Source organism: Asterias amurensis, chromosome 6 (genome assembly GCF_032118995.1).
Source record: "Asterias amurensis chromosome 6, ASM3211899v1".
In the NCBI taxonomy this organism is placed as follows: domain Eukaryota; kingdom Metazoa; phylum Echinodermata; class Asteroidea; order Forcipulatida; family Asteriidae; genus Asterias; species Asterias amurensis.
This window is the reverse complement of record NC_092653.1, coordinates 18,956,119-19,028,207: the sequence shown is the minus strand read 5'-3', so window position 1 is coordinate 19,028,207 and position 72,089 is coordinate 18,956,119. Positions and strand designations below refer to the sequence as shown.

The following is a 72,089-nucleotide window of genomic DNA, read 5'->3' as shown; positions in this document are numbered from 1 at the left end:
GCCTCACCTTCTAAAGTGGATATTTTTTCTCACGATAAAGAATTTTTTAACAAATCCAATCTGTTTAAAGCTCTATTTAATTCAGAACCTTTTCTTTATAGTTTTCTTTTGATGTGTTATTCAGGTTGGCTGCTTGATGACTGACCGGGTCGTTGACTGAACAGTCTAACTAAGTTGCTGGAATTGACCTGTTGCTGTAGCTGGAAAATCACTTACTACTTCATAAGGTAGTTATTTTTTCCTATAGATAAAGAAGTTTTTAACAATTCCGATCTGTTTATAGCTCCTTTTAATTCAGAAACTTCTTTTTTAAAGATTTCTTTTGATGTGCTACTCAGGTTGGCTGCTTGATGTCTGACCGGGACGTTCACTGAACCATCTAACGGAGTTGCTGGAATCAACCTGTTGCTGTATCTGGACGCCTCACTCGGTACTTCATAAGGTAGATATTTTTTCTTTAGATAAATAAGTTTTGGACAATATCAATCTGTTTAAAGCTCTATTTAATTCAGCTTTTTCCTGTTTTAGTTGTAATTGATGTGTTATTCAGGTTGACTGTTTAATGACTGACTTGGACGTTGACTGAACCATCTAATGGAGTTACTGGAATCGACCTTTTGCTGTAGCTGGACGCCTCACTTTCAAAAGGTGGATATTTTTTCTTACGATGAAGAAGTTTTTAACAAATCGTATCTATTTAAACTCTATTTAATTCAGAACTTTTTTCAAATAGTTTTTTTTTGAGGTGTTGTTCAGGTTGGCTGTTGATGACTGAGCAGGAAGTTGACTGAACCATCTAACTGAGTTGCTGGAATTGACCTGTCGCTGTATTGGACGCCTCACTACTTCAAAAGGTAGATATTTTTTTCTTTAGATAAAGAAGTTTTTAACAAATCCAATCTGTTTAAAGCTCTATTTAATTCAGAACGTTTTCCTTATAGTTTTCTTTTCATGTGTTATTCAGGTTGGCTGCTTGATGACTGACCGGGACGTTGACTGAACTGTCTAACTAAGTTTGCTGGAATCGACCTGTTGCTGTAGCTGGACGCCTCACCTTCAAAAGGTGGATATTTTTTCCTACGATAAAGAAGTTTTTAACAAATCCAATCCGTTTAAACTCTATTTAACTCGGAACTTTTTTTCAAATAGTTTGCTTTTGAGGTGTAATTCAGGTTGGCTGTTGATGACTGAGCGGGACGTTGACTGAACCATGTAACCGAGTTGCTTGAATCGACCTGTTTAAAGTTCTATTTAATTGGGCATTTTCCTGTTTTAGTTGTATTTGATGTGTTATTCAGGTTTGCTGTATAATGACTGGTTGGGACGTTGTCTGAACCGCCTAATGGGGTTACAGGGATCGACCTGACGCTTTATCTGGCTGCCTCATTCTCTACTTCAACTAGTAGATTTTGTTTTCTGTTTTTTTTACATTCAAAAAAACATCATTAGTATTTTGACACAATCTCTAAAGGTATGCCATTTTATTCATTACTCTACTAACCAAACTTGCACCTCCATCCGTCATGGTTCACAGGGTTATATGTAACAACCACCCACACCATCTTTCGCACCGAATATAATCCCAAACTAATAAGAAGAAACCTGGTTTCTAAATGCAATTATTGATTGTATGTATTGTATTTAAATAGTTTTCTTTTGAGGTGTAATTCAGGTTGGCTGTTGATGACTGACCGGGACGTTGTCTGAACCATCTAAACGAGTTGCTGGAATCCACCTGTCGCTGTATTTGTACGCCTCACTTACTACTTCCAGAGGTAGATATTTTTTCTTTAGACAAAGAAGTTTTTAACAAATCCAATCTGTTTAAAGCTTTATTTAATTCAGAACCTTCTTTGTTTTGTTTTTTCTTTTTATATATTATTCAGGTTGGCTGTTGATGACTGACCGAAACGTTGCCTGAACCGTCTAATGGAGTTGCTTGAATCGACCTGTTGCTGTAGCTGGACGCCTTACCTTCAAATGGTAGATATTTTTTTGTTTAGATAAAGAAGTTTTTAACAATTCCAATCGTGTAAAGCTCCTTTTAATTCAGAAACTTTTTTTTTATAGATTTCTTTTGGTGTGCTCTTCAGAATGGCTGCTTGATGTCTGACCGGGACGTTGACTGAACCATGGAGTTGCTGATGGAGTTGCTGGAATCGACCTGTTGCTGTAGCTGGACGCCTCACCTTCTAAAGTGGATATTTTTTCTTACGATAAAGAAGTTTTTAACAAATCCAATCTGTTTAAAGCTCTATTTAATTCAGAACTTTTGTTTAATGACTGTTTTCTTTTGAGGTGTTATTCAGGTTGGCTGTTGATGACTGAATGGGACGTTGACTGAACCATCTAACCGAGTTGCTGGAATCGACCTGTCGCTGTTTTTGTACGCCTCACTTACTACTTCCAAAGGTAGATATTTATTTATATTTAGATAATGAAGTTTTCAACAATTCCAATCTGTATAAAGCTCCTTTTAATTCAGAAACTTCTTTTTTATAGATTTCTTTTGATGTGCTATTCAGGTTGGCTACTTGATGTCTGACCGGGGCCTTGACTGAACCATCTAACGGAGTTGCTTGAATCGACCTGTTGCTGTATCTGGACCCCTCACTCGGTACTTCATAAGGTAGATATTTTTTAGATAAAGAAGTTTTGGACAATATCAATCTGTTTAGAGCTCTATTTAATTCAGCATTTTCCTGTTTTAGTTGTATTTGATGTGTTATTCAGGTTGGCTGTTTAAAGACTGACTGGGACGTTGTCTGAACCGCCTAACTAAGTTGCTGGAATCGACCTGTTGCTGTAGCCGGAAGCCTCGTCTTCAAAAGGTGGATATTTTTTCTTACGATAAAGAAGTTTTTAACAAACCAAATCTGTTTAAACTCTGTAGATTGATGACTGAGCGGGACATTGACTGAACCATCTAACCGAGTTGCTGGAATCGACCTGTCGCTGTAGTTGGACGCCTTACTTACTACTTCAAAAGGTATATATTTTTTTCTTTAGCCAAAGAAGTTTATAACAATTCCAATCTGTATAAAGCTCCTTTTAATTCAGAAACTTCTTTTTTATAGATTTCTTTAGATGTGCTATTCAAGATGGCTGCTTGATGAATTTAAAATATAACAATTTCAATCCTGTAAAAGCTCTGATTAATTCAGAACCTTCTTGTTTTAGTTTTCTTTTGATGTGTTATTCAGGTTGGCTGTTTAATGACTGACTGCGACGTTTACTGAACCATCTAACGAAGTTGCTTGAATCAACCTGTCACTGTACCTGGATGCCTCACTCTCTACTTCAAAAGGAGTACATTTTTTTCTGTAGACAATCAAGACTATGTTCGTATCTGGAAAAAGTTCTTCTTTATTCAGCATCGTCCTGTTTTGTTATCAGGGCCAAATTTCATCTGGCTGTTTAAGCAGAAAATATTGCTTAACAGTTTTTTGCTAACCAAAACAAAAGCAGGATACTAGTCATAAATTGTACATGTGACACGGTATTTTGGCATAATTATTTTGTGCTTCCCTGTGGAGCTTAAGCAGCGTTGTAACATGAGCCCTGATGATCTATATTTGTTTTCATATGGTTCATCCTGATGTGAGTTCATTGTTATTTTCTTTCAGATGATTGTGACGACTGCTTTTCTGCCCTCCGTCAATATGGACCAGGGTCCCAAGTGGAATTTGAAGGTAGGCAGAAAATATACATTTCTTACGTCTCATAATTAAAACATAGTCCCAAGTTACCTTGCACGAATACTTTATGTTAAACTGCCAGGAGCGTCACTGAGTGAGAGATATGCATGCTTTATAAAAAGCCATTTTGTGGTTATTATTACACACTCATCTTTGACCTTTAAATTAAAACCTTAGTTAAATCTTAGTTTTTATACTAAGATTTGAGTTTAAAGGTCAAAGATGAGTGTATAATAGTGACCACAAATAAACAGTTAAAACTGTTTTCTCTTTATGTTTGATCATATTATTACAGGATTAACGTGAAGATGCTGAGCCACCTTACACAGTATCATAAAACTCTTTCTTCACCACCTCATCTAAGGCGTCATGTCAACAGATGGACACATTGTATAACAAAATGAATCCCAAGAACACGAAGAGGCAGATCAAGTTGGCCTTGGATGGACGGCACAACAGAATGTGGAAGCTTCACGTGGAAGCTTCACATGGAAGCGACAAGCACAAGAAAGATCAAGGTGGAATGGTGACGAAGAGACCTTCCTTCTACAGTATGGAGCGACATAGGCTAGATAGATTGATATTTTCCCATTTAAAATAACACAAAATCTTTTTTTTTTGTAAATTTCACTATTCGTTGGCCTGTTTTATTCATTCTTGGAAGTTGACATGAAACAGTTTTTGTCCTCATTGCTAAAATACTTAACTCTGGATGAAGTTTATTTCATTCCTATTGTAATTTTTTATTATTCTTATTGTTTACATGGTATCTGTTCTGTGGAACCCTTACATGGTGGCCACCATGTTTTTATTATTATTATCTACTGTATGAGGACATGTAAAATATTGTGACACACATAGGGTTAATTAAAGTTTGTAATGTCAAAATTCATGACCTTGTCTTTGTTTGAGTACTCATTAACAAGGTTTTATAATTACAAAGGTCTTGACATTGTCCAAGGTATTCATTAAGGTCATTTGAGTTCTCATTAACTAGAGGTTTTATAATTACATAGATCATGACAGCGACATGGTATTAAGGGTAATTGAGTTCTCATTAACAAGGTTTTAATTACAAGGTCATGACGTTGTCTTTAGTGTTTTTTTATAGTGTGTTGAGTACCCATTAACGATGTATAAAGATCCCCTTTAACTGATTGTGGGGTGGGAGATGACAACCTCCACGTGGTCCACCCTGTTGTTAACTAATTGTCATCAAACAATAGAGCTTTATAATACTTGTTTGTATAGCTCTATGCATCAAACCAATGTTTTAATTACAAGGTCATGACATTGTCTTTAGTGTTATTTATATGGTGTTTAGTACCATTAAGGATGTATAAAGATTCCTTTAACTGTTATTTGTGGGGTGGGAGATGACAACCTTCACGTGGTCCACCCTGTTGTTAACTAATTGTCATCAAACAATAGAGCTATATATACTTGTTTGTATAGCTCTATGCACCAAACCAATGTTTGAATTATATTGGTCATGACATTGTCTTTAGTGTTTATTTAATGTGTGTTTAGGACCTATAAGGATCTATTAAGATTTCTTTAACTTTTATTTGTGCGGTGGGAGATGACAACCTTCACGTGGTCCACCCTGTTGTTAAATTGTCATCGAACAATAGAACTATATATACTTGTTTAGTTAGCTCTATGCACCAAACCAGTGTTTTAATTACCAGGTCATGACATTGTCTTTAGTGTTATTTATATGGTGTTTAGTACCATTAAGGATGTATTAAGATTCCTTTAACTGTTGTTTGTGGGGTGGGAGATGACAACCTTCACGTGGTCCACCCTGTTGTTAACTAATTGTCATCGAACAATATAGCTATATAATACTTGTTTGTATAGCTCTATGCACCAAACCACAGTTTTAATTACAAGGTCGTGACATTGTTTTTAGTGTTATTTATATGGTGTTTAGTACCATTAAGGATGTATTAAGATTCCTTTAACTGTTATTTGTGGGGTGGGAGATGACAACCTTCACGTGGTCCACCTTGTTGTTAACTATTTGTCATCCAACAATAGAGCTATATAACACTTGTTTGTATAGCTCTTTGCATCAAACCAATGTTTTAATTACCAGGTCATGACATTGTCTTTAGTGTTTATTTATAGGGTGTTTAGTACCATTAAGGATGTATTAAGATTCCTTTAAGTGTTATTTGTGGGGTGGGAGATGACAACCTTCACGTGGTCCACCCTGTTGTTAACTAATTGTCATCAAACAATAGAGCTATATATACTTGTTTGTATAGCTCTATGCACCAAACCAATGTTTTAATTATATTGGTCATGACATTGTCTTTAGTGTTTATTTATTGTGTGTTTAGTACCTATTAACGATGTATAAAGATCCCCTTTAACTGTTATTTGTGGGTTGGGAGATGACAACCTTCACGTGGTCCACCCTGTTGTTAAATTGTCATCGAACAATAGAACTATATATACTTGTTTAGTTAGCTCTATGCACCAAACCAGTGTTTTAATTACAAGGTCATGACATTGTCTTTAGTGTTATTTATATGGTGTTTAGTACCATTAAGGATGTATTAAGATTCCTGTAACTGTTATTTGCGGGGTGGGAGATGACAACCTTCATGTGGTCCACCCTGTTGTTAACTAATTGTCATCAAACAATAGAGCTATATAATACTTGTTTGTATAGCTCTGTGCACCAAACCAATGTTTTAATTATATTGGTCATGACATTGTCTTTAGTGTTAATTTAATGTGTGTTTAGTACCTATAAGGATCTATTAAGATTTCTTTAACTTTTATTTGTGGGTTGGGAGATGACAACCTTCACGTGGTCCACCCTGTTTTTAACTAATTGTCATCCAATAATAGAGCTATATATACTTGTTTGTATAGCTCTATGCACCAAACCAATGTTTTAATTACAAGGTCATGACATTGTTATTAGTGTTATTTATATGGTGTTTAGTACCATTAAGGATGTATTAAGATTCCTGTAACTGTTATTTGCGGGGTGGGAGATGACAACCTTCATGTGGTCCACCCTGTTGTTAACTAATTGTCATCAAACAATAGAGCTATATATACTTGTTTGTATAGCTCTATGCACCAAACCAATGTTTTAATTATATTGGTCATGACATTGTCTTTAGTGTTAATTTAATGTGTGTTTAGTACCATTAAGGATCTATTAAGATTCCTTTAACTGTTATTTGTGGGGTGGGAGATGACAACCTTCACGTGGTCCACCCTGTTGTTAACTAATTGTCATCAAACAATAGAGCTATATATACTTGTTTGTATAGCTCTATGCACCAAACCAATGTTTTAATTATATTGGTCATGACTAGTCCTAGTCATGACATTGTCTTTAGTGTTAATTTAATGTGTGTTTAGTACCTATAAGGAACTATTAAGATTTCTTTAACTTTTATTTGTGGGTTGGGAGATGACAACCTTCACGTGGTCCACCCTGTTGTTAACTAATTGTCATCAAACAATACAGCTATATATACTTGTTTGTATAGCTCTATGCACCAAACCAATGTTTTAATTATATTGGTCATGACATTGTCTTTAGTGTTTATTTATTGTGTGTTTAGTACCTATTAACGATGTATAAAGATCCCCTTTAACTGTTATTTGTGGGTTGGGAGATGACAACCTTCACGTGGTCCACCCTGTTGTTAAATTGTCATCGAACAATAGAACTATATATACTTGTTTAGTTAGCTCTATGCACCAAACCAGTGTTTTAATTACAAGGTCATGACATTGTCTTTAGTGTTATTTATATGGTGTTTAGTACCATTAAGGATGTATTAAGATTCCTGTAACTGTTATTTGCGGGGTGGGAGATGACAACCTTCATGTGGTCCACCCTGTTGTTAACTAATTGTCATCAAACAATAGAGCTATATAATACTTGTTTGTATAGCTCTGTGCACCAAACCAATGTTTTAATTATATTGGTCATGACATTGTCTTTAGTGTTAATTTAATGTGTGTTTAGTACCTATAAGGATCTATTAAGATTTCTTTAACTTTTATTTGTGGGTTGGGAGATGACAACCTTCACGTGGTCCACCCTGTTTTTAACTAATTGTCATCCAATAATAGAGCTATATAACACTTGTTTGTATAGCTCTTTGCATCAAACAATGTTTTAATTACCAGGTCATGACATTGTCTTTAGTGTTATTTATATGGTGTTTAGTACCATTAAGAATGTATTAAGATTCCTTAAACTGTTATTTGTGGGGTGGGAGATGACAACCTTCACGTAGTCCACCCTGTTGTTAACTATTTGTCATCAAACAATAGAGCTATATAATACTTGTTTGTATAGCTCTATGCACCAAACTTATTTTTTAATTACAAGGTCATGACATTGTCTTTAGTGTTATTTATAGGGTGTTGAGTACCCACTAAGGATGTATTAAGATTCCTTTAACTGTTATTTGTGGGTTGGGAGATGACAACCTTCACGTGGTCCACCCTGTTGTTAACTAATTGTCATCGAACAATAGAACTATATATACTTGTTTGTATAGCTCTATGCACCAAACCAATGTTTTAATTACAAGGTCATGACATTGTCTTTATTATAGTGTTATTTATAGGGTGTTGAGTACCCATTAATGATGTATTAAGACTCCTTTAACTGTTATTTGTGGGGTGGGAGATGACAACCTTCACGTGGTCCACCCGGTTCTTAACTAATTGTCATCAAACAATAGAGCTATATAAATACCTGTATGTATAGCTCTATAGGTCATGGCATTGTCTTTAGTGTTCATTTGTATGGTGTTTAGTACCATTAAGGATCTAATAAGATTCCTTTAACTGTTATTTGCGGGGTGGGAGATGACAACCTTCACGTGGTACACCCTGTTGTTAACTGTTTGTCATCCAACAATAGAGCTATATAAATACTTATTTGTATAGCTCTATGCACCAAACAATTTTTTAACTACAAGGTCATGACATTGTCTTTAGTGTTATTTATTGAGTACCCATTAAGGATGTATTAAGATTCCCTTTAACTGTTATTTGTGGGGTGGGAGATGACAACCTTCACGTGGTCTACCTTGTTATTGTCATCAAACAATATATAATACTATATAATACTGGTTTGTATAGATCTATTCACCAAACATATTTTTACGTATTATTTAATTACAAGGTCATGACAATGTCTTAAGTGTTTATTTATAGCGTGTTAATGACAGTGGACACTATTGGTAATTGTCAAAAACTAGTCTTCACAGTTGGTGTATCTCATCATATGCATAAAATTTGAGCTCAATCGGTCATCGAAGTTGCGAAATATTAACGAAAGAATAAACACCCTTGTCGCACCATGGTCACACGACCTCAAATTCTTAAGTTGAGGTCTCGAAATCAAATTTTTTGAAAATTATTTCAGAGGGAGCCGTTTTTCACAATGTTTTATACCATCAACCTCTCCCCATTACTCAGTACCAAGTAAGGTTTTATGTTTATAATTATTTTGAGTAATTACCAGAAGTGTCCACTGCCTTGAACGATGTATTAAGGACACTTTTAACTGCCATTTGTGGGGTGGGAGATGAAAAGCTTCACGTGGTCTACCCTGTTGTTAACTAGTAATTGCCATCAAACAATAGAGCTATATACATGTTTATAGCTCTATGCATCAAACTAATGTACCCTTTTCATGGAATATGACTGCACGTGCGCACTAACTTGGTTGGCAAAACATTAGGGAACATCGATTGGGCTGTTTTATACACGGGTAATGGTGACGCAGACGTGATTGTGCGTCTGCTTAGTGCACAACTCCATGGCGTTTGCCAACCATTATGGGCCGTGCGCATGCGAGAATTAATGTAATTAGCATGTTTCCTGAAAAGGTTCCATTTACCCCATCCTATATACAATATTTTTAGAAATAAAAAATGATACCCGTTTTCCAATTATGAGTGAAATGTTTCTCAAATTAACGATGCAAATGTACTAATCAAAGCTCTGTATACTAAATTTATTGCCATTAAATTTAAGAGTTAAATAACATGTTCGAAATAGGAGAAATATTCCCTAGAAGAACACAGTATGAGAAGCATTACCCCCCCCCCCCCCCCCATTGCCAGTCCCATCCCCGTCCCAACCCCAACCCCAACCCCCAACCCATCCCCGTCCCAACCCCAACCCCAACCCCCAACCCCGGGCCCGATTTTTTTTTCCAAACTGCATTGCAATAAATGTTTTCCCCTGCCGCTGTGTTTGCTCTTTCCGTCAGATTACGTCATAATGAAATTGGCCTGCTCTTTTATCAAATCATTGCAGTGTCGTTTTGGGGAAAAAAAGTTAGCCCCGGGCCACCGATCACAACGATGTAAACTTAAAATGTAGTTGTTGCTGGTAACCAATTTTCTGTTAAAGCTATTCAGTGCTAAGCAAGTTTTTCTGTGCTTATACAGTCATAATGAAGTTAGGCCCTATACATCTAGCAGTAGGCAATACACTTCACTGCTCATATGAAAAAAATTGTGTATAATAACGACCAAATAAAAAGAAGGCTGGATTTCTTTTAAAATGTAACTAGCATGTGGGGGCAAGGGAGGTATTCTTACAGGTGATAATCATTTCGTAGGATTGGATAAAAAATTGTGTTTATGATCGGTATGGAAATTTGTCATTAATATTGTATTTTGATAACAATTAATTGTTGAGCGTGCACAACTTAGATGTGAAACGTCGCGACGCGTCGCCTCCTATCCTCACCTTCTCTCGTGCGTTCTCCAACTAAAGGAATTGGTCTTTGTATCTGGAATTGAGCTTTAATATTGGGGACGGGTATACTTGGCAATGATGGTACTTGGCATGATATTTGGGGTATTTCGTAATATTTTAGTGTTGATCGAGCGGGCCAACGCATTATCCGTAATGTGGATTATGTTTCGCCTCTTTTACGCATAGTTTTAATTCAATCGGCTTTTGTCATTGTGTCAATTTTATCCACTGCACTGAGTATTTCCCAGCAAAGATGACTGTAAGGGTAATAATGCTTAGACGACTAAAAATATAGCACGTACACTGCTCCAATGACACACAATTATTTTATTGTGTTGAGCACATTTGGTATAATTGAGTTACACTTGGCAAAATGTACATCCTGAGTCCCGCCCAAACTGCTTTCATTATTGTTACGAACTTTGTGAAACATTTGCCTTGTTATTTTGAGGGTCTGTACGTCCAGTTTTGGTTAATTTATATCGAGATGGGCCAATCAGCCGATGTATAACAATCTGATGGGGAATCAGCAGTGGTATTTGGTTCCCTTAGCAACAAATCCATAGTCACCGATAGCCACGGATTTGAGTGGTCTAAGTCTGGTCTCCCCCTCAACAATTATCACCGCTGCTAATAGTAATAGCAGAGGAGAAATGCGATTAAAAAGGCTTGTATGAAAGTGGTACCCTCTTTTAAAACAAACTCATAATCACAGCCACTCATAGCCGCGGAGTTTATCAGACTGAAAAGGAAGCTTCGAAGAGGTTATGGTATACAGCAGATTAAACAAAACCGCATCAGTTGTAGCCTTGCTCAAGGCAGTCGAATTATTCACTCCGAAAAAAGACCGCCGCTGTATAAAAACCCACCCGTATTCACTGTGCGTAAAACCCACCCGTATTCACTGTGCGTAACATCGCACGACACGATGCCCCCGTACACTATCCGCATGCGGAGGCCGTCAGGCCGACAGCCTTGTAGGATCTGTGTTGAAGCCACTGACCTCATTACTATAATAAGCGAAGAGTTCCCACGGTCAGCTCATTACCATAATGCCCGCGAAAGACGAGTCATGTTTACCTCACACACCACCACCACGGACGCATGATAGGGTCCAAAGGTCGTGATAAGGGAAGTGCGTGATTGGACGTCAAAATGAATAATTCATTTGCCTCACATCCTGTGTTGTCTGATAGGTCTGACGAACGATATACATATTCATGAGCTGCATACTAGCATATCCTCGAGCCCCCCCAATTTCGTCCACTATTGGAATTTTTTCAATACAACACATTAAAACGGGAAGATACAGATCCGACAAGGCTGTCGGCCTGACGGCCTCCGCATGCGGTTAGTGGTGTACGAGTGCGATGACTTGTGTGAACAGTATTCGTGCGATGTGACAGTGTGTATACGGGTTGGTCATTCGGTGTGATCGTACACACCATGCACAGGGTATACGGCGGGTGGGTTTACAGCTGCGTCTTTTCGGAGCGAATAATGCGACTGCCTTGAGCAAGGCTACATCAGTTGGTATGGACTTTAACGACAAAGTTAATTTCTGCAAAATTGTATTGAAAATAAAATTATTTAATGATTGGTTGCTATAACTGTTGAATGATTTTTGCTTTCTTTCCAATGAGGTGTACACGATTTTAGAATCTAAGGCCCCATTCATCGTGATTTATTGAGCGTACGTCCAACGACGCAAACAAAGTTGTCGGAGCACCAAATAAAGCGAGTTTTCGGAATATGCTGTGCAACATCTAATCTACTGTTTTTACCACCACTTTTGGGAGTAACAGAGCGTCGGCCTAAATAATTTTTAGTTTATTCTCATATCAATTAATTCTCATGTAAACTTTCTGGTGAACATCTGCCGGGGCGCGCGCCCCGCGTGACGAAGTCCCCTGATAAAACATCCAATTATATGTTATCATAATTATCTGTGGAACCCTATACGAACTAAAATAACAGAAACGGTAATTTTATTGATCTTTAATAACTACTCCTACATTCTCTCACTTAATTCACTGTCAGAAAACATTCGCTAAGTTATTTTGAGGGTTTGTATGCCAGCTAGCCCTACATCCTCTCACTTAATTCACTTTCAGAAAACATTTGCATTGTTGTTTTAAGGGTTTGTACATTGTAGGTCAGTTTGGTTCATTTTGTAAGGAGAAATTCGTAAAATGTACCCGATTCAGCTACACATGAAGGCTCTTTCGACAACAAAACCCGACGGCCGATTGCTTAATACAAAACGGATTTGGCAAAATCTACATCCTGAGTCCTGACCAAACTGCGTTCTAACAATTTTGTTGCTTCAAAACTTTGAATGGAATGTTCGTTTACAGCTTCAAAACAGCCGTTGATGTTTCACAAAGTTCGTCACTATGAAAGCATACTATTCTTAAACGGTGATTTAATGTACTCTTTTGTAGGTTTAACTGGCAAAGCCCATACAATGTATATGAAAAGAATCAGTAATGTGTTTAATTTCTTTTTGGAAATGTTTCAACTTTTGCGTGTGTACGTTCTGTGTGTGGGGGAAGACGACATATTGACTGTACGACTAATGGTGCAGAGTTAAATGGAACAAATAAAGTTGTACAACAATGGGTTGCTGTTTGATGCGTTTAAAAAATGCTGGAAAGTTGGGTAGGCCTACATGAGTGACTTAATGGTAATAAACACATATGTAACAGATGCATGTATTTAAGCCTAATGTTTTTTATTTAACACGCGAAATTAACCCCCCTGTACAAAATGGTACATACACCATGCCATTTACCCCTCTGCGAAACATCAATGAGTCACTCTGGAATGTTAATTGGAGTCCAAGGTTGCCACCCACTTCAAACCTAAAGAGGTGGCTCTGTGTGCAGCCTACAGCACCCCCCTAGACCAACAGGTGGTCCATATCAAAACCCAGCCCCCCCTTAGACCAACAGGTGGCCCATATCAAAACCAGACAACCACAGAGGTGACTCTGTGTGCAGCCTACGGCTTCCCCCTTCGACCAACAGGTGGCCCATTTCAAAACCAGACAACCACACATGTAAGGAGATATCGCTCGTGACTCCAGCCAATCAGACAACTCGTAGGAGGGAGTTCGGTTCAGGGTTTTGTAGACTTGCAACCCGACGTCTGTAACGACACAACTGTGTTGGATTCCACAAGGATGCCATGCCACTGGACCTTCTAATTTTCAATCCAAGATGCCGCGGGTTACGCTTTTAATAGTATAGATAGTAGGTGTCGCCTGCACATGCTGCGGGTGATGACACTCAAGCAGTAGCCTACCCATGGCATCGTAAGAGTTGCCAAAAATTTGGAGACTGTTATTTGTAAATAGCGCCCTCTGTTGATGGATTGTTATAACCACAAAACACTTCCGAGTCTCAGCCATTTTATAGCTCTATGGTCTCCGCAGGTTTGTTTAAAAAAAAATCCTGTATACCTTGGGCCATCCGAATACACGAGCAGGAGCTAGACAATTCACAATATTTGGTAAGACACACGAAGGGTGGGCTATACTTGTCGACTTGTCTGAACCGTCGAGTTGTCCGAACGGACGAGTTGTCCGACGGACGAGATTGTGCCGCAGTTTGACCGATATGGACGCAATTTCAGCCTAGAAACAACATTTGTAAAACTTGTTGACTGAACAACGGTGCGGGCGCCACGGTCAATTTCCTGATTGGGGCCCAAATTTTCTCGAGAGTCGGGGGAATTCTTATCAACCCCCCGGCCATATATATAACTAGTGATTTTGCCATTAACAGCGTTTACAAAGCTACTAATAACTATCAAACCATTTTGTAATGTGTAAAGTACACGTACGTTATACTTTATGTTTTAAACACTTCACTCTTCGAGGTAATATTGCTCGGTGCCGAGTTTGCAAGGTGTCGAGTTTGCAGGTGCCGAGTTTGCGAGGTGCTGAAGTGTCCGGTATTCCTGCTTAAGTACTAGCTGGGCGGCGGATTAGTTTGGTGATGGACGAAGGAGGGAAGTACAGGCGGGAAGTTGAGAAGTTGAACTCGATGATGCGTGATGATCAAGGACCGGTGAATCACTCCGCTCCGAAGAAACTCCATGGCTCTCTCAAATCGCTCAAAGCTAAGAAGGACCCCTCCACCCATGCCGGAGTCTATCGCATTCCATGCGAATGTGATAAGGTTTATGTCGGGGAAACCGGGCGTAACCTTCCCACATAGACTTAAGGAAAACCGAGCACACGGAAGGAGGGGAGACTTCGATAAATCCGCTATCGTCAAGCTTTCCCACATCACTGACCACCGATTGAACTGGGAAGCAGCAGAAATCATCGCTCCAATCCAGGCGTGGCACCCTCGACGCACCAGAGAGGCCATCAAGATCCACAAGCATGACACCGTATTGTACCCCACAGTTAAAGGCAGTGGACACAATTTGGTAAATGTCAAAGACCAGTCTTCTCACTTGCCGTATCTCAACATATGCATAAACAACCTGTGGAAATTTGAGCTCAATCGGTTGCGAGATAATAATGAAAGAAAAAAACACACTTGTGACACGAAATGTGTGCTTTCTGATGCTTGATTTCGAGACCTAACTTGAGGTCTCGAAATCAAACTTCTTTCTCGAAAATTACTTCTTTCTCGAAAATACGTCACTTCAGAGGGAGCTGTTTCTCACAATGTTTTATACTATCAACCTCTCCCCATTACTGGCAATCAAGAAAAGTTTTGTGATGATAATTATTTTGAGTAATTACCAATAGTGTCTTAAGGCTTTGTGATTATTTAATGAACGTTTTTTTTCAAAAAGGATTATTTACTGGTTGAAAATAAACCAGAACGTTATTTAGTCAGTTGATGGTCAAGGTTGTCCAAAGCACCCCCCACACAATATATAGAGTCTATTGTTATCTCCCTTCCGCTGCTCCCTTGCGGCAAAGATCGTGTTTCTGATGAATCTGGGCCAACCTTTAATTTGCATTTCAGTTGCTGTAATTATTTGCCCTTAGTTAAAATCGGTGTAAGTCGCTGATTGGTCGGAATTGAATCGTCAGTTTCATTCAATCGATTAGTTGAGGCGAACAAGCCTTATTAATACGTACGGAGGTTTGTTCCCAGTATTGTCTTGTGATTGAAGCTTGACGGTGTCGTGGTTTAGTTCCAGATACAACAAACACTGTGATGGACCCAGACTCTGTTTCTATACATACTGTACAGGAAAACCAACATTTAGTTGACCTCTAAGCAATCGCCAGATCAACTCGACTCTCTCCATTTGTTCTTATAATAAACACATCGATATAGTGTCAGTTACTGTGCAGAAACAGCGATTAAAGAACCACACAACTGAGCTTTCTGTCTGTATAGGCCCTATACCTCGACTGCATCAGAAACAACCCGAGTTCGACCCTCTGATGTTTCATGCTTTTGCTGCAGAAATAACCATCACCGAGAAAGAGCAGATCAAGAGTTATCGTTTGTACAAGGCTTATTATTTGAAGAGGAAGGGAGTTCTTGTGAGCTGCTTTCGTGTGTAAAGCAAACGATCGGTGTGCCGAGTGGTGATACTTTAGACTTGCTAAATCCACACAAGAGATTCCGAGACTTTCCGAGATTTGACTCTCTGAAACAAAATGGGAGGATTTTGTTTGCCTTCTGTTTTGTTGATTCTCTTCACCATTGGTATGAGTTCTGCTCATTCGTGTAAGCCTCGGATGTTGTGTCCATTCGGCTGGGAGTCATGGGGCGGCTCTTGCTACAAACATATTAAAGGAGGACCAATAACTTGGCAAGCAGGGAGATTGAAATGTCGGGAGATGGGAGGGGAAATGGTTGCGCATTCATCGTTGGAGGAAAATAACTATATACTGAGTAAAGCTGTGTTACTTTTCGGTCAGACGTGGATTGGTTGCAATGATATAGAGATTGAAGGGCAGTGGGACTGCACTTCAGACAACGGCGGGTATAGGAACTGGTACGGGGCAAGCCAGACGGCTTAGCTGATAGAAACTGTGCTGAGCTTCTACACCAAACCCCATATGTCGGTAAATGGGTAGATCATAGATGCTCAAACATCAATCAAGTTTTCTGCAAAGGCGAGGAAGTCAAGTTGAAGCAATGGCGCCTGCTTGCTTCGTGTCTGACCGGCCACACCTTACGAGAGATACCGACCAGCAACGTCCGTGCCTGCGCCGCTGAGTGCCAATACGACCCCAGGTGTCGCTCCTTCAACGTGCAGCATTTATGGAGAGGGGATCGAATTTGCCAAGTCAACAACAGCACCCGCTACGAGGCCGACCACACCCAGGTTGTGAAGTCCAAGAAACCTCTTATGTGTATTTACGGAGAGAGATAATTCAATGAACAATGTTAAGTCATCAGTGAGTACAAAACATTGAAATGACGCTCAAGTGCCAGAAACAGCCGATCGTGGACTATTTACTCTAAGATTGATTGTCCAAAGTTCGGGCCATACTTCAGAATTTAAACTAAATTATTGTAATGTATTTTTGTTTTTAGTAAAAGAATTATAAACATTCAGTTGAAACGTTAAAGGTAAAAAACAAACATGAAACTATAAACTCTTTCAATTTTTGTTCACAGTCACATAAACTAATCAAATTCTTTATAAACTTTTAGCAAAACACATATAGCCAACGGGACCTTTTAGCCGATTATAATCCCTCTGTTTGATTTAGCGCATAATGTCACTACTTCATGACCATTGATTACTTCAACCTCCAGGCTACTGAAATTACAAAAACTTTGATTCGACAAAAAACAATGTTTTTGCATTAGACCATATTTAAAAGTTTTTTCACAGTAAACAATTCGAAATATCTGACTATTGAAGTGACTCATGTAAGAAAATATTGTGATCAGGCCGATAAAAATGCATTAATTTTAATTTAAAAAACATTTCAAAATGCCGACTCGAAACTTTGTTTTTATTTTCTCAGATTCGACACAGTCGTTCAGTTTTAAGTAATTTGGTAAATATTTTAACCATCATTGAAACCACTAAAGGCACTGGACACGATTGACTATTGTGGCAAAGACGAGTTTTCTCACTGGTAGGCTTATAACACTGAGTCCGTAAAAAAATTTGACTCAATTTCCATTGAAGAGAATAATGAAGGACACCATAGTCTGAAGTATTTTATTTTATTTGAAGGTATAATTTGCCTTGAAAATGAGTTTGTGAGTTTATCAGGTACAGTCATGTTTATATAATGCATGATACCGCAAACAAATGCATGCACAAGTTTACACATTGTTGTGTGTGTGTAAAGTTTAACTTCATGAACTTCTTAAGATAAGAATTTATCTAGGCGATTGTCAATGTGTGGAGCTGCTCGTCATTGTCCTCAAGTTGTACGGAGTTGTAAAGTCGAGACATGAAAGTCTGACATCGATGATGAGAGGTGGCTTCCGGTGCGGTGCGGACTTCAATCGACCTACAATGCTGATAAATGTAAACTACTAATCAATAACTACCGATATACATCATGCAAATAAATTCATTGAAAACGTACAAACTAATAATTAATGTTTATTGCATGGACACGTTTGGTAATTCAAGTCTATTCAAAAAGCATACCAACTAACTTGGTCACGAGCACCGGAGAGCTGTCGATAGCCTAAATAACAACTGACCCCTCTCGGAGGTAATGTAGCTTTTGTAAAAACTTGAATCCGTTAAAGACTTCAGGCATGAGATCACACAATGATTTTGTGCGGCAATAAAGGGGTGTATTTCCTTTCATTATTTAATTTTGCCTGCAACTTTGATGACAAAGTTGGACCCAGATTGTCACGTGTGTGTCATACTATTATGCATGTTGGGAAAGATCAAGTAAATACTGGTCTTGGACAATATTTACAAAACGTGTTAAGTGCATTTTTCTAGCATTGTTCTCAAGTGCATGGACTTTAGTTTCAGGTTAATGGGTGAAATTAACGTTGGTTATAATTTCCCCATTTTAAACTGCGTCATAAACTCGTTGGACACTTTCGGTAAACAGTATTGTCCAAAGGCCCATCCCACACTTCGTGTATCACAACTTACATATAAATAACAAACCAGTGAAAATTTAGGCTCAATCGGTCATCGGAGTCGGGAGAAAATAACGGGAAAACCCACCATTGTTTCCGCACGTTTCGCCGTGTCATGATATGTGTTTATGATTGTTTTAATGTTTTCTCAAATAGTAAAGTATTTCATGGAATAATATTTCAAGAGAAGTCTTTCACCATTACCTTCTGTAAACCCTGTAATTTGTTTGTAAATTCTGTGAACATTTATTTTTTGTTCTTTTCTGATCGCAACGTGTTTTATCAGAACTCAGAATTACACGAGGTAGTTCCCGATATAGGCGCAATATTTACGGACAATTTTGGGTATGTAATTATTTTGACCATCATTGAAACCACTAAAGGTACTGGACACAATGTGTGACTAAGACCGGTTTTCTCACATGTGTGTCCAAACGATGGCTTATAACACTGAGTCCGTGACAATTTTGACTATCGACTATATCAAAGTTGGAATAGAATAATGAAGGACACCATTGTTGCACAATATTGTGTGCTTCAGATAGTCTGAAGTATTTTAATTTAGTGAGATATATCTCAGTTCTCAAAAACTGCAATACTTCACAGGGAGCCGTTTTTCACTACTATTTTTGAGTAATTACTAATAATAGTACAGTGCCTTTAAAGGGAAGGTACACGCTTGGTTTTAGTCACCCTTAACATTTATGACAGTAAAAGCTTTATGTTAGAGCCTACACAGTAGCTTCCGTCCATCAGTGGAGGAGAGCATTATTTTAGAAACATTTCATTTCGAAATAATGTGGTAATGCATTTTAATGGAAACATGTATCAGGTTCTATCAAAAATTTGAATCTGAGAAGCGTTAACTGTCAGTGACGTTTCTCAAATAGTGTTTTCGTACTAGGGATATAACTATACTTCCAGCGTGGACATTATTCGGTCCGAATTTCCGGTGATAATTTATCCCAAAGGCGCTCTCACCTTATGAAATGAAATGTTCACACTCAGGATTAAACACTTGAACGGTTCCAAAAACCAAAGGTATACTTAACTTTGCGTTTAAAATGAGTTTGTGATTTCATCAGTTACATGTTTACATAATGCATGATACAGCGAACAAAAGCATGCACAACTTTACACATTGCTGTGTGTGTGAAAAGTTCATGAACTTCTTAAGATGCGAAGAACTTCTCTTGGCGATTGTTCTTGTGTGGAGCTGTTTGTCATTGTCCTCAAGGTATTGTACAGAGTTGTATATTGTCGAGACATGCGAGTCTGATATCGATGATGATGCGTGTGCAATTCGGGTGCTGTGCCGTCAGTCGACCTACAATACTGATACTGTAAACTATTTACTTTATCAGTAACTACCGATATACATCTTGCAAATAAATGCATTCTCTTTGGCACAGTTCTCATCATTCCATCCTATTTTGCCAGAATTGTTCCAGAAGTCAACGCAATGCTCACCATCCCCTTCGTCTGGTTGGCCAGGAAGCCAGACACCCGTTGGTATGTCTCGTGTCCCGCTTGATATCCAAATATAGGCACCCTCTGTGACTTGGTCGTTTAGCCCAATCCAAACACGATCCCCTTCGTCTTCAATTGAAATCAGTGAAGTTTTCCACATCTCAATGAGTAAGTGGTTGGTACTGGAATCCCGGATGGTCGCAAGATGGGCCTGGCTCTTACTGGTGAAGAACCCATTGCAGTGAGCTTCAGCATCGTGCCATGATTTTCTCTGGCCGAAGAAGCGGTAGCAGTTCCCTTGGTATACTGACCAGAGAGGTGGACACTCGGCTTGAGAAAGACATATGACGGACAAGAACACGAGAGAAATTTTCCAGACGGTAGCCATGCTTCTAGATCGAGATGTCCTCCTTTTTTTCAGCAGTGAGGCCGTTTTATGGAAGTTCTTTTCATAAAAGGCCTATTAGGTCAGGTCAGGTTTTGGTGTTGTTTATTGACAAACTTCAAAATTCAAATCGTACCAAAGTACAATGTCCAACTGCTATCATGCAATCAACTTGACTTTCTTGTATCTGATTTGGAGTATTTGCAGCGAAGGCTTTATACCATTAATTTTATTATTTCTCGACAAAAGGTGCCTACGCCATTTTTGTATAATAGGCCCAGCCATTTTTGTTTTTATATTATATTTTACGGGCAACTTGGGGTTATTGCCAAATGCGAAACAAAATTGATCTTAGTAAACGTTGTAAAAGAAATTGTGGGGGTAAATATGTGCATTTTGCGGCTTACGCAAAAGTGCGTTTTTTGAAAACATCATCACCATTTGTTGAAAACGTGCAAACTAATAATTTTTGTTCAATATTGGTAGTTAAGCCCATTCAAAAAGCACAAACTTACTAGGTCACGACCAACGGAGAGCTGTCGATCGTATGACTCCCTCTGGGGTAAATGTAGGTTCTGTGAATGTGGTAAATTCCCACTAAAACTTGAATCTGAAAGACTTGAGGTATCTGAAAGCACACAATGATTTTGTGCAACAAATAAGGGTGTATTTTCCTTTATTATTTGCTTGCAACTTCGATGACGAATCTGGGACTATATTTTCATTTGTATGTCATGTTATGCATATTGGGAAACACCAAGTAAATACTGGTCTTTGACAATATCATTTACAAAACATATCAAGTACATTTTGCTAGTTCGCAACTGCATGGGCTTTAGTTTCAGGTTAGTGGGCAAAATTAACGTTACGTTACATATTTCTCATTATATATAAACTGCGTCAAATACTCATTTTAACTTGAATACCCCCCCAACCTCATCCCCATGTTTTACTTTATTTTCAACCATGTTCACAATAGAACCCTGGGATGGAAACTTCTTACTTGGACCCTGATTGGACAACGACTTTACACATAGAATGTGTTCCATATGTATAGGTACAGCCAGCCGCCGGCAACCAACAATGTACAAACAAGCTATTAAATCTGGTACTGTAATAAGAGTACGAAGATGTGAATTTCGAAAAGTAGCCAGACTATTTGAATTTGTATACACGTATCCAAAATTTTGGATATGCAAATGTTCCAATACCAGGGTGAGAGAGCGGTCAAACTTGTAACCGCTCGACACACCATGGGGTCGAGGTTGGTCTACCTCCATGGTCTTACTGGACTGGGCCCCTGTCTCAGGTTCCAGCTTGTCATATCCAGTGATTCCATTGGATGCAATCAAACAGTACACTGCTCTCAAGTCCGCAATAGAATTTGAAATGAAAAGGTCAAACTACACGCCGGTTTTTGTTGCCGGTCTCTGGCGTTATTCCCTAGCCTCGAAGAATGACGTCAGACGTTCAGTCTATGGGTGCGTTCGTTTAGCTTCCCTGGGTCGACCCCGGTGTGTGGCGGGTTTTTTCCCAGGACGAACGTGTGCAGATAATTACCCACGTTCGGCCTGGGAGTAAAAACCGCCACACACCGGGGTCGACCCAGGGAAGCTAAACGAACGCACCCTATATAGAGGAGGACGTGCGGCGTGGGTGCGTGCTGATGATGAGGGCTGCAGAAGCGGAGGCAGGGAAATTCATTATCAGGGCAATTGACCGTTTAGAGCACTGTGGACAAAAGTCATAATAAGTAATTTTTATGATCAGTTATGTTGTTATTATTTTGGATCATTCATAAAGACACTGTACACTATTGGTAATTGTCAAAGACCAGTCTTCGTTCTCACTTGGTGTATCCTCAACATGCACAAAATAACAAACCTGGGAAAATTTGAACTTAATTGGTCGTCGAAATAGCGAGATAATAATAAAAGAAATAACACCCTTGTCACACGAAGTTGTGTGCTTTCGGATGCTTGATTTCGAGACCTCATAATTATTCTAGTTTTGAGCCGTCTCAAAATCAATTCGTGGAACTTTCTCGAAAACCACGTCACAACTCAGAGGTAGCCGTTTCTCACAATGTTTTATGCTATCAAATTCTTGCCATTACTTGTTACAAAGTAAGGTTTTATGCTAATGATTATTTTGAGTCATTACCTATATAGTTTCCCGGTACTCTTTAAGACAGAAAACTTCTTGAAAAGAGGGAGCTAGCATACTTGAAGTAATTAACTTCGCCGTACAACACTGAATCTCCGGGGCGGGGAAGTGGGGGGGGGGGGGGGGGGGGTAGCGGAATATCTTGCTACATCCAGCAGTCTAAATAGCCGGGTTAAATTGAAGGTGTGTATATAGCCATTGCAAAACTTCATCAATTAAACAACAAATAAAACGGAAAGCAAACAGTTACACCAAGTCTGAAAATCTCATATGAAATTCTAAAATCGCCCGTGTCAAACCATGGAGGTAGAAATAGATTAATGTGAGTGGCGAGTGGCTGAGGATTAGCGCAATGTGTCGCGGGCAGCGCTGACAACTGCGTCACTCCGGACGTCGTTAAAGCGTCAACATCTCCGGGTGCGTCCCACCCCACCCCTCCCACCAACTCTGTCCCCCGTTACGATTATGGCTAACTTTTTACACATTCTGCTGATAGCACCCTCTTTTGAACCAACCTCCTTCAGCCAATCTTGTTGTTCAATCTCTGTGACATAATTTAACTACCTGGTTATCAAATTGAGGCACCGGGTACGAGCGCTTGATGCAGCCATTCGATGACGACTTGGCAAACAATCTAAGAGAATATAACACAAACTGTTTTAAAAAATTGGCAAGGCACCAAGTATATAGGCTAAACTGGCCTTGGGCCCATGTCTTTTATTCACGAATTAGTGTGACGTCAGGATGTTCAGGCTACAAGTAGGCTGACTGATTACTTGGAAAACCAAACAAATTCAAGTTTCATAGAACAATGTTTAACTAATAATGATAAGCAACCTGTGTCAGTAAATATTGATCTTGAAGTTTTAAAGTGTTTTATTGGTAAATAAAACAATGGGGGACTTTGTTCGCAGATTATTACCTCGATTTGATTTAGTGCATCTGTCATTACTGCATCCGTTAATGCTTGAATTTATAATCTACTGCACTTCGATTCGACACTTGTTGTTTACATTTATTTAGTCAAATTTAAAGTTTTTGCCAAGAAAAAAAGTTAGAAATAAACATTTCATGTTGAAACCAGTAGTTTTACCATCATTGAAACCACTAAAAAGGTAATGGACACATTATTGGTAAATGTGGCAAAGACCAGTTTTCTCACTTGTGTATCCAAACATAGGGTTATAGGCTATGATGCATAAAATAGCAAGTCTGTGAAAATGTTTACTCAATTGGTGTGTTAAAGGCAGTGGACACTATTGGTAATTGTCAAAGACTGGGCTTCACAGTTGGTGTATCTCAACATATGCATAAAATAACAAACCTGTGAAAACTTGAGCTCAATCGGTCATCGAAGTTCCGAGATAATAAAAAAAAAAACACTCTTGTCACACGAAGTTGTGTGCGTTTAGATGGTCGATTGCGAGACCTCAAGTTCTAAATCTGAGGTCTGAAATCAAATTCATGGAAAATTACTTCTTTCTCGAAAACTCTGGCACTTCCGAGGGAGCCGTTTATCACAATGTTTTAAACTATCAACCTTTCCCCATTCTCATTACCAAGTGAGGTGTTTTGCTGATAATTATTTTGTGTAGTGACCAATAGTGTCCACTGCCTTTAACCACCTTTAAAATTAACGACAATAAAAACTTTAAATTGGAGCCTACACAGCAGCTACCGCCCAGCAGTGAAGGAGAGCATAATATTTGAGAAATATTTCATTTCGAAGTAGTGGTAATGTAAAGGTTTTATCCTCCGATTGAATAAAAGAAGCGTGATTTGAGATGTGTTACTGTCAGTAACGTTTCTCAAAGTGTATTGCTGTTATGGATCATTCGTCCAGCGTGGACATACTTATTTGCTCCGTATTATCGGTGATCAACGGCGCTATCACCTTATGAAAGGAAGTGTTCACAGGATAAAACACTTGTCTTGAATGGTTCCAAAAACCAAAGATACTTTTGCCTTTAAAATTAAGTTTGTGGTTTTCTTAGGTATATTATGCAATTATGGTACAGCAAACAGAAGCATGCATTTACATATTGTTGTGTGAAAAGAATTTCTCTTGGTGATTGAACTTCCTGATGTGGAGCTGTCTGTCATTCAATGTATTGTTGTACAGAGTTAGTATAGTCGAGACATGAAAGTCTTAAATCGATGCTGGGGGTGGCATGTGGGTGTTGTGCAGTCAGTCGACAATGCTGTTCTTACCATTAATCAGTCACTACCGATATACATCATGCAAATAAAAGCATTCTCTCTGGCGCAGTTCTCATCATTCCATCCTATTTCGCCAGAATCGTTCCAGAAGTCAACGCAATGCTCACCCTCCCCACCATCGTCTGGTTGGCCAGGAAGCCAGACATCCGGTGGTACACGTGCCCCGCTGAACGATTGTGTCCCGTCTGATATCCAACGAAAGGCACCCTCTGTGACTTGGTCGTTTAGCCCAATCCAAACACGATCCCCTTCGCTTTGAATAGAAATCAGTGAAGTTTTCCACAGCTCAAGGAGTAAGTCGTTGGTGCTGGAATCCAGGATGGAAGCAAGGTGGCCTTGGCTCTTACTGGTGAAGAACCCACGGCAGTGCTTTTCAGCATCGTGCCACGATTTCCTCTGGCCGAAGAAGCGGTAGCAGTACCGACCGTATTTTGACCAGAGAGGTGGACACGTCACGGCTTGAGAAAGACATAAATGACGGACAAGAACACGACAGAAATTTTCCAGACGACAGCCATGATGCTTGATCAAGTGTCTGTCATGCACTTTTCAGCAGCGTGATCTACTTTTTTTATTTTATAGAAGATCGTGTCTGTTAAAGCATGGAGGAATAATTATTCCTCCATGGTTATAGCTATGAATAAAGGCCTATAGAATCGTGGGCCAACGCACTAAAGGGATTGTCAGGTCAGGTTTTGATGTCGTTTATTGACAAAACTTCCAAAGTTATTAATCGTACCAAAGTACAATATCAACTGTTATCAAGCAATCAACTTGTCTTTCTTGTATCTGATTTAATAGAGTATTTACAACTCAATTGATCGTCGATCATACTAATAACTGTATTATTTATCGATAAATAGGCCAAGCCATTTTTGTGTTTATATTATATTTTACGGGCAACTTGGGGTTATTGCCAAACTGAATGCGAAAAAAAAAATGATTTTAGTAATTGTTGTAAAAGACATTATGGAGGTATGTTGTGTGCATTTTACACGAAAGTGTGATTTTTTGAAAACATCATCACCTTTGTTGCAAACGTGCTAACTAATAATTAATTGGTCATTAAACCCATTTCACGAAACGCTATATCGAGTTTAGGACGAGTAACTAAGGATGGGTTCAATGCGTCCGAACGTCTTGTGATACGGAACAAGATTAATCTAAAGTTTTAGAGAAGAGTTTGTGAATCGACGGCTGTCTGGACCAGACAACGTCATAGCGAGCCCGCCGGCCGCATGCCGCTTTTGAAAAGAGCAAAAAAAGGACAACGCCAGTTTGGCGCCCTCAACTGGTAGTTTGTTTCTTACTGCCAAATGACTTTTGACCCCGATGCGGGAAAATCAAAACAAACTGGAAGAAGGACAGAACTATCGTTTTGATGCCAGCCGTGTGATTGCTTTCATCGCTCTCGTCGGGCCTCATAATAAATATCTTGGGTATAAAGTTCTCTTAGTTTTATTAACAAGTACAAAATGAAGCTTTTTTCCCCAAAGTAGGCATGGCAGCTGGTGAGAATTTAGACTTTGTACCGCATCGGTTTTGGCATACAGATTCCGTGTACAAATCATATGTCAAACTTTACATCGTTGATATTGTATCTTTATTGGACTACCCGATGGGGAAAGGTAATGTTCACTTTGAATATTCATAGTGTGTTCTTTTGTTTGTTTGTCAGGGTGTTTGTTGGTTTGTTTGTTTGTTTAGATGATCTTCCCATCAACACAGGTCAAGGAAACTCGGCAAAGTCCGACTAGTCACTAGGTTACGGGTAGGTCTAGGTGACTCCTACCTATCAGCCATATTAGAACTATTTAGGTTTTGTCCGCTATCGTCTCCCGTAATCTCATAGGGTTACATCTCTCACGACACATAAACGATGATGGTTCAATCGTGGATCAATGAATTTTGTAATCGCAAATCACTTTTTTTTTCTTTTTTTGCCAAAATAAGCCTCCACAATGTATGTGTCCTTTGATATCTCATTGCCCGAGGGGACGACAGAAATCCTTTCTGCCATCTGAAAAATTGAAAAAAATGATAAATTCTTACCGTAATTCAGTCCCCAACTACTCCGTTTTACCATTACACACGAAAGCCGATTGTTATGGTTGTCCCCGACCGTGCGCGTACTTTTTTCCCCGGACAAACGTGGAGAATTGTCTGCACACGTTCGTCCTGGAAAGAAGAAAAAAATACCCAATCCGCGCTTTGTGTACAAAACATATCGACAAGCGTCTGGTAACCACTCTTCGTAATAACCATCCTCCCTATTTTTTTGTCTAGGGAGGAGGGTCACATTATTGCAACTAGGTTTGGTAGGATTCAAACCTGCCTCTTGCTATCGAGTACCGGGCAATCTCGGTAGTTGGTAAGACATACTCTTGAATGGCAAGGGTTTTGGGTTCGAATCCCACCCGAGTTATATGCATGGTTTTTTTTCACAAGTTCTGCAGTCATACAGTACAAGTGTGTAAACCACTAAACCCTGGTGGCAACTTAAAGCAACTGACTTGTTGAAGACTATTAAAAGAGAAACAAGTTAGCTCATAGCCTAGTCTTAGTCTTTTGGGGATTTGCCCATCAATTAAAATTACTGGTCAGATAATTTTATTATTGTAGAAGAGTCTTTTTCAACTTGGCTAAACAACAAGTAGACCCAAATAGGGCCTCCTTTTTAAAATCAAAATTGCCACTGTTTAGGCCTACTGTTTTTCCAATCTATTTTCTTTTTTTAGGAGCCTTTGCCTATAAGAACCATCCTGTGTACAGAGTTGACAGCCTCAGCAAGATCCTCTCCAAGCACAAAAACCTACCCAACATTATCTTAGCTGGGGATTGGAATTTCCCAGACATTGACTGGAGTAATATGGAGACTACAAACATGCAGACCCAAGCACAGCATAACAGGTTCCTCACTTTCCTCAACGAAAATGGCCTTGTTCAACTAACCAAGGACATAACTAGGCCAAGGTCAGCTTCCATACTGGACCTGGTACTGACATCAAATACTGAAATAGTGGAAAACGTGAGGGTGAAGCCTGGTATAAGTGACCATAACATTGTCCTCTTCAACATTAACACGACACCAAAGTCACAGAAAAAGCCCCGGCGCACAATCTACAAGTATGATAAAGCAGATCAACACTTAGTCAAGATGAAACTGAAAGAAGCATCAAGTGAATACTTCACTAAAATCCCAGATGACTCACCAGTAGAGGACAACTGGAAATTCTTCTGTCAAGCCATTACCAATGCCATGAAACTTATTCCCCATTTTACCGACAAAGGGAAACCTAGCCACCCCTACATCACCCAGAAGATCATCAAACAGATGAATAAACGAGACAGGTTGTACAAGAAAGCAAGGAAAACCATGACCCCAGAAACATGGGGCAGGTACAAATCCAAACGAAATGAAGTCCAGAGGATGCAGAAAAACGCACACGATACTTACATGAACAACATCATAGGGAGCAGCCTGAAGACAAATGGCAAGAAGTTCTGGACTTTTGTAAGGTCACAGAAGAGAGAATCACTTGGAATCCCCACTCTCAGGGTGGCTGATGAGACCTATTCTACAGACAAGGAGAAAGCTAAAGGCCTCAATGATCAGTTCGCCTCTGTCTTCACCCATGAGAGCAACTCTGATGATCTCCCAGACAAAGGTCCCTCCCCATATACACCAATAGAAGATCTGACCGTAGGGCTAAATGGAGTGATGAAACAGCTCAAACGGCTAAAAACTAACAAGGCTAGTGGCCCCGATGAGATCCCAGCACGCATGCTCCATGACTACGCTGATGAAATTGCACCCATCTTAACTCACATCATCAAGCAGTCCTACCTTACTGGTAAGCTACCATCTGATTGGTGTAAGGCCCGTGTTGTGGGTATCTACAAAAAGGGCAGCAAGAGTGATCCATCAAATTATCGCCCTGTTTCCTTGACTTGCATATGCTGTAAAATCATGGAGCACATAGTCCTGAGCCACATGGCTAAGTACCTTGCTGCAAATAACATCATCATCAACAACCAACATGGTTTTCGTGAGAAATTGTCATGTGAAACGCAACTCATTCAAGCCATTGATGACTGGGCCCTTAACATCAACAACAAACACCAGACAGACGTCTTGTTCCTAGACTTTAGTAAGGCCTTTGACAGAGTAGCTCATCGCAAGTTGTTGCACAAGTTAGATTACTACGGCATCAGAGGCAGAACCAAAGCATGGATCCAAGGTTTCTTGAATGGTAGGACCCAGCAAGTTGCAGTCAATGGCACCTTGTCTGCACCTGCAGATGTTATATCTGGAGTCCCTCAAGGCTCTGTACTTGGTCCAGCCCTTTTCCTTCTTTACATCAATGACATCAATGAAGGTATTATGTCAACAATGAGGCTTTTTGCCGATGACAGTGTAATCTACAGGTGTATCAAGTCCCGTAGAGATTTTGCAACTCTCCAAGCTGATCTCCAGGCAGTCTTTGAATGGGCTCAGAAATGGGACATGAGCTTCAACATCACAAAATGCTGCCACCTCTGCATCACCCTGAAGAAGACAAAGTTGGATCATACCTTCACAATCTCTGGTCAGGAAATCCAACACGAGAAAAAATGCAAATATCTTGGAGTCACCATCACTGACAACCTAAGCTGGAACACTCAGGCAGAAGCAGTCAGAGCCAAGGCTTCAAGATCGCTTGGGTTGATCAGACGCACCCTTGGAAAATGTAGCAAGGAAGTCAAGGAGACGGCGTACAACACTCTAGTAAGACCACAACTTGAATTTGCCACAAGTGCATGGAACCCGAACACAAACCGCAACATCAGAATTGTGGAGAGCGTCCAGCGCCAAGCAGCACGTTTTGTCATGAAGGACTACCACCAAGAATCAAGTGTGTCTGACATGCTGACATTGCTGGGATGGGACACCCTGCATGACAGACGTCTCCTTCATCAGGTCGAAATCCTCTACAAGATACTACATGGCCAAATAAATATAACAATTCCTCCAAACATCATCCTAGAGAACAGACGATCAAGCCGACACAACCAGACAAATCAACATAGCCACACCTACAGGCAACCATTCGCCAGAGTTGACTGCTACCTCTACAGCCCTTTCCCAAGAGCTGTTAGGATTTGGAACAGGCTACCAGTGGCTGCAGTCACTGCAACCAATCTGAACGGGTTCCAAAGAGAAGCACTGCCAGCTATAAGAAAGATGGAGCTACCAATCCCTCTTAGGACAAATTGACATTATCACCACCTTATAAGCACTATCTTGAAAGCACAGGCACAGAGCGCAAATGGAAATTGCAACCCACCCTCTCCAGGACAGCAGCAATGCTTATGGGAGAGTACAACAATGCAAGATGCAAGATGCAAGACATCTTGGGATGGATTGTGAGAGTGGAGGAAAGAGCAAAGATGTTCAACTATGGAGGTCAGTCATTAGAAAGAATCTTTTTTCACCATTGTCTCAATATTCATGGACGTAACTGTAAGACGCACAATCCTAGCCAAAATGCTTGTGCCTAACCTCACATAGATATTCAGCAATATCTCAAGAAATGCTACCACCTTTTGAAATTAAATTTTCACAGGTTTTATTGGACATCTTCCTTCAGTATCAAACAATCAAAATGGTTCTTTAGTATAAAGACCCTGGATACTATTGGTAATTGTCAAAGACCAGTCTTCTCACTTGGTGTATCACAACATATCCAAAACAACAAACCTGTAAACATTTGAACTCAATAGGTCATCACAGTTGCGAGATAATAATGGAAGAAAAAACACCTCTGGTCACACAAAGTTGTTTGCTTTCAGATGCTTGATTTCGGGACCTCAAAATCTAATTATGAAGTCTCAAAATCAAATTATAATATTTTAACATTACTTCAGGGGGAGCCGTTCCTCACAATGTTTTAAATACTAACAACAGCACTCCATTGCTTGTTACCAAGTAAGTTTTTATGCGAACAATTATTTTGAAAATTACCAAGTGTCCAGTGCCTTTAAAGCCATTGGACCCTTTCGGTAAACAGTATTGTCCAAGGCCCACACTTTATGTATCACAATTTCTATATCAAATAACAAACCTGTGAAAATTTTGGCTCAATCGGTCATCGGAGTCATAAGAAAATAGCGGGAAAACCCACCCTTGTATCCGCGCGTTTCGCCGTGTCATGACATGTGTTTAAAATAAATCCGTAATTCTCGCTATCGAGAATTGATGTTGTTGTACTGTTTTCTCAAAAAGTAAAGCATTTCATGGAATAATGTTTCAAGAGAAGTCTTTCACCACTAACTTCTGTAAACCCTGTAAGTTATTTGTAAATCTGTGAACTTTTATTTTTTTGTCTGTACCGAAAGGGTCCAATGGCTTTAAGCCTTAAATGGCTAAAGCCTTTACAGATAGTACAAGTATTATTTTGGCTGGTATGTGTACGCATAGGCCACTGTTCACTTGATGTAGATAAAGATGTAGATTGTAGGGCTAACATTAAAGTTTGCACATTTATCAACAATTCAAATTGACCAGTTCTGTGGGGCATTCTTGTCATAAAACCATGAACTGATGTAATTTTCCTATGTCTAAAGTAAGCCTTAATCACTGTTTTATCAATGGATTTGTTTGAAAGGAATAATACCCCTATTGGCAATTGTCTTTATATCCACCTTCAGTCGACGACGGAACAGGAGTTGTTAATTGCTGTTGCTGGAAACCAAAGGGGAGAGATGAACCAGCAGGTAGAATACAATTTACATAAATTATTTTATAGATGTTATTAATTGCATCAGGCTTTTTGTCATTCAACAACAATTGAAAGCTTTAATATATATTTTTCCCCAAAAAAAGTTGGATGTTGAGAAATGGATACTAGCTTCCAACAAATCCAATAACTCAGGTCGAGATACACGAATTACATGAGGGCCATGGACGATCTGTTGTCCCAGGTCTAATCCAATAACTCAGGCCGAGATACATGAATTACATGAGGGCCATGGACGATCTGTTGCCCCAGGTCTAATCCAATAACTCAGGTCGAGATACACGAATTACATGGGGGCCATGGCCAATCTGTTGCCCCAGGTCTAATCCAATAACTCAGGCCAAGATACATGAATTACATGGGGGCCATGGACGATCTGTTGCCCCAGGTCTAATCCAATAACTCAGGCCAAGATACATGAATTACATGGGGGCCATGGACGATCTGTTGCCCCAGGTCTAATCCAATAACTCAGGCCGAGATACATGAATTACATGGGGGCCATGGACGATCTGTTGCCCCAGGTCTAATCCAATAACTCGGGCCAAGATACATGAATTACATGGGGGCCATGGACGATCTGTTGCCCCAGGTCTAATCCAATAACTCAGGCCGAGATACATGAATTACATGGGGGCCATGGACGATCTGTTGCCCCAGGTCTAATCCAATAACTCAGGCTAAGATACATGAATTACATGGGGGCCATGGACGATCTGTTGCCCCAGGTCTAATCCAATAACTCAGGCCAAGATACATGAATTACATGGGGGCCATGGACGATCTGTTGCCCCAGGTCTAATCCAACAACTCAGGCCAAGATACATGAATTACATGGGGGCCATGGACGATCTGTTGCCCCAGGTCTAATCCAATAACTCAGGCCAAGATACATGAATTACATGGGGCCATGGACGATCTGTTGCCTCAGGTCTGGCCTTGATACCCCTTCATAAATGTTCAATGGAGGTGCTCTGTACAGTATGAAAATAGACTTTTCCTCTCAAAGATGAAATCCATTCCTTACAGTTTGCTAATTTTTCCTCAAAATACTAATTCTCTGAAAAATACAGCTGTCAACCCAGATTCCTCATTCCGAGAATTTGTCACAGACAAAGTACAGACCCACCAGATGCAGCAGTTAACGTGCATGGAGCTCGGTGACATCATCCATGTCAGAGGTCGTCTCAATCGTTATCGAAACAGAGTGGAGGTATCTGCATCCTACTTCAGTAAGTGTAATAGTTGGCAGTTTAACATTTTGCAAATTCTGAGTCAAGTCACCAGTCATTATTTTTTAATTCTTGAAATAATTATTTCCATAAAACCTTACTTGGGCGTGGTGACGAGTAATGGGGAGATGTTAATGGTATAAAACATTGTGAGAAACGGCTCCCTCTGAAGTGACATACTTTTCGAGAACGAAGTAATTTTCCACTAATTTGATTTCGAGACCTTGCAGGTTAAAAACTTGAGGTCTCGAAATCAACCATCTAAACGCACACAACTGTGTGTGACAAGGGTGTTTTTTCTTTCATTGTTATCTCGCAACTTTGACGACCAATTAAGCTCAAATTTTCAAAGGTTTGTTATTTTATGCATATGTTGAGATACAGTAAGTGAGAAGACTGGTCTTTGACAATTACCAATAGTGTCCAGGATCTTTAAGTCACAGGTCATGGTGCAGTCAGACGTCATGTGGTGTCAAGTTAAGTCACAATATTATTGGTCTAAACACAAGGCAAGTCACATACTTTGAATACAGCTGTATTAAGCAGTCAGGCCTGGGCATCAACTTCAAATTACAAGTATCAAGGCACTGGGGCTTGAGCAAAAAAGAAGACCAGATTTAAAGTTGGAAGTTGAAGCATCTAGCTGAACAAAGTCTGATGATGCAATGTGTAATTAAAAAAAAAAATGTTTATTGAGTCACTCAAGTAGCATATGACTTACGTTCGTAACAATTCAAGTCATTAATTTGCAACTCAAAGTCGAGGCACAAGTAATTTTTTTGCAAGTACAAGTTAAGTCACTGCTAACAAAAAAACAAGCGACTCTCGCCAACTCGAGTCAACAAACCTGGTCAGTAATTCTGTCTCAACCACAATGTATAAAAAAAACTCATCTCAGTTATAACTGTTAGACCACACATAAAGATAAACCAGTTTCTCACCCCTGCCTGCTTCCTCTTTCACATCTGCCTTGATATAGCGTCCAGACCACTGGCTAATAATTCATGAAGGTACATGTACTCAAGAAAGTACTTTAAGTATGAGAGTAGCCAAGTAGTCATGAAATATTAAAGTACTCAAGTCTCATGAAACTATTAAAGTGCTCAAAAAGAGTATGCTATGAAGTATAAACTCAACTGACTACATTATGCATGTTTCGGGGGTTCTTTGTTTTTGCAGGAAAAGTTGAAGATCATTCGTGTAAAGCAGAGATATACCGCATGGAGGAACTACCTAAAATGTACCAGAATGTGTATGATCGGCCCTTTGTTCTTTCAAGCATTGTTACAAGTCAGTTGCGGCTTTAGTCTGAGGAATCGGAGAGCGGAGTCCAAAGGGAGGTTAGTTGTTTTGGAGAAAAACTTTAAACAGACAGGATCAATCATATACACCTCCAAAATATTGATAAAATAAAAGACACATGGTGGACTGAGAGGAGAGTATTGTACTGTTTTCCATTCAGCAACCCAGTCGGGTAAGGTAGTAAGGTAAAGGGCTTGTCCTGAATCTGGTAGTGATACACCTTTTATGCAGGGCGGTTTGATTTTAGGCTGATTTCTGAGTGACATTGATCTGTACTCAGAGAGTGGAACCATTCAGAGAACTGCTGAGAGGAGCAAGCTTTTATATGGACAAAAATCTCTGCAAATTTGGTATCCCCTTTCGTGAAGAGATTCCAGTCCAGTTTTGTTAGGGATTCACGGTAGGATGTGTCAAAAACCCATCAGCCCTATGCTTTTGCCGTGGTGCCCTCGTCAAGGTTCCAATTCAATTTGACATTTTCCTCATATAAGTGCCCTTTACCAGAGTAAAATTGCTGTGCCCTTTCAATAATGGAATTCAAGGTATTGATGTGTGCTGACCATGTACAGGTACATTTATCTGATCAGTGTTGTAGCCACAGTGGGCGATGCTGGACGGGCCTGCCCACCAGAACTCACAATTTTTGCCCAGCAGTGCACTCTGAGCGCAATACACTGTGCTGCCCAGCACAGATCTGAGACACAGCTAAATGATTAGGAGTATCAAATGTCACAGAGAAAGAACACAGACAAAAGACCACTCAACTTATTGCATGGCCCCGTATTATGAATAGTTTGGAAACCTTGTATCATGCCTTCCTGAAGCTTGCACTTCAGAAATGATGAATAATATTTTGCTCGCTTGCCCTTTGGAGATAAAAAAAAAAAAGAGGGATTTATAGCTCACCAATAATACTGGTCTAGCTTCTACCCTGTGCGGTGTCATGGCCGAGCGGTTAAGAGCACCGAACTCAAGCTCTGGTGCTTCTGTTCAGCAGAGTGTGGGTTCGAATCGCCAGCCGTGACACTTGTGTCCCTGAGCAAGACACTTTAACTATTATTGCTTCTCTCCACCAAGCGGTAAATGGGTGCCTGTGAGGTCAGGGATGATTGTTGTGATTGATTTAGCTGAGTAGCGCGTATTTATGTTGCACAAGGCTTTATATTCCCCTCCAGGGAGCCGAGATGGTTTAAGAAATGAATTAAGGCCGAGTGACCAGGGATAATAATGTGAAGCGCTTTGAGACGCTTCCGGGTGTGAAAAGTGCTATATAAAAACAGGTTGTTATTATTATTATTATCATTATTATTATTAATATATAATTTATTAATATTTCTCTATCTGAAAGGCTCACTTGGTGGATCGGTTATGCATTCATCTGCGGTTTAAACTAGGAGACCCTTCTAACGGATTCCAAAACTTCTTCCTGAGAGAATTGGAGACAATTGAAGCAGTTATGGAAATAGCATCGTGTCCATGTCTGGAGTACAAACAAGTAAGTGTTTGGTGTGTCATGGCCTAGCGGTTAAGAGCACCGAAAGTTCAACCACCACATAATAAACAGATAGTTATAAGTGTGGGTACAATTGCAACCTCACCTGCATTGAAATTGGGTCACGTGGTCTGGTCACTCCTGAAACGGCTTCTAGGATTTCAGACATTTTTGCTCATTCACTAAAAAGCAAAGCTCAAAAGTCTCTCCAAAAGGAACTTAGTAGAATTGCCATCCTCTGTAGCTACGTACACAATATGGAATGCTCACCACGAACCATCTTGGGGGTCTACTGACCAACCTCACCTGCAACTGTAGTTTTTGTCCTTTGAAGTTAACTTATATGCGTTGCTCATTAATTTGCTTTTCACTCGGTGTTATGTCTTACGTTTATTTTTGTTTTGTCTGCCCTGCACTATACCATGGCCAACTTTGTTGGTCATAATAAATTACCTGTGCTTAAGTGTACTTTCTTTATCCTCTGCCTATTGATGTATTGTATATTATTGATTTGCTCTATAAAGATTGATTTACCCAAAGTTGTATCAAGTTACAAATCACAAGACTACCGTAACTGACTTGGTAAACTTGAAATAGTTTGGGGTTGAAAATTGAACCATCCCAAATCCTAAACTAAAAATTTTGTTGCTTTGTGTGGAAACAAAATTGCTATAAAAACGTGAAATACAATGTGTACCAAAAGAAAAATACAAAAAAAACACAATACATTTAACCATGTATAACAGCTTGAAATGGTTACAGCCATTGGACCTATTCGGTACAGAAAAAAAATTTTCAAAGTTCACAGATTTATAAAAAATTTACAGGGTTTACAGAAGGTAATGGTGAAAGACTTCTCTTGAAATGTTAGTCCATAAAATGCTTTACTTTTTGAGAAAACAGTAAAACAACATAAATTCTCGTTAGCGAGAATTACGGATTTATTTTAAACACATGTCATGACACGGCGAAATGCGTGGAAACAAGAGTGGGTTTTCCTGTTATTTTCTCCCAACTCCGATGACCGATTGAGCCTAAATTTTCACAGGTTTGTTGTTTTATATATAAGTTGTGATACACGAAGTGTGGGACTTGGACAATACTGTTTACCGAAAGTGTATAATGGCTTTAAGCATGTATCGAAGCATGGCGCATAAAAGTGCTATAATTCCTGCTGAAACATTGCTAATGAACTGACTTTTTTGGCCCTTCATTCCCCCAGGATAGTGTAGGAGGAAAGGCACCCATCAGACAGATCCGTAACGTCATCAAACAATCAGTAGACCGCTTGGACAGAGAGGGCATAGTTATCAGAAGTGGAATCGACAAAGAGATGTTCCAGGTAATAGACCCTTCCCATGAAATACGTAAATTGCACATAGCGTATGCGCACTAACGTTTTGGTTGGCAAAATGAGGGAACATCACGCTGTTTTGTACACGGCTAATGGGTGTGTGACGCAGACGCGATTGCGCGCCTGCTTAGTGCACAACTCTATGGCGTTTGCCAACCAACAGGGTCTGTACGCATGCGTGAATGTAATTAGCATATTTCATGGGAAGGGTCCATTATTATAGAAGAGTCCAAATTCACAGCGTGGGAATGTAAAATAAAAAGCATGTCCCAGCTTATAATTTTAGTTGTCACAGACAAGTATCCTCACTCGGTGTATCCCAACATTTCCATAAAATAACAAACCTGTGAAAACATGGGCTTAAATTGGTCAACAAAGTTGACCAATCAATGCACAACTCAGTGGTAACCAGGGGCAACACCCAATGGAACCAGTCATCGAGAGTAAAAAGTTTATTGTAGATAACATTGGGTGCGTTCAATTGGTTTCCCTGTGTTGACCTGTGGTTCTCATTCAGGTGAGCCCCTAAAAAGAGCGAATCGAATGATCACTCACCTTCTCGTAGTGATATCATGCACCTCGGGCAAGCCCCAAGTGACCCTTTCAACAAGCAGGGCACTTGGGGCTGACCCAGCTGAGCCCCTGGAATGACGTCAAAGCTATTCGAACATACCGGGGGCAGATCATGGTCGACCCGGGGAAGCTAATCGAACGCACCCATAGTTGTTAGAATTACTGGTTCAGCTGCAATGAAGCTTATTTTTATAGAAAAAATCTAAATTTCCATTTGATTTCTTGCCCCTTTACAGGTAGCTCAGGAAAGTTTGACTTCAAGGCTAGACAAGACGATCCTTAAAATTCTGAGAGCTGATTGTCAACTTCCCAAATGTAAGCTGAACTAAAATTTAAATAATTAACTAAAAATCAGGTAGGGATTGGGATGTCACTACATATGTGTAAAAATTCCTTTGAGTAGTGGTGGTTGTTAGAAGAACCCGTGGTTTGACAATCAATCGTTCAGTTTATCAATCAATCAATCAATATGCTCTCTGATCATCTTCTGGAGAATGCTGCATTCTGTTGCTGGATAGTTCTCAAAAGAGTTTTTTGTAGGGGGTGGGGCATTTAGCCTCTAGGAAAGTGCATGCCGACCTAGACTAAAGGCAGTGGACACTATTGGTAATTACTCAAAATAATTATTAGCATAAAACCTTTCTTGATTATGAGTATCTTGATTATGGGGAGAGGTTGATAGTATACAAATATTGAGTGGCTCAGAGTGGAATGGGAGGAACATTATCGCAAGGTAAAATTTGGACTGTTCGCCTCGTGAAATGGAACAGTCCAAATTTTACCGAGCGATAATGTTCCTTCCATTCCACGAATTAAAGCCACTCAATATTTTGTTTTATATAACTGACATATAGATCCTTGTCATTTGATGTATTTTGAAAGTATAACATTATGAAAAATCTGTTTGTTTGACAACAAAAAATCATATAGTGCCGCGTGGCAACAATGCACAAATCGGATCACAACCTTGTGCACAGGTTCTCCTTTGTTTTAGCAGCGGCGCGGCGGCGCTGTACTGCTAAAAAACATTGGGAACGAGGATGATCCTAACTGTTGAATGGGAAATGCTATTCCCCATGGGCGAATAGGTTTTTTTGATCGCCAGCGCGGATGGGAGCAATAGTGAATGTCACGTGAAGTAAGTTCCACCAATCAAATGACAAGGATTTGTTGTGAGAAACAGCTCCCTCTGTACTGACGTAGTTTTTGAGAAAGAAATAGTTTTCCATGAATTTGATTTTGAGACCTCAGATTAAGAATTTGAGGTCTTGAAATCAAGCATCTGAAAGCACACATCTTCGTGTGACCAAGGGTGTTTTTTCTTTCATTAATATCTCGCAGCTTCGACAACCGATTGAGCTCAAATTTTCACAGGTTTCTAATTTTGTGCATATGTTGAGATACACCAACTGTGAAGACTAGTCTTTGGCAATTACCAATAGTGTCCAGTGTCTTTAAGTCATCTATTTTGAGATGCTGACAAAAGTTCTTCACTTTATCTTCCAGATGAGAAAGGCTGCCATTATTTGCACGTGATGGACTGACTGCACAACTTAAACCCTTTCCAGAATAGTTCAGCTCAAGCTGTCAAACTGGCATTAGATCGGCTGGAGGAACAGAGTGAAGTTATCAGCACAACATTCAAGCACTTCATCCCTTTCAGCTGACCAGGAGAAAGAAAATGGGGACATTTTTCCAGGGATAAGTTGCCTAGTGATTTGATCTTACAATCGCTGAACAAAATGTCATTTTCATTTCATTTATTCTGGTTGTGAAGCCATTGACTCTAAGAAAAGAGTAAACATAAGATAAGACTATAGTCTTAACTCTTCGTGAAATCCAGCCCAGAGCTTCTACCTGGAATCACGTCCACACTCTGGCAATGCGATAATTTGAGTCCGGTTGCTAGACTTCTCAGCCATGACACTCTACAACTGTCATTTGTAATAACAGTGAACAAGAAAAAATGAGACAATAATGCAGTTGATTCAAATATTCAAGCAATCTTTTGTTATTAGTATGCATATTATTAGATTGATGGTATTGACTAGTTATCTTTACTTCAGAGTTCACAGGTACATGTAAAACTTTCTTGTACCAAAAGAGGTACTGTATATGGCTTTTACACAAGATATTAAACAAAGTGTTAAAAGTTCTTGTTTGTTACATCAACTCTTTAGAGACCATAGTGGCTGCAAGCGGCCTGTATCAAAATGCCCATAGCGGCCACAAACAGCCGCAAGATTTAATCTACTTTTGCTCAAAAGAAAAGATATCGGACCATTAAAATTGACATTTCAATGTTTCTCATCACATGTTGTAGATTCTGCAGTTCTAAATCAAAACCATGTGTTTCTGTTTCAGATTCATTTTCCTGACATTTTCCCCCCGAAAATAACATGAATAATGAGGACAAATCAACACGATTAGCAATATCTGGATGTTGGTTATACAGAAACGAACGATCTCTAAAGGGTTAACCCATACTGTTCCCATTGTTCAGCCTTCAACATAATACTGGGCTGGCTTTGATAAAGCACTAAGATTTATCTTAAAGCCATTGGACACTTTCGGAACAGCAACAAAATTAAAAGTTCACAGATTTACAAATAACTTACAGGGTTTACAGAAGGTAATGGTGAAAGACTTCTCTTGAAGTACTATTCCATGAAATGCTTTACTTTTTGAGAAAACCATATAACAATATCAATTCTCGATATCGAGAATTACGGATTTATTTTAAACACATGTCATGACACGGCGAAACGTGCGGAAACATGGGTGGGTTATTTTCTCCAGACTTCGATGACCAATTGAGCCTAAATTTTCACAGGTTTGTTATTTTATATATAAGTTGTGATACACGAAGTGTGGGCTTGGACAATATACTGTTTACCGAAAGTGTTCAATGGCTTTGATTTGTCAGTATCACCATAGTGGTTTGTATTTTGACATCACATTTTGCTTACTGTAAGTTAACTCTTTCAGTGTCAACTTTCTTGTGTGTATTGAACTTACATTTAATAAATTATATTTTTTTCACCAAACAAAATGTACAGTATCTTGCTGATTTGTATTGCTTTGTAGGCCCACATTCCAAAGCCAATGTGCCCTTTTGAGGTATGGCGGACACAATGATAGAACACTAAGGTTTGGGTAAATTTGTCTGTATACACCCAAACCAAACAGTTCAGTGCACTGCAGTGCACTACTATCACGTCCGCCATACCTAAAAAATGTATCTTGCTGATTTGTGTTGCTTTGTACTTCCCAAAGCCAATAGAAGTAATTCCTGAGAATGTCCTGTCATCATGAGGGCTACATCTTACACTTGATGATCTTCAGTGACCACAGCCTAATGATGATGATGATAAATGCCCTCTCATGTACCATGATGACACTTTCTGAGTACATACAACAGATCTTATTATGTAGGCCTACGATTGGGTATATCTTGGGAGATTTTCTAAAAATGTTTCTCTGTAAGCGTCATAGAGCATTGTTTTTTGATGGATTTAGCACTATATACATTTTTGCTGTTATAAATGTTATGTATGATAATGGCGCTTTCTTGTACATGAAAATAGATCATACATAACACACAATGTAAATGTATGACCTTGGCACTGAAAGAGTCAAGATTGATACACAGCTTAAGATCAATCTTAGCTCTTTGTGAAATCAGCCCTAGGGTACAGTTTATAATTCACTTATTATCAAAGTCTGGGCAATTTGTAGGAAAACATACATGAATAATTAATCACCTTATATTTAACAATTTACAAAGAAAATGCATAGTATCTAGCAGCAGATGAATGTAGTTTAAATTAACAGAGCGTATTAGTCAACAACAAACATAATAATATAATGTACATTAGGACTTATAAAGCGCATTTTTCAATAATACAATACACTGCTAAAGAATGCTATAGAATGGACAGTTCATGGGCGAGAAGAGAAAAGACAAGTTAAAATTTAAACTTGAAAGTCATGCGAGTGAGTTGGTGTTGTGCATGTGGTTTGGTAGCTACATATAGTTCCAGGATTGGGGACCAACAATTAATTTAAAAATGTTAAATTTCTAGTTTGGCATGTTTGGCGGGAAGTGCCAGGTATTACAATGGCAATTTACACCATGAACCTGTGGTTATAAAAGACTTGTAATTTGTCCCAACTCACATGAGGACTCTATGTAACATGTATCTATTGGAAAATGAGTACATCACACAATCCTGACAATAGGAGACTTTTGAGAAACTGCAAAAAAAACAAAAACAATTATACAGCTTATAAGTCAAACTTTGAGCTCATACCAGCTTTTCATTGACAGCAGAAATTGTCAGCAGCAACAATTACTGTACAGAGTTAACATTTTACTGAAGTCAAATCATTTTGTTGTTTTTAATTTGGGCAAGTTCTGCACTATCGGATTCAAACATGCAACATTAGAGGAAGTGTAAATTGTGCACATGACTGTGAAGGCATAACTTCCATATGTCAACATGGTATAGTTGTTAGTGTCACATGAATAATGTTCTATGTTTATCTACTGTGACAAACCACATCCGCACCACAAGCTTTATCTGCAGTCCACTTCCTGTTGAGTTTTTCATGCCTTGTTTTAATTGGCCTTCTTTTTCCATCAGGGATAAAAAATCAAGTTGTGTTTTTAACTCTTCCACCGATATATTTTAGGCACTACTTACTCGGTACTTTCCCGTAATCTGTGAAAACAAATCCACAGGCAAATAACTTTACACCCACAACCTTTACATTGCTAGAGCAGATTCAAATCCTATGTGTTAGCAGTGGGTACTGCAGCGTTTTAAAAAAGGTTAGTTTTGCATTGAGGATAAAGACTATAATTTGTTTTTACCCTTACACTGAAAAGAACCCAGATACATGTACTCAGTACCGTACTACCTAAAAACCTGTGATTATAAAAAGCTGTTAAAAAAAAAAACCTAATTAGTTCAGTTACTCTAACTAATTATTTTAGTAGATAGTTTTTGTTTTGCTATTGCACGAAAAAATTAAATAAATTTAACAAAAGTTTTCTTATTCAACAATTTTAAACATTTCAGCAACTTTCCAAACTGACATGATGTATAATAAAACCATCTCTAAGTCAGCCACCTGGGCCCAATTTTATGGCTCGTCATGTACTTACTGTAACTTGTTATCAAAGAACCAGTGCTTTCAGAAGCAGGGAATTCCGCACAAGTCAAGTGTTAGCAGGGAGTTTTTGCTTTTGAGTGTGCGTACTCCACATTACTAAATGTAAGGGATTCTTCGCTAACGAAGAATCCCTCACATTTAGTCCCCTGCAGAAATTCAGTGCTGGTAATGAAGTACTGGTAAGCAGAACCATGAAATAAGGCCCATTTTGTTCTATTCGTACAAATCCCTTTTCTTGTGTCCCAACTTTTAGGTTGGAAGCTAAGGATAACAATTTAAAAGCGTCTGTGTTAAAGGCACTGGACACTATTGGTACATGTACAGTGTAGTTACTCAAAATAATTATTGCCATAAAGCCTCATCTTGGAAATGAGCAGTTGTTGGTAGTATAAAACATTGTGAGAAACAGCTCCCTCTGATGTAACGTACAACTGCATGTAGTTTTTGAGATAGAAGTCATTTCTCACTAAAATGAATTTGATTTCAAGACCTTCAAATTTTATTTTGAGGTCTCGCAATCAAGCATCTGAAAGCACACAACTTGTGCAACAATGGCGTTTTTTCTTTCATTATTTCATCGCAACTTTGATGACTAATTTGATGACCAATTAAGCTCAAATCTTCACAGAGATACACCGAGTGAGAAGATTGGTCTTTGACAATTACCAGTAATGTCCAGTGTCTTTAAAAGATACAAACCAATGCCTTTTTCTTTAGGTTTCATCCACTTATTCACTTTTCAGCGCATGACAAGTAAAACTCAGACAGAGACCTTTTTTAAGGTTACTGTGAAAGTTCTGAGATACACCAGCCCTGTGGTCTCACGATGCTGTTTGGGACATTTTAAGCGCTTATTGATGATCAAAAAATAGATAGCAAAATACAAAAAATATAAGAGTTGTAAATAATAATATGCCTGCTTTGGCTGAAAGAAACCATTTTACTTTAAAATGCTATTTAAAATTAATATGATTAAAATATTTAAAATCAGATTTTTACAGTACTGTGTTTAACACATAGAAAAGAACACGGCAATATTTTTTGTACAAAATAGTAACAGTTAATAGTAACAACAAATAAAAGACAAAATTAATATTTTACAAGCAATGAAAAAAACATCTGAAGAGTCTAAAGAAGTCTGAATTAATTTGCAATTCACAAGTGAGCGGGAAATTTGACAGCAAATTTTTATGTAATTCACTTTTGTTTGCATTTGTTGCTTCACTCGTCTGGGCCCAATTTCATAGAGCTACTTAAAAGCAGAAAATATTGCTTTTAAAAGCAGTAGCTGGTAACATTACTCTGGTTTAAGCATACTTTTGTTGTGCTTACATGTAGCTCCTTATTGTGTTTAAAGGCAGTGGACACTATTGGTAATTACTCAAAATATTTATTAGCATAAAACCTTACTTGATGAGTAAAGGAAAGCTGTTGATCGAATAAAACATTGTGAGATACGGCTCCCTGTGAAGGTAATTAGTTTTTGAGAAAGTAATGATGTTCCACGAATTTGATCTTGAAACCTCGGAATTAGATTTTGAGGTCTCAAAATCAAGCATCTCAAAGCACACAACTTCGTGTGACAAGGATGTCTTTTCTTTCATTATCATCTCACAACTTCGATGACCAATTGAGCTCAAATTTCCACAGGTTTGTTATTTTGTGCATATGTTGAGATACAGCAAGTGAGAAGACTGGTCTTTGACAATTACCAATAGTGTCCAGTGTCTTTAAGCAGCTCTATGAAATTGGGCCCTGCTAACAAAGCGGGACTAAGCATGCTTATTGCTTTGCTAAGTCAAGCAGTGTTTTAGAAACTGTGCGAAGCACCTCTCTGAATGCAGACAATTAGCGCAGATATTTTTTCCCGCTACTGCGTGCACCAATTTTGTTCACTTAAACAAAGTACTGGTTTTCAAATATTTATTTTACATTTAAAATTGGCGGTTAATAAAGAATTTAAAGGCGGTTCATTGGATTAAATATATTTTACTCACAAAAATCAGTACAAAAAAGACATCTTGATTAACATCATTGCATAATTAGTATAATTAGAGTTTTAAACAAAGTACTCTCACTGTCCTAACATATGTATTTTTGTTACACAATTGGATGTGAAACTAAAAGCATCGCTTTCAAAAGCTGAGAACAGTTGCAACTTGAGTTTTGAATGAGCCTCTCTTTTTAAGACGTGTGTATCAGAGCTTGCAACTGCAAGAAGCTTCAATGTACATGTACATGTATTGTTGTTTAATACATTTATTTTATTTTCAAGGCAGGGTATACTTTTAGTAATTACTCTACAAGTTTATGTAATGACCAAAAAACAAACTTTGTATCAAGCATTGAAAAGCTGTTGACAGAACAAAACACTCAAGAGATGACTCCCAATCACCCCTGTTTGCTACGAAAGTCACCATCTTGTAGGGCAAACCGTATGCGCCTCTAAACGCGTACATCAATGAAGCACGCAGTACTCCCGGTTTGATTGCTACAGCAAATGCACGCACACAGGCACGTCACACGCACACAGACACCATGATGTTGTTGTAGGTCAGATATTTGAACGGTGACGTCATATTCAATACGGTCTATTTGTGGAGTGTAGTTTTAGAGAAAGAGATAATTTTCACCGCCCACAATTGAATCTCAGTATGGCTTCAAGCATCTGAAAGCAAATAACTCTAAGCAACAAGCTTTTTTTATATGTAACTTACATGTAGATGACCAATTGAGCCAAACATTTTTACAGGTTTGCTATTTTACATTCAACATTTTGGGATATACAAAGTTAGGATACTGGTCTTTGACAAAAAATTACTGAAAGTATACCCTGCCTTCAAAAGCTGCAGTCTGACTTAAAAAACTCATTCAACAAAATTTTTGTAAAAACATTTTTAGATCTGTCAACACTCCCAAACATATTCTACTTCAATATGAAAATATGAACATTTTCTGTATCAAAAATTTAGATTTTTAAATGTTAAAATTTTGATTGATACACAATTAACACATGTCATTATTGTTTTGAGTGAATGTACAGTTTCAATCCTGTGATTTGTAAAGCTTAGTTACAAACCATGTTCTTGTTCCAACATGTCCAATACATGCAGCCTGATGGGATTGTCCTCCATGTATTCACCCTCTTCTAATCGCTTCCATCGCCTCCTGAAATTCATCAGATAATGGAAACATAATATAGTCAGCTCTCTTTAAACCAATACAAGATGCCTGTTTATATGAACTGTCCCATGAACTGTCCCATGCTGGTTTAAAATTAAACGATACAACCACGGTCGCTACGAGAACACAGAAAATACAAGGAACTTAAGCTGCCGTGTCATAGCAAAATAGAATAGATGTTGGAAATTGCATACTTTTGTAGCAAGATATAGTTGTGTATTAACAAAAGCTTACCGCTCAGTTAAAGTTCAGAAAATATTTATCTAATAGGACTGGCCACACAGCTCCGGCCAATCCGAACCGTAGGAACATTGCGCTGGTAACCATGGTAACCTACATTTCAAATGCACATTTTTGCACACTTGGACGGCTATCCACAAAACAATTAGGATCAACATTTTATACGCGATACCGATTTTGTCACGTAACTGTCGCATGAGCAGTTGCTGTGATAATGCACAAATTGTGTCATTGATATTTTTGTGTCGGGATTCTCGTACGATCTGTACCACGAAGCAACCGCTCCATTCTAGCCTATACAGGTGTGTAGTGCATGTTATGAGGACTTTACCTTCCAGTACATGCAGTATGCGCTAATCCTCCAATCAGATCCTCGAACTGGAGTGTGATATCAGGCTATAACCTACTCCTAGTTTTTATATTGCATATATATATTTATATAAATTCATTATCACTCTCGCGCTCTTGGAATACAGAAAAAAAAAGTGCGTCTGCGTCCCATATGCAACTCGGCCTTCAGCCCTGTTGAATATGGGACGCAGGCGCGCGTTATTTTTCTGTAATCCCCTCCCACTTGTGTGATAACTTATAATGAGTACTATACCTGTTATGCGTTTTTAAACAACGGTGTATGGAAAATACGAGGAAAACGGGCCAGTCTTCTGCGGACCTCGATTCACATTTTGGGGGGTAAAACCCTAAAAAACTACATTACTTTAAAGGGGATCACTTACAAAATGTAGCTCACAATGTTTTATAATATCTAGAGCTCTTGTCTTCAGTGCGTTTTACCAAGTACATGTAAGTCATTCCTTTTTCAAGTAATTACCAAGGGAGGCCTATTACCCAACAGTAACTGGTTCACTTACCTCTTACACCAGCGAAACATGAAAAAGGCGATGACTATGGCACCCACAATCCCAGTCAGGATCGCAATGACTACGGGAATAACTGCAAGGTTAATAATAATCACATAAATCAACGTGTTAATAGACGATGTGACCTATGTTTACATTCAAACCGCCCTCTGTTGACAAAACACTATAAACATACGTCATGTTTCGCCGGGCACCGAGTTGCGTAGTCATAGTAAGATTGCGTACACTTTCTAGCTGGCTGCCAAAACACAAAGGTTTTGCCCGGCGGTACGCGCGCGAATCATGTTATGGTTTTCGTGTGACGTCAGAGGTCACATGGTCTACACAGTGTATACATTTGTTCAACAACAGTACAATTAGACCCTTCCCATGAAATATGTGAATTGCACATAGCGCGTGCGCACTAACATTTCGGTTGGCAAAATGAAGGAACACTGCGCTGTTTCATACATGGCCAATGGCTGCATGACTCTCAAGCATTTGCCAACCAATAAAGCCTATACGCATGCGTGAATGTAATTAGCATATTTCATGGTAAGGGTCCATTGTAAGCCTCACTTGACCTCCCTGATACCTAAAGGTAGTGTCACATTAAATGTGGAAACTGGTCTGAGACAATAACCAATGTGCAGGGCTTGAATTTGGGGGAAAAATCCACAAGACCAATGGGCTTGTTGCTCAAGATTTGTACTGGCCCAGAATTGTCATAACAATTAGACCAGAACAGTTTAACATGCATACTGTTTTTATTTGAACAAGCACTACAAGTACATGTATGGCATACGGTACAAATAACAGAAGATTTGTCTCATTTGTCTCTATAGACCCATTGCATATGACGTCACACTCTCAAAAAGGAGGCAGATCATTGGACAATGTTCTCTGTGCGTAAAAATGAGCGCGTAAACTCAGTGTACCTGTAGCGTTCCGCGTTATGCAAGGGGGAGCTATTGATTTCTAACACAATACAGATTTGTTCGCGCCTCCGAACAATGCGCAAAATTTGGGGTGTCAACTCTCTTTTGTGCATGTTTGTATACGATTTTGACACCCAAAACGACACCCAGGATCTATAGGCACATGTCAGTTGGAAGGAGTTTATCAGACTCAAAGTCAACGATGCATGGATAGGACAATGATGTTAAAGACACTGGACACCTTTGGTAATTGTCAAAGACCAGTCTTCTCACTTGGTGTTACTCAACATGTGCACAAAATAACAAACTCTTGAAAATTTGAAATCAATTGGTTGTTGAAATTGCGGGAGAATAATGGAAGAAAAACACCCTTGTCACACAAAGTCGTGTGCTTAATTCTGAGGTCTCAAAATCAATTTCAAATATTTCAGTGAAAAATTACTTCTTTCTCGAAAACAATGTTACTTTAAAGGGAGCCGTTTCTCACAATGTTTTATACTATCAACAGCTCTCCATTGATCGTTAACAAGCAAGTTTTTATGCTAACAGTGATTACCAATACAATGTAGTGTCTAGTACCTTTAATACCCCATAGAGTATGGAAAACTTGAGAAGATTCACAAGGGACCTTTGACAGTCCAAACATTGTTGTCCTTCCACACCAAGTTCAGCTCGTTAAAATTTAAAACCTTGCTCAAATTATGCGAGGGACCTCATGCTAAAATGCTGTCGTGTGAAAAGTGCTCAAAAAGTAATACAGAGGAAAAGCAGATCAGATTAACTTACTTGTGCCACTTGCATTATTTGTCTGTTCCCCGCCATGGATAGTAACAGATGGTTCAGATTTGGCTGTTACTGTTGGTGGTTGGATGGTGATTAATTTTGTTGGGCAGAGATGTACTTTTTCCGATGGCTCCACGCTGCAAACCACCTGGTTTAGTTCTGTGGCCAGGATGTGTGCCGCAACGCCATTTTTGGTAACGGTGTACAGAATAGCGGAGTAACTGCCTCTTGGCTTATCTGGACTCACCTCCAGAGTGTAGACCCCTGGTTCTAGATCCCTGCTTGAGCCACATACATTTGTCGCTTCATCCTCACTTAAATGTACCACCGTGGACGACTGGGAAACGGTTGGAACAGTACGAGGCCTTGTCGAGGAAATGCGCTGTAATAATATTTCATCACCGCACGGGTTTATGATAGTGATGAAGCTTTTCACTTGTGATTGTCCTTTGTCGATGACTTTGTAGGTTGAGAAAGTTATAGTTTTACGAGTCAACTGTTCATGGGGTGGTACAGTCGCCAAGGCGATGTCAATGGCCGGTAGTCCTCTCTCAATATGATGCAACAGGAGAAAGGGTTTAGATCCTTTAATGGTGCCAACTTCCTTCCCGTAATAACTCAGATCTTTGGTCTGACCGTTAGCGAGTGTCACATTCTTGCTGTCAGACCAGGAAATTACAGTCTTATTCCAAACTGCCACGGCACGGAAGGTTCCACTGACATCCAGGCTGTCGACAGCCACAGCCGTGTACCTCTGCCCAAGTGCAACCAGTGGGTAAAGGCTATCCATGGAGTGACCTAAACAACCACTTGCCTCGTCTGAGCATCTACTTTCAACTATTGCCATGAGGGGATCAGGGGACTGGAGGTGACCACCTACATGTATGAAATCATTGCTGGTTTGGTAAACGCATGACTGGTTGTGTAACACATTGCAGGACAGCGGCCTTACACCCCCCTGACTTTGCAGAGTAACATTATCTGCATTTTCGTTGAAAGTTATACTCTGTGTGGGCGCTGTGCCGACTACAGCGAGCTCTGATAAATTATTTATTAATTATAAGTGGACCTTATCCAAAGACGCTATGGGCATCGCTGTGTAGGCGCTTAAGGTCTTACCAATTTGTAAGAACAATGTGACGACGATGTCCAAGTCCGATTTGATGTAGAGAATATTTGTACTTGTATTTAGGAGGAATTGTTTGAAGCTTGTGAGAACTATTGAAGCAGATGGTGCAGCAGTGAACGTCTCTGAGTAACCACTCCCAATTAGAGTTATAAAGCCGTTAGCCTTTGGACTACAAATAAAACAAATGAAAACAAATCTTTAAGATCTTTAAAAAAGATAATATTTAAGTAGGGTTTAATGGTGGGAGTATTTAGAAATAACATGTAAAGGTTTCGTTTGAGTAGTGTGAGTCTGAAAAGAACCGGTGGTCGACAACTCAAAGTTTAAGCCCTGCAAAATAAAATAATAATAATAGTGGCTTCCTTTAAAGCGCTCAGGTCCGTCACATAGTGACGCTCATGGCGCTTCAACATTATTACCCCTGGTCACTGGGCCTTAAATGACCTTAAACCATCTTAGCTCACTGGGAGTATACAGCCTGTGCCGCCAAATATGTAGTGCACTTAATCACAAGAACCAACTCTGCCCGCACAGTTACCCATTAACCCCTGGGTGGAGAGAAGCTTAAGGTAAAGTGTCTTGCTCAATGACACAAGTCCCACGACCGGGATTCGAACCCACACTCTGCTGAACAGAAACACCAGAGCTTGAGTTCAGTCCTCTTATCCGCTCAGCCACGACACCCCCATGTAGCGGTATGATCATCGCAACACACAACAAAAATGCATGTAGAAAAAACTTGCTTGAAACACTTACTCTAATCCACCAGAGACACAAGCAATCTGAAGGAAAGAACCAGCTGCTTCCAGTTTCCAACCATCAAGGGGTACTGTAACAATGAAGTCCCGTCCATACATGTGGGTCTGTCGGTTCGGCTCTGTTGTTGACAAATAAATAACAATAACAAATACATGTACAAGAAATAAATAACCTGGCATATAAGTGAGCACTATACAATTAGCTAACTAGTCATGCTAGTGTATCAGGGCCTGTACAGATTGTTCATTTTGTTTAGTTTGTTTGTTCACGTTTGTTTGTTTAAGTTTGTTTGTTTGGGGGGAAACACAAGACCAGGAGGCTTTGGCTCAAAATGTTCATCTGTCCAGACAAAAATTTGATATTTACACCCCAAGTTTACAAGACCAGAATCAACTATGAAAAACGCTCTTTACCCTATGCATTAAGATTAACTGTTTTTAAGGATTTGGGTACTTTTTTAAAATATCCATAGATTTACAATAAACTTACAGGGTTTGAAGATAATGATAAAGTGGAGAGCTTCCCTTCAAATATTACTTTTAATGGAGGTGCTGTACAGTTTTTGAGAAATGAGTAAAACAATGTCATGAAAATACGTTTGTACCTGTAAATGATTAAAATAATTTTCGTCTCATGAGATGAAAATTATTTCCATGACATGGTTTTACTCATTTCCCAAAAACTACATCACCTCAGCACGTAATATTTTCAGGGAAGCTTTTTACTATCATTGTCTTCAAACTGTGTAAGTTTAGTGTAAATCTGTGGACGTTGTGTTTTTTGTCCTACATGTACAAAAGTTACATAGACCCTTTAAACGAGTGTGAGACATTGATACTATTTGCTCAAGATACAAACAAAGTCAGAAAGTGAGGCATATTATTGTTCATAATCTGATATTCAATTAAAAAAACAAGACCACCGAACTTGTTCAGTCAAAAGTTTACTGGCCTGCTGACACCAAAACTACTGGCCTTGGGTCTGTGGTCCAGTGTACATTTTAAGCCCTGCTGTGTTTATTATAAATTACATGACATGATCATGTAGTGGTGGTATGCAATAAACAATACAGGAAGAGTTGGCCATAACTTTGACTGATCCCGTACAGAGGAATTTACAAATCACTGTTAAAGGAACACGTTGCCTTGGATTGGACGAGTTGGTCTTTGAAAAGCTTTTGTAACCGTTTGTTATGAAATGCATGGTTAGAAAGATTTTTAAAAAATAGAATACAATTATCCACACACATATGCCTCGAAATTGTGTGGTTTTTCTTTTACTTTGCGAACTACATGTAACACGGTCGGCGATTTATGGGAGTCATGGCCGACCATGTGAGTCGACGAGGTAAAAGGAAAACCATGCAATTTCGAGTGATACTTGTGTGGATCATTATATCCTACTTTTAAAATATCTTTCTAATCATGCATTTTATAACAAACATGTATACTGACTGAGCTATCTAGCCCTCTTTTGGAAGTCTCCCTACGTGGCCAACATCTTTGGGTGCCAGTCAGAAGCCACACACATGTATTTAACCATTGGCCGCTGTGTAGGCAGGGATCACACCCAATATGGAGGAAGCAGCAGCCAGGGGATCACCTTTTTGTTAACTGATGTGGCCTGCTCCGTGTATTTTCATCTTTAGATCGCAAAGTGGCAACCAGCTCATCTAGATGACTGTATTGCGGCTGCCATCAATGCTTCTTCCATCAAACAGTTGCCTCATGCACAAAGCAGTGGTGTTGCTGACTGACCCAGGCAGATTCACTGCTTATCCAGTAAGTGTAATAACCCAAGTAATTCAATGTAAACACACCCACTGGTGAAAAAGATGTATAGTTTCTGAGTTTTTGTGGTGAACCTTGAAAAATCTCAGTCTAGAACCTTGAAAAATCTTTAATAGAGCTTTCCCGAAAGATGTCTAAATAAAGACTTACCTCTTCCTCCGTTAATTTGACCTGTTCAATGCTCTTCCTCAGCCCATCCTTCCCCTTGGTTCCACCCTCCCTCCGAACCACTTTCCTACTCTTAACCTCCACACTGGGAAACTCCTGGGCGTAGTCTCTGGTGATTCGATCCTCCCTGGGCGTGGGCTCTACTTGCTTGACGCTGTTCCACGGTTCACTCTGATCGGTGGCGCTGGGCTCGGATTCTTGTTTCTGAGTTTCTGGCTTGGCTGCTGCTTTCTTGTTGGTCCACGCCTCTTGTTTCTTGGGGGACTGAAAACACAAATGTTGAACTTTCATTAATGATGTCAGAACTCAGCTAAACATATTTGTGCATTTACCCATACATGAATGTTTCTTTGGTCCTTGGGAAAACAAGTATGAATATTTAATCGAGCAAAAGGGCTGATTGACATTAACATGGTGTAGGCTTAAGCAGACATTTCAGGCTTAGTCATGTTAGTCACAGTTTTTCAGATTTTTGAAAGGGTAAAAATAAAACACCAGACTAGAGTAGGAAAATCATCATGCCTGTGTATGTCAAGCTCTATATAATCAGTAGTTCCCCAAATACAGTGAAGAAAAAATCCAGGCATTGTACTGAGGTTGAATTCGACAATCTCTGCCAGATACATGTATATGTACATGTATATTACAAATAGATCACTTAGCTTGCTCGATAGCTTAAAGGAACACGTTGCCTTGGATCGGTCGAGTTGGTCTTTGAAAAGCGTTTGTTATAAAATGTATATGGGTAGAAAGATGCTGTAAAAGTAGAATACAATGATCCACACAAACATGCCTCGAAATTGCATGGTTTTCCCTTTACCTCGTCGACTAACACAGTCGGCCATTTATGGGAGTCAAATTTTTGACTCCCATAAATGGCCGAACGTGTTAGTTCGCACAGTAAAAGGAAAACCACGCAGTTTCGAGGCAAACTTGTGTGGATCATTGTATTCTACTTTTAAAACATCTTTCCAACCATATGCATTTTATAACAAACGGTTACAAACGCTTTTTTATAGACCAACTCATCCGATCCAAGGCAACGTGTTTCTTTAAGGTAATTCAAATCCTCTTTTTGAGAAAATTTGAGGAGTCTGAGTTTAACTGTTCAATATTTTGTTGTTACCTCATCCCGTGGCTGTTCTCTGCCTTTGAGTTTGCGCATGATGGTGGTGCCAGCTGGGAGGTTGCTCGCCTTCTGACGAGATGCCTTCTCTCTCGCTGCCTTCTGTTTGGCTGTAGGCTCCTCAGTGAATGGCTGCTCTGGCAGTTCAGAACTTGATGAAGGCGAAACTGTGAATAAGATAAATAACTAGCTCTTAAGAACAACAAATGTTTTTCAATCAAAGCTATATTGAAGAATTTCCGATTCCGGCCAGAAGACTTGTTTATGGGTTTTGATACCTTTTGTAGATGAAAATTCAAGCCATGACCCTAAACCTTTGCAGCCTACAGCATGCATGTAGTGAAAGCATCTAGGATGTTTGTAGATACATGTACATGTACATGTAGTTTACTCTTACCTTGAACTTTTTCTGCCACAAAAGGATGATGGAGTAAGTTGGGCCACGACAGACGACCCCTTGGGTTCTTGGTAAGAAGACCTTGAAGAAAATCCTATGAACAAGAACAAAAACAATTTCCCTCTTAAAGACACTGGAAAAGTTTGATAAACATGATAAAAGTCAAACACCTGTATTAAATCAATCAGTGAATCATAACATATGCATAAAATAACAAACCTGCACAAAGTTTGCTCAATTGGTCATCGGAGTGAGTAACTTTTTATGGTAACAATTCTTTTGAGTAATTACCAACAGTTTACGTGCCTTTAAATCTGTATTGTACCGGACCAGTTAGCAACTGGCTAATGAAGCTTTTACAATTACCCTGCATATGAATTTAGGTAAAATACCATGTTCCCTGACTTCGAAGAGACTACGCTTGAAAAACATAATTCAAAGTTTGAGTGGCCATGATAAGGTCATTTACTCGTTGGACTTTTTACAACATAGACTGGTCCGCTGTCTCGAGGGAATCCCCCATTGACTCGTACACAAATAAGCCTTAGGCCGTGTCCGAATTGGCGACTTTGGCTACAGCTACGGCTAGATCAGCGCGTCTGTCAGTGTTGAAGAATAGCAGACGCGCACGCCCTAGCCGTAGCTGTAGCCGAAGTCGCCAATTCGGACACGGCCTTAGTCTATGGTGTAAGGAAACAAATGAATCAAATACTTCTTTCTAACACTTCTTTTAGTCAAATCTTAAAATCACTGAATGGAGTACTTCATTGAATCATACAAATCTAGTTTCACAAATATCATAATATACTTACTTTAAACTCAGCACTCATGTTCTTGGGCCACTTTACTGGATCCTGGACAACAGAAAAAACATCAAAGTGAAAATTACAGATAGAAATATTGAACATATTGAATCTGAACCAGTGCAAAACATTCTTTCTTGGCCTATTTTGTTGACTGATTTCTTGACAATTATCATTTATTTTATTTTGTGCAAAAAGTAATATTGGTAGCATGCTCTAGTCATGTCGACCTCTTAAACATTGCACTATACATTTATAATGAATGTATATTTTAAGTGGTTGGACATCAGTGGAAAACTGCTTTCATGCTGAGCTGATTTCTACTCGGTATACATGTAAATATTTAAAAAAATAGTTACAAATTTGAATGTTACGCTTCCAATCGCCATTATGTTTCTCAATCGTATAATGGAGGAAGTCAAGAATAATAGGCTTTCTAACATCACAGCACGCAATTTGTCAACAGAGGACCTTACCGCAGAAGGTGAAGGTGTGCAATGTAAAGACAGCGTTTTTTACATCAAGCACCATGATCATTATTTGATAAATCTATAATCAATTCCTATTGGCGGCATATTGCGCCATAGCACCCTGTAAACCATTACATGGTGCTTAAGGATTAGGTCTTATATCTCAAACTTCGTCCCACTCCTTGCAGTAATAATACCTGGTGCTATCCTTTGGCAAAAGGCGCGTTATAAATATGATTGTTATTATTATTATTACTATAGTAAGTATCTTTTTTTTTGCAGTAGCAGTACGCCATTATTAAAAGTTCACCTACCTTGATGATAAGACTGACTAACTGGAAGATACTATTTGTGTAGAACGGGGGTGTCCCAACAAACAGTTCATACAGAATGCAGCCTAAGGACCAGAGGTCAGCTGTGTGATCATATGGCTTTTCCTCGACCAACTCCGGTGCCATGTACAATGGTGTCCCCTTAGGAAAAATAATAATCATCATGAGTACATAGTGGTGTCCACCCAGGTGGGCACGCATTGTGAGAATTTGCACCCTCTGAAGTAACAAAGGTTTTAAGAAAAAAGGTATTTTCTTACTCAATTTTAAAAGATTTCAGGTCGGAAGCCTTTTTTAGGCATCTGAAAGTAAACTAATTGGGCAACAAGGGTGCTGTTTTTTTCTCTTCATAATTAATGCAAAAGCCTCTAAGCGCTTAAAGAGAACAATGAAATATGCAATGAGTGAACATTAGATTACAAGTATTAAAGCAGACTACAAATAAGCAGCTTCAAACAAATGAGTTTTTAACAGAGAATTAAAACAGTGTAAAGAACTAGGCTGGCGAATATGCATAGGAGGACTATTCCTAAGAAATAGATGGAAGAAGCTCTTGTACAAGTAGTTGTGGTGATCAATGACTGTTGAGAATGTAAAGTCCACGTAGGGGAAGAATGGTGAACAAGTTCAGATAAATAAGCAGGAGTTTGACAGGTTTGAGCTTTGAAAATTAACAAAAGAATGCTCATATGAAATCAATCTACATGCAACCCTGGTGGGATTTGAACCCAAGACCTTCTGATGCTACATGTACATGTATAGCAGGGCCAAATTCCATAAAACCTGTAAGCACAAAAAAATCTGGCTTAGCAGACATTGGGTACCAGCCAACATTTTATAAAACTTGTATACATATGCATAGCTGCAACTGGTACCCCCACTCAATTTTTGCATAGCAAATACATTTGCTAATCAGTATTTTCTACTTAGACGGCTTTATGAAATTGGGCCCTGATGTCTTGACTATTAGGGCAACCTACCTTGATTGAGGTGAGCACCAGCGTGTTCAAGCTTATGGCTCGTGCAAAACCAAAATCACAAAGTTTGACGATCCCTCCCTTGCCAAGTAGGATATTCTGGGGCTTCATATCCCTATGTAGGATCCTATGGGAGTGAAGATAGTGCAAAGCCGATACCAGCTGGGCTACAATTACTTGAACCTAAATAGAGAAAAAGTTTGAAATTTAAACCCACACCAGATGACCTATTCACCAGGGCCCATTTTCATAGAGCTGCGAAGCACAAAAATTTGCTTAGCATGAAATTTCTTCCTTGATAAAAACATGATTACCAAGGAAATTTTAACGTGATTTTCAGGATAAGCAAACAACAGCTGAATACCAGTAACAAGGAATATGCAACAAATTAAAAAATTGGTTGGTAATCCTGTTTTTACCAAGGAAGAAATTTCATGCTTAGCAAATTTTTGTGCTTAACAGCTATATGAAATTAGGCCCAGAACTTGAGTGCAATGCAATACAATGTAGACATGATAGACCACTTGGCCATTACATCCTACATTGTTATACCTCCGTAAAAAACTGCGACGTTTGATTGGTCGAGAACCAATCACGTGACGCGCAACAAAAACGCATGTTACATGGCTCGACTGGGCGGGTAACATGAAAAGTGATGTACACCGGTGTACATCATCTTGATTGTTCCCAGCGTTGGTCGATTTCCAGCGCTCTGTACGAAACAATTGTTTCTTGTTCGTCTGCTAACAATGAATAGTCTGTCGTAATAATGTTTGAAGATGACAACAGAGCTTGGAGAAGAGGAATATAACAATTAAACAAAGGTATAGCAAAGCAATTGTTGCACGCTGTGACTGGGGTCCATGGGTTTTGTACACCCTCTCGAGGAAAAATGGCACCCCCCTCGGGTGTACAAAACGCCATGGACCCCGTCACAACGTGCAACAATTGTATACTGACACATGGCTCTGCAGTCTGCATATATGTACATGTACTTATACAAAATAAGGAGGTTACTATTAAAGTCAATCCAAAACATTATATTTAAAATTTCGAAGACTGAACAAAAACTTGTGCAGCTTCGAAAGAAAGTGGCTATCATTAAAATGTTTACTTGGCATTCTGGTAGGTTACCATCATCTTCAAGAATCTGGAAAAGTTCTCCTTCTGCGTAATCTGTCACGGCAACCACCTAATCAAAAGCAAAACATTCAAACCATTGAGTTTAGGAAAGATTATACAATGTGTGCTTTTTAGTTTTTCCTAAACTATAGGAATAAACGTTTATTTTGATGAATTCGTACAAATGACAGTCATCAATCAATCAATCCTAACATTTACATGGCACAGGCCTGATACTTCACGGAGGCAACGGAGGTGATTGCCTCCGTTGCCCCTTGTCATTGCCTTGGTGCCCTTGAAATGCTCCAGTAGAAATTTACAATTTCCTCATAGGGTGCCCTTTGCCAAAGAGAAAATGCCTTGGTGCCCTTGCCCTTTCAAAAACGAAGCATACAGCCCTGATGGCATGTTATATCAATCATTGCTCATATGGCAGCCAAATGGGTGCTAATAATTCGCATCAACAATACTACCCACGCAGGTACCAATTTACGCCTTGTGCAATGAGAATCACATCAACAATTCTTCCCATGCACATGACGCAGGTACCCAATTACGCCTAGGGCAATGAGAATCACGTCAACAAATCTCCCCAAGAACATTCAGGTACCCAATTACGCCTAGGGCAATGAGAATCACATCAACAATTCTTCCCATGCACATGACGCAGGTACCCAATTACGCCTAGGGCAATGAGAATCACATCAACAATTCTTCCCATGCACATGACGCAGGTACCCAATTACGCCTAGGGCAATGAGAATCACATCAACAATTCTTCCCATGCACATGACGCAGGTACCCAATTACGCCTAGGGCAATGAGAATCACGTCAACAAATCTCCCCAAGAACATAACAGGTACCCAATTATTCCAAAGACAATAAGAATCACATGAACAATTCTACCCGCCCATCCAGGTACCAACTTATTCAATGAGACAATGAGCAGCAGTTCTAGTCATGTGTCTCACTCATGGACACAATACTTTATGACCAGGATTCAAACTTAGGCCATGTCGAATAAGCGGCTACTGCTACGGCTATGGCTTGATTTCCACGTCATCAAGCGTTGAAGTATAGGACGTCCTTAGCAACACCCTGAGCAAAAGTCGTAGCCATAGCCGTAGCCGCCCATTCGGATTCAGCCTAACACTCTAATGACTAAGCCATAAGAACTACATTGGATGTGACAAAGTGGAGTGGTGGAAATGTGCGAGAGCTGAGGATAGTGGCAATTGAAAGAGAACAGGGCCCAATTTCAAAGCGCCGCTTACGCTGCTTAGCGGCCGATTTTGTGCTTACTGTGCGATTTCCATTTCATAGCGCTGCTAACCGTAAGCACGCAAAAAAAGCATGCTAATCTTCCGGTGCTTACCGCACGAAAATATATGACGACACAATGCAAATCCATGGTAAACGCCAAATTGTGCTGCTAACCTATGAAATACGCTTGCACCATAGTAATTTTTCTGCTACAGTAAGCACAAAAATTTGCTTACCGTTAAATTGGGCCCAGGTGATGATGGTGACTCCAGTAATGCACCCCTATTACAATCTTTGAACAAGGCTGACACAAACGCAAATGATGATGATGAACATTTTCGGCTTTAAAGCAACTCTTATCAAATTGGACCCTGGAGAAAGTATTAACTTCTCAATGATTGGCAATACTGTTTAATATTTAAAAGGCCTACTCACTTCTTTTTCTGTTTCAAAGCTGTCCAACATCTCAATGATGTTTTCATTGTGAAGACCTCTCATAATCTCAATCTCCTTCATCAAATTCTCAAGATCCTTTTTGCTTCGGCCAAGTTTTGGAATGAATTTCAGTGCGACCACCTTTTTAGACACAGAAAAAAAACATAATAGTACACTCATTTATGTGAAATAAACAAACAATTATTCATGTTATTTAGCTGTTGCAAAATGTTTATTAACCAAAATGGTGTGTGACATGAATGAAAATACTCTTTTAATGGCCTCATATTTAAACCTAGCAGAACCTTTCTAAAGCCCTGTTCACACTGTACAGTATCTCTATCCTCATGGGGAGACCCTGGGAGTTTTTTACCCCCCAGTTACCCCTTTCACACTGTCCCCACCTACTGTAAGTCCCTTTTTGAGGGAGGGGGGGGGTGCTTGCACCTTTCAAGAATACCCTTGAAGGGTTTCACAGCTTCTCCAGAGCAGGGTTGGCTATTGCCTGGGCTATGCCCACTTGCCGAGTGCGAGGTACACGTAGTTCAGGGATAAAGCGATCCAAGGTCTTTAAACTGTTAAAGGAACGTTACAGAATTGGTAAGAAACAAAAATCGTGAAGGTCTAATGATGATGATAGTTGAAAACATCCCTGGAAAATTATCTCTGAAACATGGAGTTTGGAGCTTATCGCTCAGTGAGCGTTTTATTCATTTTTATTTTGGCATCGATGCAATGCAAAATTTGTAATCGGTTTTTCACTATTCTCTCGTGACCCAGAAGGATGATCGATCTCAAACTTCTACAGGTTTGTCAGTTTATGTATACAGTGGATTACATAAAGTGCGTACACTGCCAGCAATTGTTTTGTTAGAAAAAAAACAATTCTGTAATGTTCCTTTAATCATGTTAGAGATGTTAGACAGGTCTACATACACAACGTACCTTGCCAGAATATTTGCGTCTCCCTTTGTACACTTTGCCGAAAGATCCTTCACCAATCAACTCCAGCACATGGTAGTTATCCATCTTGATTGAAACCGGTAGATTCGCTCAGACGAAGGAAACTATTGATCTTGACAATGAAAGGAAAATGAGTAAAAGTCGACAAAATGGAAATGGAGATAGTAGGAAAATAAAAATGACGTAAGTTTTGAAAATAAGTTAATTGGCTACTTAATAATGCACTGATGTCATCTTGCTGCCATCTGATAAAGAAGGAAACATAAGATGAAACAACTTAGTTTTTAACATTTTTGAGATAGCGGAGTGGATTCTCTGGTCGTCCCCTCGGACATTGAGATATCAAAGGACACATTATATAGAGCCTAATTTTGGCGAGATTAATACAATAAAATAAAAGAGAGCTTTATGATTCCAAGATTCATTGAACCATGATTGAACCATTACATCATCGTTTAACACGTGAGAGATATAAACCTATTATTAGGTTATGCGAGACGATAGCCGGACGAAACCGAAATAGTTCTCTAGGATAGGATTACCGATTACTAATCGGATTAGTAGGACTAGTACAGTAGTAGGAGTATAGTAGAAGTATCATTAGTAATCTAATGTTTCATAACAAAGTAAAAGAAGGTGGTGGCAGGAAACGAAAGCTTTCTCCCATTTATGCAATAATTATGTTTGTTTCTCCCTCAATTATCAATATCCTTATTTGGCGCTATCAATCAATCACCATAACAAACAAGTATCATTTCATAACGTCAACTCTCCCATCATCATAAAAGCATATTTAATTTTTTGAAGACAGGGAGAAGGCGACGAATAGTGGTTAACCCCATCAACATATGCATGGGTCATTGGGTGCAAGTAAAACTGTCTAGCCAAATTAGCACCCGATCTGTACTTACCTAACTCCCATATTTATCATGTGAAAGCAAATCCAGCCAGACGGTGAGACGAAAATGACTTTGATTTTTGAATTTCACGGTGATCGAAATCAATCTGCGATTGGAATTAGCCTTCCCATCATGATACAAATTTCTTATTATAGTCTGGCCCTCTCTGACGCTCAACAGAAGTACAATAATCGACGGGGCAAGTGAGTCCAGGAACCAGACGACGCAGACTAACTCGTCGCTACGACAGAATTTCCTAGGAAAAAATGTGTCTTATTGGTCCCCCTCCATGGAGGGGGGTGGGGTCGTGCAGATGAGGGCTGTTCATTAGGGAAATCCATTAATAGGGCAAATGACCATAGAGCAAGAACACAAGTCGTAATTAATATTTTTTTATGGGTTATGTTTGTATTATTTTGTATCATTCATATCCGACTTGAAGTAATTTAGCTTCGCCGTACAGAATCTCAATTGTTCAGCAGGCCAAAAAGCCGGATTAAAAGGTGTCATTTTTTTCCTCCATGGTAATTAAAACGGAATGCAAACAATTACACCAAGTCTGAAAATCTCATATTATGAAATCCAAAAATCGTAAAAATGTACAATTAATGTGACTGGCTAGTGGCTGATATGATATGAGAGCAGAAATGTGCCGCGGGAGCAGAACTGACAAACTACGTCACTTCGGACATTAAAAAACATCAACATCTCCAGGTGCGTCCCACCCCTTTCAACCGGAGCCATAGCCGTTCGGAGACCACCCCCCCCCCCCCCAAAAAAAAAAAAATAATAATAATAATAATAATAATAATAATAATAATAATAATAATAAAAAATAATAATAATAATAATAATTATAGGGTTTCAGTGGTCAACCAACACAAAAAATGTGCCGACCTGTTAGTGTTCTTGACATCCAAGTTGATGTATTTTCGATGGGATTTGCCCCCACGAATTGGTGAGAGGCAAGGAAATGCATGGAGGTACACCGGGTCAGGGATAGCTCGGCATACTTGGGTGGGTGGGGGTGCCTTAAATTACGGGAGAGCGCAACTGGCGCCCCCTAGCCGCGCATTAATGAAATTCAGGAAAGAGTATAATACACTGTGCAGTAAAAGGTGGTCAAATTTTGGGTCTGCCCCTCCTTTCTTGCTTTAACGATTTTTTTTTATTTTCTGGCTTTATCGTTATTGTTTTTTTCCATAATATTTTGAATAAATCATTGACCAAATTTCAAAGGGAGAACTAGATTATCCGGCTGCATAACTAGTGAGTAATTTAGCCACCGTAATCACTACCGCACCATCCAGACCATGATAGGGGGGGGGGGGGCACAGGGGGACATGTCCCCCACCTTTTGGAGGGTGGGGGACACAATATCAAATGTCCCCACCTTTTTGACCACCTTTATCATGAAGCCCAAGTTTTGCATTGTGTAAGACGAAACCTTGTGTCCCTTTGGGCATTAATCCTGTGGGCAAAGGATGACGCAATATCCCCCCTAAAAATTGGCCCTAGATTGCATCACAGAGCGTCTAAAGTGCCAAATTTTCCCGGGCCCTTAATTGGGCCCGCACTCCGAGCCGTAAAGGCTTCTCACACGCATGCTCCGTCGTGGACAGATTTACACCTCCCCCTTGAAAGAGTGGAAGGGACGTGTACCCCACCCCACCCCACCCCATTTTTGAACAGTATCAAATGTTCCCCGTGTCGTTTGACCACCTTTATCGTCAAAATCGTGTTTTGCACTGAGGAACTGTGGAGCACTGGAACACAATATTCTCATTGTTCTGTTTCGTTTGCCATTTGGCTGCAAAATGGCCTAAAGATTGCACCACAGAGCATCTAAAAATAAAAAGATTCCCGGGCCCTTGAGCGGGCCCGGGCCCATGCCGTAAAGGCGTCACACTCATGCCTCACTCTTTGACAGTATTTCCCCTTAAAACTTGGTTCATAGTTTCGCACTTGAAGAAGGTTCTACTGCTACTCACATTTTACAGATATTCCGTTCCGTTCTGTATGCCTCTTATTGGCCTAAGATTGCATCTAGAATGCAAATTTTCCCGGGCCCGGTTGGGCCCGGACCCATGCCGTAAAAGTTTGCACTCGTGAGCTCACTCTTCGACAGATTTCCCCCTAAAACTTAGTTCATAGATCCCGCTTGAAGATGCTGTCAACCCAAAAGGTTCTACTGCTGCTTACATTTTACAGATGTTCTGTTCCATTCTGACAGATGTGCCCCATAAAACTTGTGTCTTAGGTCTGGTGATGATAGGGATGAAACGCCGTCTGAGCATTAGAATGCAGAAACAATATGGATATAACGAAGCTATGATTTTTAGGTACAATAACCATGATAGCAAGAATAGGTGCATCATACCTTGAAATAGGCATTCAATTCCAACATCTGAAAGGGGGGAACATCACCCCTCAGATCCACTAGATTGCACCAGAGAGTATCTACGGGCTAAAAAGAAATCCGGGCCCTAAAGCGGCCCCTGGACCCCACGCCGTAAATGTGATGTCCCCCACCTTTCAAGACGGATTGACGCCCCTGCTATTACTAAACAAAACTTGCACCCAAAGTAAATGTACCCTTGTGCAGAAAAGACAACATTTTATTCCATCATCTGATAGACCGTACCTTTGGGCACACTTCACTTTTGGATGGAGGAAGCTAAATCGGTCCACTAATTAATACCTAATTAGCCGCTCGAGTACACGCCATTTTCTACACACTACGTTAACCGTATAGCACAGAGACCACCTTTGACGTAAAGTAAATACACCCTTTACGGTACATAAAAAACGGAATTTTATTTCATAATCTGATAGCTCATACCCATAGAGCTATGGCTCTATGCTCACACCTCTAGGCAGACTTTATTATTATAATTATATTTTTTTCGTAGGGTGGGGGGGGGAACTGATTCGGTCCACTAAATAGTATTAAAATTAGCCAGAAGACGATCAGAGCATACTGATCGAAACGTCGAGTTAGAGATAGTCAGTACATGGTATTACCGCAAACCTTTCTATATTGTATTTGATCCACCGTGCAAAGTTTCAAATCCTACTTAATTAAAATTAGCCCTTGAATACACGCCTTCTGTGTCACTTCAGAGGGAGCCGTTTCTCGCGATGTTTTATACGTGATGACCATTTCTTCCTTGCTCATTATCCAAGAAAGTTTTTATACTCTGAAATATTTTGAGTAATACCAATCTAGTGCCTTAAACCGGTTTTGTAACCTAAGTAAACCGCTCTATGAAATTGACCCCGCCCCTGGACGTAATTGTTACATTCTGCCTCGTTTCAGAGGTCACCAATCATAACACAGAAAGTAAAAGCCCGCGAAGTTTCCATTGATTGCTACTACTACGAGATCGCAGTGATTAAAGACCAGCGCTTTCAAGATCCCGTTTCTTTGTTATTTTGGGTATGGGGCTTGCATGCTCCCTTGGCTAATTTGAAAACAAACACTGCATGGTCGAGTGGACTCGTTGCTACGCCATGGTTGGGAGTGTGGACCCCAAGTTATCTGTAAAATGGACGGTACCATGTTACTGTAAAATGGCTGCAGTTAGTCGAGAGTGATTTGCCTTACTTTCATTAGTGCACTAATGATGTGTGCTGTGCTTTGTGAGTACTCTTTTTTCTTAGATAATAGGTGTATTTCATCTTTTTTCCTCAGGACTCCTAGACCTATACTACAATACCAAATGAATTTCTGCTAGTGCACCACTTCTATTGCTACGGAACGTCTCCTCGAACCTCAAACATTTTGCTCTTCGTGATGCACCTGGAGTGCTATGAAACTGGATCTAACGCAATAATAAGTCTCTATAAGTTCTTGTCGAGAGCTCAGCAGCGTGGGTCCAGAAAAAAATCCACCCTGCAAAAAAGAAATTGCAAAATACATTTTCACCATTATTCAAAATCCTCGCCTGCCGTTTATAATGGCCACCGACAACAACCCCACCGCCCGACCCCAACGCCCCCTACCACCACCGCCCGACCCCAACGCCCCCTACCCCCACCCCACCCCACCCCCAAATAATAAATCATGTCTTCACTATCTTTTTAAACCTTCTGTTCACATCGCAATTGAATTGTTTCAAATTTAGACTAAGTTTCATATGAGTTATAGTGTCCGCCTCGTGTTTGTTTTCTTTTAGTTCTTTCTTTTCTTTGAAATCCCCTAATCCAAGTTACCAGTAATAGCTTACAGGCAGTGGACACTAATTACTCAAAATAATTGTTAGCATAGAGTCACTCCTTATTGCAAAAGCGACAGATTTAAAACTTCAATCAAGATATTGCTGCTTAATTACATGTCGACAATATGAAAAGCTGAAACTGAAGGAGGTTATCACAGGTGAGCTAAAACAATGAAAATCTTAAATTGAATGGTCATCACTTCATTATTAATGTATCCACCCCTTTGACCATGATCACTGATTGTTGTTTCTGTGATTGGTTCTATATCTGGCGAGTGACCCAATCCACAAGTGGGGCTCTTGGGGCTGGCCCGAGGTGCACTGACGTCGATGACGAACGTGGGGTAATTGTGTGCCCACGTTCGTCCTGGAAAAAAATAATTTAAATACGCAACATCGGGGTCGACCCAGGGAAGCTAAACGAACGCACCCAATAAAGGGATCCCAAGTGCGCCCTCAGTGTTGAACTTGTATAAAGTTAACTTTTGGGGTTGCATGTCACATTCACTCTTTGTTTCTATCATGTTTATAACAGCTTCGTTTTCTTGAAAGAGCATTTCTCTCTGTTTTTATAGGGACCATTGCTCTGGCCATGCTCCTAAAGCTTAGTCACGTGAATCGGATAAGCTCATAGAGCCACTCGTGAGTATTGTTTAAACCCTCAGTTTATCAGATGTAATTGTTATAATATTGTGACTTCTTTCTAGGACCTAAGTTTTCAAGGTATTATTATAGCTTTTTCTTTGAATTGGAAAAAAATAATTATGCCACATATAATGATGCCCTACCTTCGTTTTGTTTATAAGAAGTATGCGCATATTTAAAACTTTGTAGACATTAAAATTTTCACACCACACACCGATCTTCGATGATTTCCCATCGTCCCATTTCGTTCGAATTTTTCCTGTTTTCGAGGCAAACGAGAAAGTATGGTTTCCCGGTGAAGCCATAACGCGGACAAAACATCTGCAGTGATTACAAATGTTCTGTGAGACTTTGTGTATGACTTTATAGCCAGCAGTTGTTTTCATTTTATTCAAAATATTTTTTATGACATTTCTTTTTAAAAATTACGATGGTAACTTTAAAAATTAAATTAATTAAAAATGTGAATAGTATTTGGCTTCAAAATCAAATCTGATTTTTATTAAGTCTTTTTTCCCGCTTAACATTTATAATAAACTAATAACTAAACAGTAATAATTCAATAACCAAGTCGATGTTTAAAGCCATTGGACCCTTCAGAAAAAGAAAAAGTTCACAGATTTCCAAATAACTTACAGGGTTTACAGAAGATAATGGTGAAAGACTTCTCTTGAAATATTATTCCATGAAATGCTTTACTTTTTGAGAAAACAGCAAAACAATGCAAATTCTCGTTTAACGAGAATTACGGATTTATTTTAAACACATGTCACGACACGGCGAAACGCGTGGAACCAAGGGTGGGTTTTTCCGTTGTTTTCTCACGACTCCGATGACCGATTGAGCCTAAATTTTCACAGGTTTGTTATTTGATATAGAAGTTGTGGTACACAAAGTGTGGGCCTTGGATAACAATGTTTACCGAAAGGGTCCAATGGCTTTAAATTTTAATATTAATAATAATAATTATGAATATTATGAGGGTTAAAAAAAAAATCAGAAAAATTAGAAAATTATATAAAGGCAATTGGCGTCTTTATTGGCCTCTGTATTTTTTCCCCAGTATGCTCAGCAGAATGTTCAGTCACATGATTTGATCACCGTGAATTGTGAATTTAAATATTTGTGGGCAATTGTTTTTTAACACTACGGCCCCCAACAATATGACATATTTGTAACCTTGTAGAAATGCCAAAAACACAAAACCTTTTTGCATTTACAACTGCAACTAACCAGAGTGTTTCTAAGTTTTGGTCAAGGGAGTGGAGACTCTTTGCTTGGCAAGTCAAACCAAAAACATTGGAAGTGTTTACATCGCGCACAGAGAGGTAAAAGATTTGCCTCGATTTTAGGGACACCTTGAAAACAGCACTGTACGAGTTTACAATAATGTAAAGTCTAAAGTTAAAAAAATATATAGAAGTTTATCAAATGTATATAAAGTTTCAAAAATATATAAAGTTTACAATTATATAACATATGTTAATTATAAAAAGTTACAAAGCAAAGTTTACAAAACGTATAAAGTTTAAACAATATAGTTTAAAGAAATATATGATGTTTAAACAATGTTTGATGTCGACTTGAAACAGCACATGTCATTCTGACCGGGACGTTGACTGAACCATCTAACGGAAGTGCTGGAATCGACCTGTTCTTCTACTTCAAAAGGTGGATATTTTTTCTTTAGACAAAGAAGTTTTTAACAAATCCAATCTGTTTAAGGCTCTATTTAATTCAGAACCTTTTTTGTTTTAATTTTTCTTTGGATGTGTTATTCAGGTTGGCTGTTTGATGACTGACCAGGACGTTGACTGAACATCTAACCGAGTTGCTAGAATCGACCTGTCGCTGTATTTGGACGCCTCACTTACTACTTCTAAAGGTAGATATTTTTGTATTTAGATAAAGAAGTTTTAAAAATTCCAATCTTTAAAAAGCTCCTTTTAATTCAGAAACTTCTTTTTAAAGATTTCTTTTGATGTGCTTTTCAGGTTGGCTGCTTGATGTCTGACCGGGACGTTGACTGAACCATCTAACGTAGTTGCTGGAATCGACCTGTTGCTGTATCTGGACGCCTCACTCTCTACTTCATAAGGTAGATATTTTTTCTTTTGATAAAGAAGTTTTGGACAATATCAATCTGTTAAGAGCTCTATTTAATTCAGCATTTTCCTGTTTTAGTTGTATTTGATGTGTTATTCAGGTTGGCTGTTTAATGACTGGTTGGGACGTTGTCTGAACCGCCTAATGGGGTTACAGGGATCGACCTGACGCTGTATCTGTCTGCCTCATTCTTTACTTCAACAAGTAGATTTGGTTTCTGTTATTTTTACATTAAATAAAAACGTCACTAGTATTTTGACACAATCTCTAAAGGTATGCCATTTTATTCATTACCCTACTAACCAAACTTGCACCTCCATCCGTCATGGTTCACAGGGTCGTATGTAACAACCACCCACACCATTTATCGCACCGAATATAATCCCAAACTAATAAGAAGAAACCTGGTTTCTAAATGTATTTTTAGATTGTATGTATTTGTTTTTTTATTTCATGCAATGATGAAATGTGACTGAACCATCCAACGGAGTTGCTGAAAGTGACCTGTCGCTGTATCTGGATGCCTCACTCTCTACTTCAAAAGGTGGATATTTTTTCTTTAGACAAAGAAGTTTTTAACAAATTCAATCTGTTTGAAGCTATATTTAATTCAGAACCTTCTTTGTTTTAATTTTTCTTTGGATGTGTTATTCAGGTTGGCTGTTGAAGACTGAGCGGGACGTTGACTAAACCATCTAACCGAGTTGCTGGAATCGACCTGTCGCTGTTTTTGTACGCCTCACTTACTACTTCCAAAGGTAGATATTTATTTATATTTAGATAATGAAGTTTTTAACAATTCCAATCTGTATAAAGCTCCTTTTAATTCAGAAACTTCTTTTTTTATAGATTTCTTTTGGTGTGCTACTCAAGATGGCTGCTTGATGTCTGACCGGGACGTTGACTGAAACATCTAACGGAGTTGCTTGAATCGACCTGTCGCTGTTTCTGGACGCCTCACTTACTACTTCAAAAGGTAGATATTTTTTCTTTAGAAAAAGAAGTTTTTAACAAATCCAATCTTTATAAAGCTCTTTGTAATTCAGAACCTTCTTTGGTTTAATTTTTCTTTTGATATGTTATTCAGGCTGGCTGTTTGATGACTGACCGGGACGTTGACTGAACCATCTAATGGAGTTGCTGGAATCAACCTGTTGCTGTAGCTGGACGCCTCACCTTCTGAAGTGGACATTTTTTGTTACGATAAAGTAGTTTTTAACAAATCCAATCTGTTTAAAGCTCTATTTAATTCAGAACCTTTTCCTTATAGTTTTCTTTTCATGTGTTATTCAAGTTGGCTGCTTGATGACAGACCGGGACGTTGACTGTACCTTCCTACTAAGTTACTGGAATCGACCTTTTGCTGTAGCTGGACGCCTCACCTTCAAAAGGTGGATATTTTTTCTTACGATAAAGAAGTTTTTAACAAATCCTATCTGTTTAAACTCTATTTAATTCAGAACTTTTTTCAAATAGTTTTCGTTTTGAGGTGTTGTTCAGGTTGGCTGTTGATGACTGAGCGGGCAGTTGACTGAACCATCTATAACCGAGTTGCTGGAATCGAATTGTCACTGTATTTGTACGCCTCACTTACTACTTCCAAAGGTAGATATTTATTTATATTTAGATAATGAAGTTTTTAACAATTCCAATCTGTATAAAGCTCCTTTTAATTCAGAAACTTCTTTTTTTATAGATTTCTTTTGGTGTGCTACTCAAGATGGCTGCTTGATGTCTGACCGGGACGTTGACTGAAACATCTAACGGAGTTGCTTGAATCGACCTGTCGCTGTTTCTGGACGCCTCACTTACTACTTCAAAAGGTAGATATTTTTTCTTTAGAAAAAGAAGTTTTTAACAAATCCAATCTTTATAAAGCTCTTTGTAATTCAGAACCTTCTTTGGTTTAATTTTTCTTTTGATATGTTATTCAGGCTGGCTGTTTGATGACTGACCGGGACGTTGACTGAACCATCTAATGGAGTTGCTGGAATCAACCTGTTGCTGTAGCTGGACGCCTCACCTTCTGAAGTGGACATTTTTTGTTACGATAAAGTAGTTTTTAACAAATCCAATCTGTTTAAAGCTCTATTTAATTCAGAACCTTTTCCTTATAGTTTTCTTTTCATGTGTTATTCAAGTTGGCTGCTTGATGACAGACCGGGACGTTGACTGTACCTTCCTACTAAGTTACTGGAATCGACCTTTTGCTGTAGCTGGACGCCTCACCTTCAAAAGGTGGATATTTTTTCTTACGATAAAGAAGTTTTTAACAAATCCTATCTGTTTAAACTCTATTTAATTCAGAACTTTTTTCAAATAGTTTTCGTTTTGAGGTGTTGTTCAGGTTGGCTGTTGATGACTGAGCGGGCAGTTGACTGAACCATCTATAACCGAGTTGCTGGAATCGAATTGTCACTGTATTTGTACGCCTCACTTACTACTTCAAAAGGTAGATATTTTTTTCTTTAGATGAAGAAGTTTTTAACAAATCCAATCTGTTTAAAGCTCTATTTTATTCACAACCTTTTCCTTGTAGTTTTCTTTTCATGTGTTATTCAGGTTGACTGTTGATGACTGAGCGGGACGTTGACTGAACCATCCAACCAAGTTGCTGGAATCGACCTGTCGCTGTAGTTGGACGTCTCACTCTCTACTTCATAAGGTAGATATTTTTTCTTTAGATAAAGAAGTTTTGGACAATATCGATCTGTTTAAAGCTCTAATAATTCAGCATTTTCCTGTTTTAGTTGTATTTGATGTGTTATTCAGGTTAGCTGTTTAATGACTGACTGGGACGTTGACTGAACCATCTAACGGAGTTGCTGGAATCGACCTGTCGCTGTATTTGGACGCCTCACTTTCTACTTCCAAAGGTAGATATTTTTTTTCTTTAGATAAAGAAGTTTTTAACAATTCCAATCTGTTTAAAGCTCTATTTAATTCAGAACCTTTTCCTTATAGTTTTCTTTTCATGTGTTATTCAGGTTGACTGTTGATGACTGAGCGGGACGTTGACTGAACCATCTAACCGAGTTGCTGGAATCGACCTGTTGCTGTATTTGGACGCCTCACTTACTGCTTCAAAAGGTAGATATTTTTTTCTTTAGACAAAGAAGTTTCTCACAATTCAAATCTGTATAAAGCTCCTTTTAATTCAGAAACTTCTATTTTATAGATTTTTTTTTATATGCTATTCAGGATGGCTGCTTGATATCTGACCGGGACGTTGACTAAACCATCTAACGAAGTTGCTTGAATTGACCTGTTGCTGTATCTGGACGCCTCACTTACTACTTCAAAAGGTGGATATTATTTCTTTAGAAAAAGAAGTTTTTAACAAATCCAATCTTTATAAAGCTCTTTGTAATTCAGAACCTTCTTTGGTTTAATTTTTCTTTTGATATGTTATTCAGGCTGGCTGTTTGATGACTGACCGGGACGTTGACTGAACCATCTAATGGAGTTGCTGGAATCGACCTGTTGCTGTAGCTGGACGCCTCACCTTCTGAAGTGGACATTTTTTGTTACGATAAAGTAGTTTTTAACAAATCCAATCTGTTTAAAGCTCTATTTAATTCAGAACCTTTTCCTTATAGTTTTCTTTTCATGTGTTATTCAAGTTGGCTGCTTGATGACAGACCGGGACGTTGACTGTACCTTCCTACTAAGTTACTGGAATCGACCTTTTGCTGTAGCTGGACGCCTCACCTTCAAAAGGTGGATATTTTTTCTTACGATAAAGAAGTTTTTAACAAATCCTATCTGTTTAAACTCTATTTAATTCAGAACTTTTTTCAAATAGT

At 39.1% G+C, this 72,089-nt stretch overlaps 4 protein-coding genes and 1 pseudogene across 4 annotated transcripts; 2 read left to right on the top strand and 3 right to left on the bottom strand.

The window, feature by feature from the left end:
• Nucleotides 1–16,816: 16,816 nt before the first annotated feature.
• On the bottom strand, nt 16,817–21,846 carry LOC139939151 (alpha-N-acetylgalactosamine-specific lectin-like). The gene has a single exon (XM_071934912.1). The coding sequence runs from the start codon at nt 20,382–20,384 to the stop codon at nt 19,887–19,889; it is 498 nt and encodes a 165-aa protein (XP_071791013.1). The 5' UTR covers nt 20,385–21,846; the 3' UTR covers nt 16,817–19,886.
• A 1,388-nt stretch (nt 21,847–23,234) lies between these two features.
• On the bottom strand, nt 23,235–25,429 carry LOC139938505 (alpha-N-acetylgalactosamine-specific lectin-like; annotated as a pseudogene).
• Nucleotides 25,430–26,112: 683 nt separating this feature from the next.
• Nucleotides 26,113–40,207, top strand: LOC139938313 (CST complex subunit STN1-like). The gene is made up of 10 exons (XM_071933748.1): nt 26,113–26,395; nt 27,506–27,547; nt 30,160–30,213; nt 31,458–31,523; nt 32,620–32,778; nt 33,958–34,118; nt 35,429–35,575; nt 36,795–36,914; nt 37,736–37,814; nt 39,006–40,207. Exons 1-6 carry the CDS (start codon nt 26,269–26,271, stop codon nt 34,083–34,085), a joined length of 576 nt encoding a protein of 191 aa, XP_071789849.1. The 5' UTR covers nt 26,113–26,268; the 3' UTR covers nt 34,086–34,118; nt 35,429–35,575; nt 36,795–36,914; nt 37,736–37,814; nt 39,006–40,207.
• On the top strand, nt 34,611–37,828 carry LOC139938704 (CST complex subunit STN1-like). The gene is made up of 4 exons (XM_071934320.1): nt 34,611–34,622; nt 35,429–35,575; nt 36,795–36,914; nt 37,736–37,828. The coding sequence occupies exons 1-4, from the start codon at nt 34,611–34,613 to the stop codon at nt 37,826–37,828; spliced, it is 372 nt and encodes a 123-aa protein (XP_071790421.1).
• A 140-nt stretch (nt 40,208–40,347) lies between the features above and the next one.
• LOC139938309 (serine/threonine-protein kinase 36-like) lies at nt 40,348–61,440 on the bottom strand. Its single transcript, XM_071933742.1, has 14 exons — nt 61,325–61,440; nt 60,396–60,525; nt 59,451–59,591; nt 57,744–57,821; nt 56,633–56,812; nt 55,635–55,793; nt 54,860–54,901; nt 54,048–54,141; nt 53,651–53,817; nt 52,507–52,788; nt 50,564–50,684; nt 48,682–49,976; nt 46,970–47,051; nt 40,348–45,845 (listed from the first exon to the last, which is right to left on the bottom strand). The coding sequence occupies exons 2-11, from the start codon at nt 60,477–60,479 to the stop codon at nt 50,565–50,567; spliced, it is 1,347 nt and encodes a 448-aa protein (XP_071789843.1). The 5' UTR covers nt 60,480–60,525; nt 61,325–61,440; the 3' UTR covers nt 40,348–45,845; nt 46,970–47,051; nt 48,682–49,976; nt 50,564.
• Between the last annotated feature and the right edge of the window lie 10,649 nt (nt 61,441–72,089).

Excerpts from the sequence above, each read along its gene's own strand:
- LOC139938704 (XM_071934320.1), top strand. Across the intron at positions 35,576-36,794 it reads CATGTCTGGAGTACAAACAA|GATAGTGTAGGAGGAAAGGC; the intron begins GTAAGTGTTTGG and ends TCATTCCCCCAG. Across the intron at positions 36,915-37,735 it reads TCGACAAAGAGATGTTCCAG|GTAGCTCAGGAAAGTTTGAC; the intron begins GTAATAGACCCT and ends GCCCCTTTACAG.
- LOC139938313 (XM_071933748.1), top strand. The coding sequence starts at position 26,269 with ATGGCAGCTGGTGAGAATTTAGACTTTGTACCGCATCGGTTTTGGCAT. Across the intron at positions 31,524-32,619 it reads GGGGAGAGATGAACCAGCAG|CTGTCAACCCAGATTCCTCA; the intron begins GTAGAATACAAT and ends TGAAAAATACAG. Across the intron at positions 32,779-33,957 it reads GGTATCTGCATCCTACTTCA|GAAAAGTTGAAGATCATTCG; the intron begins GTAAGTGTAATA and ends TTGTTTTTGCAG.
- LOC139938309 (XM_071933742.1), bottom strand. The coding sequence starts at position 60,479 with ATGGATAACTACCATGTGCTGGAGTTGATTGGTGAAGGATCTTTCGGC. Across the intron at positions 56,813-57,743 it reads GTAACCTACCAGAATGCCAA|GTTCAAGTAATTGTAGCCCA; the intron begins GTAAACATTTTA and ends TTCTCTATTTAG. Across the intron at positions 55,794-56,632 it reads TGGTGCTCACCTCAATCAAG|GGGACACCATTGTACATGGC; the intron begins GTAGGTTGCCCT and ends ATTTTTCCTAAG.
- LOC139939151 (XM_071934912.1), bottom strand. The coding sequence starts at position 20,384 with ATGGCTACCGTCTGGAAAATTTCTCTCGTGTTCTTGTCCGTCATATGT.